A 72,089-nucleotide genomic window follows, 5' to 3' on the forward strand; every position below is an offset into this window, starting at 1 on the left:
CAATCACAAAATTTCACAACAGACAAATTCAAATGTACAAGAAATACCATACAGTATATTTCTAGTATCACGTTAGAGGGGATCTATCACCAAATTTTTCATGTTTAACTGGACACTTAATAGTGGCTGTAGAGTGGACTATATCTTTTTTTAATTTCGCCTCCCATTGGTGGAGATTAGTGCTGAGCGAACGTGCTCGGATAAGGAGTTATCCAAGCACACTCAGGTGCTAACCAATTTATCTTTAGCATGCTCGAAAAATAGGTTTGAGTCACCGCAGCTGCATGTCTCATGGCTATTAGACAGCCACAACACATGCAGGGATTACATGTTTGTTGGTCAATCCATGCATGTGTTGCAGCGGTCTAACAGCTGCGAGACATGCAGCTGCGGCGACTCAAACTTATTATCCAAGCATGCTCGCTCATCACTAGTGGAGATATAAGCAATGAAATTATTTGTCACCTAATGAGTTAACTTTTCTTAAGTCCAAGTGGGTGTTATCAGAGTTTTCACTGGGGGTGTTCATCTTTCCTCTGTATGATACTACCAAGCATAAGCAGGTAGCAACACTAAAAGTTAGGAAGAACATGCCCCATAGCTGTCACACAAGGTCAAGGAAAAACTAAGTGCACAACAGTGGGAAGAGGGAGAGGAAGCCCAAACACTAGGGAAAGGGGGAGTGGAGACCCCTAGGCAGATCTGACAACACCATGGCTCCCCTTACATCCCTAAATAGGTTCTGCACCTATCACTGAGCAGGAAACCTAATCCCTGACTGCCAAAGACAAACAGGTAAACAGACAAGGGAAACACTTAGCTTGAGAAGACACCAGAGAGATAGCGCCAACTATCCTCCAAGGGATCTCCAAGAAGACACTAGTCAACTACTAATACTTCAAGCCTGGACTGAGGAAAATAGAGCTATCACCGGAGACTCTCTGGAGAGACTGAAGGTATTTAAACATCCAGCAAGGGTGTGTCAATAAGCAGCAGAAGGTGGAGGTCACTGCTAAGTCCTAGAGGGAGAAAGAAATCACTACATGACAGAGGTGAAAAGATCAAGAAGGTGCCTGCAGAGCCAAGCACAATGACCTTCTACAGTTGGATTCAGAACAACTGTCTTTCACACCTGTCACACCCATGGCAATAGCTTAGAGCAGTTTTCTCAGTGGATGAGATGTAATGATACAGCTCTGATCTCCTGGTCTAACCTTCCGCATGATTAGAGACTAACACCTTTCTGATAAGATGTAGAGGAAGGGAAAGCACACCTGAGTTTAGCTGTGTCACATTGCAAACTTTTCTGTCAGCTTTTCTCCTCTCCTAGCACTGTCAGCTCTGCTGTACTGCCACTACCACACACTGTCTGTTTGGAGATGAGAGCCCAAAGTGTCAGTATATCACACGTATGTCTGTTGTGCTTAACTTACCATCTCTCTGCAGTGAAATCAGAGCTGAATACATCTCACACATGAGTAGTCCAAAACAGCCAGATTACTTCTGTGTGAGATGCAATGACAGCCCCGCTCTCACTTTAGAGCGATTAGACGTGGTTTGAGCACCGCAGACATAAAAGTGATTATTGACACTCAGTAATCAGGAAAGCAGATTGAAACGTTTGTAATGTGACACAGAAACTCAGCTGCACTGCCCCTACCCCCACACATGCAAGAGGTTAGAGCAGGAAATTAGGGCTGTCTGAACAATTTATTCTAAGCTATGATGGAGACATATTTTTCTTTCCTCTGATTGTTGCTGCCTGATTATGATTGGTCAGTATTTTTGAGGGATAAGAAGTACACGTCCCCAGTGAAAACTGTCTAATAACACCCACTTGCACTTAAAAAAAGTGAATTCATTAAATGCCAAATATTTATATTGTTAACATCTCTGCAACATAAAGGCGAAATTTAAAACAAAAGGTTTTATCCCACTCTGCAGCTACTATTATATCCTGTGTCCAGTTCAACATGAAAAAATTGGTGAAAGGTCCTCTTTAAAAATGAGTTTTAATATGTTTTTATTAAATGAAGGTTTAATATAAAGCAATAAATGACAACAAGAAAATGGTTGAGTCACATTTCACAATACATTTTGACTACATCATTCAATAGATTTCTTAGATCTGATCAGGCTGGTGTACTTTGAAACTCTGAAAATTCACGCCACAATGGATGTGCCATTCATTTTGAAAGTTTAAACTTATTGTCCACTTACCAAGCCTAATTTACAAACTTTTCAGTGTCTCTCCTTCATGATGTTGTCAATGAATCGCCACCCATCTATCCTGATTCACAAGTGTTTTGGTGTCCTCCTCCCTGCTGCTGCTAAAATGTCATTCTGTTTAGTACAAGCTGCAGCTGGCAGTAAGGCTGGGTAGGCAGAGATTGAATACTTTTGGACTCAGATGGGTTTTCGTCATGGTGTCTGGTATATTTTGTTATGTATTGTCTAGTATTTTTGGCCAGATCTGCAATGAAGCCCCTAATGCAGATCTGAGCAGTGTACAGTAAAGAGGCAAAATCAGCCATGTACCAAAATGTTTATTGTAGGAGTAATAGCAGATAGGGACTGAGTTACAGACACAAAAGCTAGTGAAAGGCAATGTCACGTGGGTTTGATCCAATGTGTATTATTGATGTATCATTACATGAGTCCATGTAAAATGCATTCATGTCACATAAAAGTCCATGATTGTGCATTAGTGTTGTTTGTTTGTTTAATTCATGTTAATTAAAATGCTGGTTCTGCCCCAATTTCTGTACTTCATTTCATGTCGCATCTTTCACTCTTCAAAAGCAGTTATAAATCATCTTCTTTTCTATACCAAATTGAGGAATAGCGTATGGGTTGTCCAACTTTAATATATATGCTAGTTTTTTACATTTCCCATTATTTTTAAGGTTTGTTTATGAATATAGAAATGTTTGTAATAACATGATCATGGTAAGTCATTTAACTTAGGTAATGAAATGTTAGAAATGTTATTCTTTTTGCATTGTTTTTGAATGATCATTTTTATACAATGTTTGTACTGATAATTAAAAAGAAAATAAATTACTGAGTCTGAATGGTATACACCATCATAGAAAGACCATGATTTCTAATTTTGAAAAATACATAATAACAGGGTCTGATTCAAAGCAATTGTGGTGCAAATATTCAGGGGGTAAAAAATAAACTATAGGCTTGTAGTATAACCTCTATTGTGGGCAAACTATTTGAGGCTGTGTGCCTACGATGCGGATTTAATGTGTTTCCGCTGCGCCATTTCCGCTGCGAAAACGCATTAAAAACGCTTGTTAAGTTGTCTGCCATGTTTCCCAATGATAATCCGCATGTGCTGTGCACATGCTGCGGAAATTTCCGCTGCGGATTATCATTGTGGAAAAATCCGCAGCACAACTATTTCTTATGCATAATCACGGCAAAATCGCCGCCATTGACTTGCATTGAAATGCATAACATCCGCATGCATACATGTGCGGATGGTACCTGGGTCTGGAGAAGAGGAGACTCTCATCCAACCCAGGTACCATTAGTAAAAAAAAAAAAGAATTAAAACATAAAAAATGAAAAAAAATATCATACTTACCTCTCCCGCAGCCCCCGGTTTCCTCTCCGGTGGCTTCCTCTGTCATCTGCGTCCCGCGGTGTTCTGAAAGGACCTGTGGTGATGTCATTCAGTCATGTGATGATCACGCTGATGTCGGCGGTCGCGTGACTTGTCAGCTGACTAAATTACGTCAACGCAGGTCCTTTCAGAACACCGCAAGACGCCAATGACAGAGGACGCCACCGGAGAAGGAGACCGGGGGCCAGCAGAGAGGTAAGTATAATGTTTTTTTTTATTTTTTAAGTTTTAATTCTTTTTTTTACTATTGATTCTGAATTTAAAGCAGCATAAGTTGGTCACACAATATAAATCCATGCCAGTTGCATGGATTTATATTGTGTGACCAACTTGTCAAGCACTTTTCCAAGTGATGCTCAAAATCGCTTGGAAAAGCGCTTGAAAAAACACATGTGGAAATGCTTGCAAAAATGCTTAATGCGTTTTTTCTGCCAGGGAGATGCAGAAATGCTCAGGAAAATTTCTGCTTCATTTCTGCATCGTGGGCACATAGCCTAAAGCTTTCTAAGAGATGCTATCCTGTCAAACTAACCTGATCAGCTTCGGTGAGAAGGTAAATTCCAGAATGCACTAAGGTAATGTAATAGTGGGGAAGGGCGTAGCCTTCCCTTGGCACTGAGATAGTTGAAAGAAGTGTTCCTGTAGTCAGACCTCTCTGAACTGCTGGTAGGCCAAGCTAAGGGGTTAGCTTCAGTGGTCCAGTCAGCAGAGTAAAGGAGGAACTTAGTGCCCTGATCAAGCCTTGAGTGATATAGAGCTTGTTCTTGGCATAATTCCTTGTGGGCTGCAGTACCTGTAAACAGCCACAAGATGCCACTGTCCTGGGTGCAGATGTCAGGTTGAGTCTGCTAGCAGTGTTACAGATAGTGATGGGTTAATACTGTGTGATGACAGCTCACAGAGGGTGGGCACCTTAAGAAAATCCCTGCTTAGTTTCCTGAGGCAGGAAGAGATGCTCAGTAAGAGATAGGACAGTGAACTGTGCGGTCAGCTTGACTATATAGTGGCTGCTAGGGTAGATGGGAGCTCCATACCCTCAGACAGTGGGATCACCAGTGTGAAGTCTCCCTACGCAAGAGCAAGAGTCCTGTTAGCCGGCCGGAGAAACTCATCAGAGGTAGTGAGGACCCGGGGCACTTCTAGTCTGCAGGAAGCAGAAGAAGATAAATTGGACTCCAGGCTAAGACGTTGGGGAGAGATCGGATCCAGGTCACTGTTGGTATTGCAGAAGAGTCTCTTGGGCTAGAGATTAGAGTCACAGAGATGCTTCACTTAAAGAGGGAACCAGGGCTGAAGATGTTGCCAGCGCCTGTGAGAGAGATGATTGCCTGTCAGGCCTTATCCATTATATCTGCCTGTAAATATTGTACATATTCCTCTTCCCCAAGTAAAGTTCAAGTTCTGTTTAAGAATCTCGTGTCCTCTGAATTTATTGCTGCCCTGGTCCCAGAAGAGAAATGCCTGGAGACAGCCGCGATCTGATGGTTTGAAGTAAGTGGAGAGCACCACATACACAGCCACACATCAGAGGGAGGACACAAATTGTCTGTAGGGTGCCAGAGCGAGAGGGGGCTACAGCTCCCCCACGACTACTTCGCTGGGGCACCTTACAGTAAGGCTGTGCATGAAGTGCTTCTATATTTTTAAAAGGCATTTGATATGATATCACAAAAAGCTTGGTACATAAAATCAGAACTTTTGGGCTAGGGGTAAATATGTGTAAATTGGTTAACAACTAACTCATCGATAGGAAACAGGGTGTCTATTAATGGAACACACTCTGATTGGGTTACAATTAATAGTTAGGTACCACAGGAATCAGGATTGGGCACTCTTTTAAATATGTTTATTAATTACCTTGTTGAGGGCATACAGAGTGGAATTTTAATATCTGGAGTTGATACTAAGCTTTCTAATGTAATAAACAGGGGAGAATAAATTTTTTAATTGCAGAGGGATTTAGGTGAGCTGAAGACTTGGGCCAAGAAATGGCAATTTTATAAATTGTTACACACCTGTCTTGACTCCAGGGTCAGGCTTGTCTCCCTTCCTCTACGGACCCTGCCTTTTGCTCTGCTCCACGTCAGGTTTCACAAGTTGTTTGGTGTACCTCACTGACACCATCATCCAAGGCCTTTTAAAGTAGACTTAAATACACATGGTGCCTGAGTATTCCATCAGTCTTGTGCTTAGTTGCCATTCATCTTGGAGTTTGCCATTATCTACTTCATTCAGCTGCAATCATCTCAAACTTCTTTGGCTTCTACAATTTGCATTTACCTTTCCTGACGTGCTGATTAACCCATCTGCTGCATTACAAACTGTTATTTAGAGACTGTTCGCACTATGCTGCAACCATCTCTGCTAACTCCTGTGTTTCATCAACCTACATCTACATCCTGTTTCAGAGCTCCAGTTTAACATTTTTCTGCTCTCATGTGTTTGTTTACACTTTTGGCTCCCAATGTGTCCTGTTCCACTTGCTTGCTTGCCATTCAGCATAGCCAATTGCCAACATCCTCACTGGTAAATGAGTTCATTTTTGCTTAAGCTATTCCAAACTGAAGGACAATTAGGGAAACTTTTGTTCCTATATGAAGTAGGAGAGAACAGTTTGAGATTATCTGTATCCTCCATCAAAGACAAATTGCTTGCATCTATTTCTGTTTTTTTCAGTCATTCTGTGTTTGCGGAAGCCTTCATTGATTCCAATGATGCAGAGCATTGTAGCTCTCTTTAACAAAAAATGCTGAAAATTCCTTTAGTTTATTTATAAAACATTCCTGAAGCTAATCTCTGTGAATGACTCCTTAATTCCTGGTGGTTGGTCATATCCAATTATGGACTGAGATAGTGACTTTCAGATTGGACTCTTACACATTAAGGACATTGTGTTTTAGATTTACCACTTTCTAATGTACCGGTGTTTCTGAAACTTCCGTGTTTAAGGATACATGCTTTGGTAATTGATTGGTCGCCCAGATTCCACAGTGGGGATTATTTTGCTTGTGCAAATGATTCAAAGCTCTACCTCAACCTCCTTTCCAGAAACTTTTCCTCCAATTTGCCTGCTTCATACCTTTCTAAGCAGAAGGCTGAAACACTTACTATACATTGTGGTAGTGAAAAATTATTTTTAATTTATGATTGCAGTCCACAGCAATTAAACATTTCGGTCTATGTGACCTTCATCAGTGTACTGCAAGTGAAGATAAACAAAACATATAACATATAACAAATATAATTAACCGAAAAAATTGGTCACAGTGTCTCCAAACAGAATCATTATATAATGCAGACATGAACCTAGAGAACCTACCCACTTGCTGGGACTTGAACAAGGAGTAGGGGGGCGCAGCATACCTTGAAAGCAGAGGAGGATCAGATAGGGAAGATGGCGTGACCGCGGTATCACAGCTGGTAGCTGGCGTGGTAGTGTCCTAATGATATGACAGGACTCAAATAGTGGGTGTGCGGGACCTGGGGTGGCAGGGGGCCAATGAGGGAGGCTATAGATGCCACATTGGGCGTGCTAAATAGGTGACGTCACCGGAAGTGACACGGTGTGGGCGGGCTAAGAGAGTGCTCGCGCCTGATTGGACCAAAGGCGTGCATGCGCACATGCGTGCGTGTCACCCGGCGGAGGAGTGCGTTCCAGGGGACAGGAAATAGCGTTCCAAGGGCAGAAAATGTGCGTTCCACTGCAGGAGTGTATTACATCGTGCAGGAGAGATCAGAGGAGGACCCCAAATAGGAGCAGGGGCAATCCATACACAGTAATCTGGAACATAAGGAGACATGTATTAGAAAACAAAGCATATCACAGAGGTCTTAATGTTATTATATGTACTTGTACAACAACCCAATAACAGACAAGAATAAAATATTTGCAATGTAATACCTAAAGTACCAAGAAGTCCATAATTTCCCAGAGGCCTGTTAAATAATGACGGTTTAGGCTAGTACTCAATGGTAATCGTGGTGTTAGAACTTTCATGTTAGGTTTTTTTTCTAGTTTGCTTGTCACATGACCTTTTTTTGCCTATTTAATCCTGCTCCGCCCTCCTGGCCTTGTTGGACTTCATTGTAATTTCTACTCTTGAGCTAGCTCGGTGCTCTGTTACCTTTCTCAGTCAGTTTTGCTAGGTCTTCGGACCTCTATGTTCTTTGTTGTTTGTTTGTCTTATTTCTGCTACAATTTCTGCTAGGAGGTGTCCATCTTTGTCCCAGTCCCTAGTTCTTGTAGGGATCCCTTCCTCACATCTATAGGTCTTCGTTCAGACTAGCCGAGGACTTTTGCTATTGGTGACATGGTTTGGTTGTCCTCTAAGAATCTGCGATTGAGGATTCCTTCTAAAAAATTGGGTCCCAAGTTTGTAGGGCCCTTTAAGGTGCTTCAGATAGTTAACCAATCTGCTGTTAGGTTGGAGGCTCCTACCTCCTGGAAGATTAATCCAGTGTTTCATGTTTCTCTATTGAAAAGAGCTGATGTGTCGGATGGTGACGCCTCTGCCACTGTTCCTCCGGTGGTGGAGGACGGGGAATATGAAATTTCCCGCATCCTAAATTCTAGACGGTATAGAGGGAGTTTGCAGTATCTCGTCGCTTGGAAGGGTTTCGGACCCAAGGATAACTCATGGGTGAGAGCGGATGATGTTTCTGCTTCCAGACTTGTCAGAGCGTTTCACAGGAGGTTTCCTGATAAGCCCGGGCCTAGGGGATCCGGAGGATCCTCTTAGAAGAGGGAGTACTGTTAGAACTCTCCTGTTAAGTTTTTTCTAGTTTGCTGGTTACATGACCTTTTTTTGCCTATTTAATCCTGCTCCACCCTCCTGGTCTTGCTGGACTTCATTGTAATTTCTACTCTTGAGCTAGCTTGGTGCTCTGTTACCTTTCTCAGTCAGTTTTGCTAGGTCTTCGGACCTCTATGTTCTTTGTTGTTTGTTTGTCTTATTTCTGCTACAATTTCTGCTAGGAGGTATCCATCTTTCTCCCAGTCCCTAGTTCTTGTAGGGATCCCTTCCTCACATCTATAGGTCTTCGTTCAGACTAGCCGAGGACTTTAGCGGGTCTGATCGCAGGATCAGGTTCCCAGTTACATCGTAGGGATCTAGCTTAGTACTATTGTAGGGACAGATCTCCTGTCTTTCCTTAGTGCTTGTAGCAGATCATAACACGTGGTGGCCCCTAGAGGCTTACATGAATGAGTGTAGGTCATAATCCCTGTTGCGTCCCCTTGGAGACAAGGATTGCTATTCATGGATCCAGTACGCTTCTCTCTGCTTCAATAAGTGAATACGGTTGCCACCGCGACGTAGTGGCTGGACCTGTTCGATCACTTGGAAGCGTAATTGAGCTATGTTGTGTCCTGCTGTGATAAAGTGTTGGGGGATTGGTAAAAGTAAATTCTTCCACCTAATTGTAGATTTGTGCTTAGAAATCCTATCTTTAATGGGTTGTGTCGTCTCCTCTACATAAATTAATCCACATGGACATTTAATGAGATAAACAACGTAGTTCGTTTCACATGTGAAATAATCCTTAATGGTGTATTTTCTGCCTGTTTAGGAGTGATGGATGACGTCACCTTTAAGGATGTTGTGACATTGGTGACATTGAAGGCATGGAAAGGTCCCCTTTTTTGGTGTTTGCAAAAATCTTTGGCGGGGCCTGGTTTAGTGGACCCTATGTCTGCATGGACAAGTGAATCTTTAAGGTTTGGTGCTCTTTTGAAGCACGGCAAAAATTGTTGTTGGAAGGCTGTTATAGTGGTGTAACCTGTTTGTAAAATAGTCCAATATTTGCGTATTGTCCTATGTAGAATGTAGGCCAGGGGATGGAACGTGTGGACAAACGGGATGTGGCCAGATGTGCCTAGACGTGGTTATCTGCGGTTCTCATGGTGGTTCTGTAAAAGCTCGCGAGGGTACCCCCTTTCCTCGAATTTCAAGGTCATCTCCTGTAATTGTTGGCTGCGAAGTGGTTCGCTTGTGACTATGCGCCTGACTCTCTGAAATTTGGATTTAGGGATGGCATGTTTCATAGGAGTTCGGTGATTGCTCGAAAAATGCAATAAAGTATTGCGATCAGTAGGTTTCCTAAAAAGGTAGGTAGTAAGAAGGCCTGAATCACCTTTGATGACCAGGGTGTCTAGGAAACTGACCTGTGTAAGGTGATAGTTCATGGTGAAGCCCAAGTCAGGCCATGATGAATTAAGAATGTTGAAGAACTCCTCCAGGGTTTCCTGTGGGCCCCCCCCCATATGCAAAAGATATCGTCAATATAACGCTTCCATAGAATGGAATGCTCTTGAAATAGATGGCTGGAGTATACAACCTGTGACTCGAAGGCAGCCATATAGCAATTTGCATACTGGGGAGTCACATTAGATCCCATGGCGGTCCCTTTGACTTGTAGAAAGAATGTGTCCTGAAACAAAAAGTAGTTCTTTGTGGGGACCAGGGTAAGTAGTTCTACACAAAGATCAATGACTGATGGATCCGTGTGTGAGTCTCTGAGTATTTGTTCTACCATATTGATACCCTAGTTGTGAGGAATAGAAGTGTAGAGACTCGTAACATCAAAAGAGACTAGAATAGCTTGAGGGGAAACTTCTTTTAGCTCTGCTATGATGTCTAGGAAGACTCCTGTGTCAAGTAGATAGGAGGGACTCTTCTGGGTAAGTGGTGTTAGAATTTTTTCTAAAAAAATCGAAAGAGGTGACAACAGTGAGTCTGAGGAGGCAACTATCGGGCGTCCTGGTGGCTTGGTCAGACTTTTATGGATCTTCGGTAATACATAAAACACCGAAATACAGGAAATATTGGTTAAGTACTCGCATGTTTTAATGTCAATCCCCCTGGTCGCCAGGAAGCGTTGTAAGACTGAGGCTATGAGGGTATGTGTCTGTGACGTGGGGTCATTGGGAAGTCTCCAGTATGTGTACTCGTCACTAAGTTGTCTCTGAATTTCTGAGATATAATCACACTTATTCATGACAACGATGGCCCCACCCTTGTCAGCCGGTTTTATGACTAAGTCTTTATCCTCCTGTGGGCTCCTGAGGGCCTAACGGCCTAGAGGAGTCAAATTGGATTGGTAGTGTACATTGCCCTTATCGATGTTGGATCATAATTGTTGAAAAGCACTATCTAAGAACCCAATAAAGGTCTCCAGTACATGTGACCCATAGGGGGGTCTGTATGAGCTCTTGGTCCTAAGGCCCAAACTTTGGGAAGTAATACATGCTATGTGTTCTGGGCGTGTAATGGTAGGAATAATACTGGCAAAGTGCGTTTTGAGACGTAAGGTACGGTAAAATTGTTGCAATTCCATGTCCAACTTAAAGGTACTGTACCTGTAAGTGGGACAAAATGATAGTCCTTTCTGTAGGGCGACACTCAAAGTTTTAGAGGAGATATTTACAACCAAGGGTGTGCCTGGGACCGGGTTATTCGGGTGAAGTCCGTATTTTCTCTTATTCCGGACCCCCGTCTTCTTCTGTTTGGTCGTTGTTGACCTAAGAAAGGAAAAGATTGTGTAAATGGTTCTCTCCATTCTACTTCAGAGGAGGAGGAGAAATCGGTGGAAGACTTGGCTGAGTGTTGGATATTCCATCCGGTAGAGAAATTGTCCCGCCATTTGTAGACATGATTTAATTTGGAGTCTTCAGAGTCCCTGGCAAACTTGTTTCTTTTTCTAGTCTTGGTGTCCCGCTTATGTAGATCGATGTTGGTCTGGATTTTATTCTGTGGTGCCTGGAAGTCCTCTGAGCTGATGGAAGATGCCAGTTGCGCCTCAATGTTCTTTATTTGTTCTTTGGTGGTGATGATTGCCTTGTGTAAGAAATCTACTGTTAGTAACATAAGTTCAAAGGAACATTTATTTAAGATACGTTCAAACTTAGTGCAATACTATGGGATATCCGAAAACAGGGTAGGCGTTAGTAATTATGATAGGAGACGCAGCACTACTGGACCAGGGTGCACGAGTGGGGTCCAAAACCGTGTACATAAACAGAGGGAAACCTCAGCACTCCGGTAGTGCAAAATTATTTTTAATTTATGATTGCAGTCCACAGCAATTAAACGTTTCTGTCTATGCGACTTTCATCAGTGTACTGCAGGTGAAGATAAACAAAACATATAACATAACAAATATAATTAACCGAAAAAATTAGTCACAGTGTCTCAAAACAGAATCATTATATAATGCAGATGAGAACCTAGAGAACCTACCCACTTGCTGGGAGTAGAACAAGGAGTAGGGGGGCTCAGTGTCCCAGGAACAGTATTCCTATGAGGGGAAGGGCACAGAGTGGTTCAGAGCAGAATCAGTGGAGAGTGAAGCTGCTGTATAGAAGTGTCTATTTAAGAGAAGCATACCTTGAAAGTAGAGGAGGATCAGATAGGGAAGCTGGCGTGACCGCGGTATCCACCGCTGGTAGTTGGCGTGGTAGTGTCCTAGTGATATGACAGGACTCAAATAGTGGGTGGTCGGGACCTGGGGTGGCCGGTGGCCAATGAGGGAGGCTATAGATGCCACAGTGGGCATGCTAAATAGGTGACGTCACCGGAAGTGGCGCGGTGTGGCCGGGATAAGAGTGCTCGCGCCTGATTGGACCAATTTCAAGGTCATCTCCTATAATTGTTGGCTGCGGAATGGTTCGCTTGTGACTATGCGCCTGACTCTCTGAAATTGGGATTTAGGGATGGCACATTTCATAGGAGTTGGGTGATTGCTCGAAAAATGCAATAAAGTATTGCGATCAGTAGGTTTCCTAAAAAGGTCGGTAGTAAGAAGGCCTGATTCATCTTTGATGACCAGGGTGTCTAGGAAACTGACCTGTCTTAGGTGATAGTTCATGGTGAAGCCCAGGTCAGACCATGATGAATTAAGAATGCTGAAGAGCTCCTCCAGGGTTTCCTGTGGGCCCCCCCATATGCAAAAGATATTGTCAATATAATGCTTCCATAGTGATTACATTGCAAATATTTTATTCTTGTTTGTTATTGGGTTGTTGTACAAGTACATATAATAACATGAAGACCTCTGTGGTATGCTTAGTTTTATAATACATGTCTCCTTATGTTCCAGATTACTGTGTATGGATTGCCCCTGCTCCTATTTGGGGTCCTCCTCTGATCTCTCCTGTACGATCTAATACACTCCCGCAGTGGAACGCACATTTTCTGCCCTTGGAACGCTATTTCCTGTTCCCTGGAACGCACTCCTCAGCCGGGTGACACGCACACATGTGCGCATGCGCGCCTTTGGTCCAATCAGGCGAGAGCACTCGCTTAGCCCGGCCACGCCACGCCACTTCCGATGACGTCACCTATTTAGCACGCCCAGTGTGGCATCTATAGCCTCCCTCATTGGCCGCCAGCCACCCCAGGTCCCGCCCACCCACTATTTGAGTCCTGTCATATCATTAGGACACTACCACGCCAGCTACCAGCGGTGGATACCACGGTCACGCCAGCTTCCCTATCTGATCCTCCTCTGCTTTCAAGGTATGATCCTCTTAAATAGACACTTCTATACAGCAGCTTCACTCTCCACTGATTCTGCTCTGAACCACTCTGTGCCCTTCCCCTCATAGAAATACTGTTCCTGGGACACTGAGCCCTCCTACTCCTTGTTCTACTCCCAGCAAGTGAGTAGGTTCTCTAGGTTCTCGCCTGCATTATATAATGACTAGCTATTGAACCCATTCTACGCCCGAGTGGCGAGCATTTTTATTGGTATATGGTCTCCCATGTTGGTATGTGCTGCCCCCCTCCTGGTATTTGTGCTGCCCCCACCATCCTATCCCGGTATGCGTGGCACCCCTCATCCCCAATCCCGGTATGCGTGGCACCCCTCATCCCCTATCCCAGTATGCGTGGCTCCCCTCATCCCGATATGCGTGGCTCCCCTCATCCCCAATCCTGGTATGCGTGGCACCCCTCATCCCTATTCTGGTATGCGGGGCACCCCTCATCCCCAATCCCGGTATGCATGGCACCCCTCATCCCCAATCCCGGTATGTGTGGCACCCCTCATTCCTATTCTGGTATGCGTAGCACCACTCATCCCTATTCTGGTATGCGTGGCACCCCTCATCCCCAATCCCGGTATGCGTGGCACCCCTCATCCCCAATCCCGGTATGCGTGGCACCCCTCATCCCCAATCCCGGTATGCGTGGCACCCATCATCCCCAATCCCGGTATGCGTGACATCCCTCATCCCCAATCCTGGTATGCGTGGCACCCCTCATCCCCAATCCTGGCATGTGTGGCACCCCTCATCCCCAATCCTGTTATGCGTGGCACCCCTCATCCCTATTCTGGTATGCGTGGCACCTTTCATCCCCAATCCTGGTATGCGTGGCACCCCTCATCCCCAATCCTGGTATGCGTGGCACCCCTCATGCCCAATCCTGGTATGCGTGGCACCCCTCATCCCTATTCTGGTATGCGTGGCACTCCTCATCCCTATTCTGGTATGCGTTGCACCCCTCATCCCTATTCTGGTATGCGTGGCACCTTTCATCCCCAATCCTGGTATGCATGGCACCCCTCATCCCCAATCCCGGTATGCGTGGCACCCCTCATCCCCATTCTGGTATGTGTGGCACCTTTCATCCCCAATCCTGGTATGCGTGGCACCCCTCATCCCCAATCCCGGTATGGGTGGCTCCCCTCATCCCCAATCCTGGTATGCGTGGCTCCCCTCATCCCAAATCCTGGTATGCATGGCACCACTCATCCCCATTCTGGTATGCGTGGCACCCCTCATCCCTATTCTGCTATGCATGGCACCCCTCATCCCCAATCCCAGTATGCGTGGCTCCCCTCATCCCCAATCCCATTATGCGTGGCACCCCTCATCCCCAATCCCGGTATGCGTGGCACCCCTCATCCCCTATTCCGGCATGCGTGGCACCCCTCATCCCCAATCATGGTATGCGTGGCACCCCTCATGCCCAATCCTGGTATGCGTGGCACCCCTCATCCCTATTCTGGTATGCGTGGCACTCCTCATCCCTATTCTGGTATGCGTTGCACCCCTCATCCCTATTCTGGTATGCGTGGCACCTTTCATCCCCAATCCTGGTATGCATGGCACCCCTCATCCCCAATCCCGGTATACGTGGCACCCCTCATCCCCATTCTGGTATGTGTGGCACCTTTCATCCCCAATCCTGGTATGCGTGGCACCCCTCATCCCCAATCCCGGTATGGGTGGCTCCCCTCATCCCCAATCCTGGTATGCGTGGCTCCCCTCATCCAAATCCTGGTATGCATGGCACCACTCATCCCCATTCTGGTATGCGTGGCACCCCTCATCCCTATTCTGCTATGCGTGGCACCCCTCATCCCCAATCCCAGTATGCGTGGCACCCCTCATCCCCAATCCCGGTATGCGTGGCACCCCTCATCCCCTATTCCGGCATGCGTGGCACCCCTCATCCCCAATCCCGGTATGCGTGGCACCCCTCATCCCCAATCCCGGTATGCGTGGCACCCCTCATCCCCAATCCCGGTATGCGTGTCACCCTTCATCCCCAATCCCGGTATGCGTGGCACCCCTCATCCCTATTCTGGTATGCGTGGCACCTTTCATCCCCAATCCTGGTATGCGTGGCACCCCTCATCCCCAATCCCGGTATGCGTGGTACCCCTCATCCCCAATCCCGGTATGTGTGGCACACCTCATTCTTATTCTGGTATGCGTAGCACCACTCATCCCTATTCTGGTATGCATGGCACCCCTCATCCCCAATCCCGGTATGCGTGGCACCCCTCATCCCCAATCCCGGTATGCATGGCACCCCTCATCCCCAATCCCGGTATGTGTGGCACCCCTCATTCCTATTCTGGTATGCGTAGCACCACTCATCCCTATTCTGGTATGCGTGGCACCCCTCATCCCCAATCCCGGTATGCGTGGCACCCCTCATCCCCAATCCCGGTATGCGTGGCACCCCTCATCCCCAATCCCGGTATGCGTGGCACCCATCATCCCCAATCCCGGTATGCGTGGCATCCCTCATCCCCAATCCTGTTATGCGTGGCACCCCTCATCCCTATTCTGGTATGCGTAGCACCTTTCATCCCCAATCCTGGTATGCATGGCACCCCTCATCCCCAATCCTGGTATGCGTGGCACCCCTCATGCCCAATCCGGTATGCGTGGCACCCCTCATCCCTATTCTGGTATGCGTGGCACTCCTCATCCCTATTCTGGTATGCGTTGCACCCCTCATCCCTATTCTGGTATGCGTGGCACCTTTCATCCCCAATCCTGGTATGCATGGCACCCCTCATCCCCAATCCCGGTATGCCTGGCACCCCTCATCCCCATTCTGGTATGTGTGGCACCTTTCATCCCCAATCCTGGTATGCGTGGCACCCCTCATCCCCAATCCCGGTATGGGTGGCTCCCCTCATCCCCAATCCTGGTATGCGTGGCTCCCCTCATCCCAAATCCTGGTATGCATGGCACCACTCATCCCCATTCTGGTATGCGTGGCACCCCTCATCCCTATTCTGCTATGCATGGCACCCCTCATCCCCAATCCCAGTATGCGTGGCTCCCCTCATCCCCAATCCCATTATGCGTGGCACCCCTCATCCCCAATCCCGGTATGCGTGGCACCCCTCATCCCCTATTCCGGCATGCGTGGCACCCCTCATCCCCAATCCCGGTATGCGTGGCACCCCTCATCCCCAATCCTGGTATGCGTGGCACCCCTCATCCCCAATCCCGGTATGCGTGTCACCCCTCATCCCCAATCCCGGTATGCGTGGCACCCCTCATCCCTATTCTGGTATGCGTGGCACCTTTCATCCCCAATCCCGGTATGCGTGGCACCCCTCATCCCCCATCCCGGTATGCGTGGTACCCCTCATCCCCAATCCCGGTATGTGTGGCACACCTCATTCTTATTCTGGTATGCATAGCACCACTCATCCCTATTCTGGTATGCGTGGCACCCCTCATCCCCAATCCCAGTATGCGTGGCACCCCTCATCCCCAATCCCGGTATGCGTGGCACCCCACATCCCCAATCCTGGTATGCGTGGCACCCATCATCCCCAATCCCGGTATGCGTGGCATCCCTCATCCCCAAACCTGGTATGCGTGGCACCCCTCATCCCCAATCCTGGCATGCGTGGCACCCGTCATCCCCAATCCCGGTATGCGTGGCACCCCTCATCCCTATTTTGGTATGCGTGGCACCTTTCATCCCCAATCCTGGTTTGCGTGGCACCCCTCATCCCCAATCCTGGTATGCGTGGCACCCCTCATGCCCAATCCCAGTATGCGTGGCACCCCTCATCCCTATTCTGGTATGCGTTGCACCCCTCATCCCTATTCTGGTATGCGTGGCACCTTTCATCCCGAATCCTGGTATGCATGGCACCCCTCATCCCCAATCCCGGTATGCGTGGCACCCCTCATCCCTATTCTGGTATGTGTGGCACCTTTCATCCCCAATCCTGGTATGCGTGGCACCCCTCATCCCCAATCCCGGTATGCATGGCTCCCCTCATCCCCAATCCTGGTATGCGTGGCTCCCCTCATCCCAAATCCTGGTATGCATGGCACCACTCATCCCCATTCTGGTATGCGTGGCACCCCTCATCCCTATTCTGCTATGCGTGGCACCCCTCATCCCCAATCCCGGTATGCGTGGTACCCCTCATCCCCAATCCCGGTATGCGTGACACCCCTCATCCCCTATTCCGGCATGCGTGGCACCCCTCATCCCCAATCCCGGTATGCGTGGCACCCCTCATCCCCAATCCCGGTATGCGTGGCACCACTCATCCCCAATCCCCGTATGCGTGTCACCCCTCATCCCCAATCCCGGTATGCGTGTCACCCCTCATCCCTATTTTGGTATGCGTGACACCCCTCATCCCCAATCCTGGTATGCGTGGCACCCCTCATCCCTATTCTGGTATGCATCGCACCCCTCATCCCCAATCCTGGTATGCATGGCACCCCTCATCCCCAATCCTGGTATGCATGTCACCCCTCATCCCCAATCCCGGTATGTGTGGCACCCCTCATCCCTATTCTGGTATGCATGGCTCCCCTCATCCCTATTCTGGTATGCATGGCTCCCCTAATCCCGGTATGCGTGGCACCCCTCACCCCCCCCCACTATACACACATCCCCAAAAAAATAAACAGTTATACTCACCTTTCTTCTCTGTACTCCAGCGCTGCAGCTATGCACACGCGCCGATCCGACGTCTCACTCCGCCCCCGGTCTCCGCTGAAGAGAGGCACCGCGGCAACGCTCTTCCCGGTCAGGTAAGTATGTAAGTATGGCGTCGGAGATCGCAGTGTGCGTTCAGTGCCTACGCATACTGCGATCTCCGACGCCATACACCTCCTCTTACCTGTAACGGCTGGATGCGGTCTTCTGTCTGGAACCAGACTGCGCGTCATGCATGCGCAGTCTATCGAGGCTTCGGACAGAGACCCGCATCCCCGGTTATATTAAAGATTCTGTTTGGAGACACTGTGACTAATTTTTTCTGTTAGTTATATTTGTTATATATTATATGTTTTGTTTATCTTCACCTGCAGTACACTGATGAAGGCCGCATAGACCGAAACGTTTAATTGCTGTGGACTGCAATCATAAATTAAAAATAATTTTTCACTACTGGAGTGCTGAGGTTTCTCTCTATATCTACACGGTTTTGGACCCTACTCGTGCACCCTGGTCCAGTAGTGCTATGTCTCCTATCATAATTACTTACCATACATTGGCCATTTTACTGCACCTTTCCCCTTTTTCCATGTGCTGAACCACCTAGAAGAAGAGCATATCTTCTATCTCTCCATTAGACTAAGGTAATGTCCACCTACATTAAAGAGAATATGCAGGTTTCTTATTTGTGAAAACGAATGACAGGTCTCGGAGACCGTGCAGTGGTCTGAGTAAAATTACTCTGAAAGACCACTATCCATTGCCCTTCATCTCTGAATTATTTGACAGGATTAAAGCTGCTACCATCTTCACCACATTAGATCAGCATGGAGCTTATAATCTAATCGGCAATAAAAAGAGTGCTGAATGAAAGACCATGTTCAACATCCATGATGGTCACTATGAATGCCTTTGTTATGCCTTTTGGACTATGTAACGCATTGACTGTATTCAATCACTTCATTGATGAGACAAAATTTTTCTAAATCAAGAAATCATCCCTGCAGATTCTCCTCCATGAAATTCATCATAAAATAATTATTCTACTGGTGACTGTGAGCTCTTATTTATAAAATTATCTCTTAAGAAATGCTTACATCTACTTGAAGGAGCTAAGTTTCTGATTAGTGTTGAGCGAATTTGTTCGGCATTTCAAATTCGGGTTCGTATTCGGGGTTCCGGCTTGTTGGCGCAAAAAATCGCCTCCGCCCATGAACATCCCTGATTTGCCACGCTGTCACGCAGATAACTGGCGCAAACAAGGTGGAACCCTGAACATGAACCCGAATTTGAAATGCTGAACAAATTCGCTCAACACTACTCCTCATGACTGTCTATACTGACCATAAAAATCTGGAATATATTCAGTTAGTCAATGAGCTAAAATGTCACCAAGGTCTATTGTCTCTCTTCTCACGGTTTGACGTTATCATCACCATCCGTCCTGCAAAGAAAACTTCAGATCCCTCGATCCCTCTGATGACTTTAAAGATGTGCCCTCAAATTTAATTGACTCTGAACATATCATTGTTACCATCTTTTCTTCTTCCAATTCTTCACCTGAAGGATGTTCTCTATTCTCAAAAAGACTCTGCCAGAAAGACCAATTTTGGGCACATTCTAACCTTCTCTTCAATCACCCAGGAATTAAATGAACTTCTGAACGCCTTTATTGGTTCTATTGGTGGCCAAAGTATTTTTCAAATATTTTCCTGGTCCACAGCCTCCCAGCTCGCATAGTTTCTGACTGTGGTGTGCAAATTGTTTCAAGGTTCTTCTCAGCTTATCACTCCTTAAATAATGGGCAAAACAATCAGTCCATGGAACAACATCTACGAATTTGCAGTGATGAGGAATTAACACTCTGAAACAAGGTTCTACAAATGGAGTGTCTGGTGTGGCTTCTTATCCTAAGTCATGTGATAACGCTCGTTAAAGGGTCGATATTGATTTTTAGGACTGCTATTTAGAGGCTGTGTGTATATTTAAGTTCCCAAAGGAGGATTGCATGGCATCAAAGTCATTACGCCTGTTTGGCAGTCTCCACAAAGAGAAATATTCCCTCTTAGGCCACCTGTCAGATTCCTGTGACTTAGCTAAATCAGACCTCCAGTTTTGTACTAATGAGGGGCAAAAACCCTGAAACTTGTGTCTGCAAATGGAGTGTCTGGTTTGGCTTCTTATCTGAAGTCATGTGGCAAGGCTCATTAACCGTTCAAGAAAAATATTTAGATTTGAGAGTCCTCAGTGGTTGATAGCTTTTAATGGCTAACTGAAAAGATGGTAACAAATTGCAAGCTTTCGAGACTACGCAGGTCTCTCCATCAGGCATAGTATACCACAAAATCTGAAGAGTCACATATTTTTACATAATAAGACACACAAAAAATGCAATAGGTAAGACAGGTGATGGAAAGCAGAGTTATTATGGAAGAGATAAACAGTTCTGGCTATAAATATTTTAGCAGTTAATAGATAAGGAGTGTGAAGGTTTTATTGTCCTGTGACTAGGTCCAGTGTTATGATTGCCTCACAAGTCTGAGGAGTACATTCCTTAGTAGTGTTGAGCCACCCCCGTAGTGTTCGAGTTCGGTTCGGTTCGTCGAACTGTTCGTCGAACACCTTCGAACACCGTTAAAACCAATGGCAGGCAAACAAAAACACATAGAAACTGTAGCGCCGGCGTCCCTGCCCTCTGCTAGGCAGGGACGCTGTTCCCCTCACCTCCCTGCTCCGTGCCCGGCGTCCTCCTCCCGCTCTGCTGGCAGCGCGCGCTCCTTCCCGTCCACTGTGCTTAGGGCGCGCGCACGCGCTCTCCCTCCCTCTTAAAGGGGCCGCGCGCGCCGTCCTAAGGAGTCCCTGGCCAATGGCCGGAGGACTTCACCATATATAAGGCACCTCCTCCAAAATGGAGGTGCCCGAGCAATGTTGTTGCACTATTTACTACTCTGCTTCAGCCCTCAGGTCCCGTTGCCAGTTACCTGCCAGTTACCTGCCAGATTCCTGCCTGATTATCTGCTACCTGCCTGCTAGTCTGAGGTCCGACGGTCTGCCTTACTACTCCTGTCAGTCTGTCTAAGGACCAGTCTGCCCGCTCACCTGGGAGCGCACATCAGCCACCTGCCTGCTTGCCCAAGGTCCGACGGTCTGCCTTCCAACTCCTGTCAGTCTGTCTATGGACCAGCTTGCCCGCTCACCTGGGAGCACACACCTGCTACCTGCCTGCTAGTCTACCTGGAGGCTCCGCCGTCATGTGCTGTGACCACCTGCCTGCCCAGTGACTCCTGCTCGCTCACCTGGGAGCGCTCATCTGCTGCCTGTCCGCTAGCCTACCTGGAGGCTCTGCCGTCACGTGCTGTGACCACCCGCCTGTCCAGAGTCTTCTGCCCGCTCACCTGGGAGCGCTCATCTGCCGCCTGTCTGTTGGTCTTCCTGGAGGCTCCGCCGTCACATGCTGTGACCACCCGTTCTTCCAGAGACTCTCGCCTGCTCACCTGGGAGCTCACGTCTATCATCAGCCGCCACAGGTCGTACCAACCCTTTACCTAGAGACTGCCCCGGTCACTTGCCGTGACCATCTGCCCGTTCATCCAGAGACTGCCCCGGTCACTTGCCGTGACCATCTGCCCGTTCATCCAGAGACTGCCCCGGTCACTTGCCGTGACCATCTGCCCGTTCATTCAGAGACTGCCCCGGTCACTTGCCGTGACCTCCAGCCCGTTCACTCAGAGACTGTCCCGGTCACCTGCTGTGACCTCCTGCCCATCTTCTCTGGTCGCCACCCGCTCCCTTACAAGGACTGCCCCCTTGTATAGTAGCTCAGAGGTTCCGCCTCCCAGACCCGTTACAGTTTGCTCGGGCCTTGGAACCCGGTGGCACCCAAGTTCCCTCGCTCTCGGACCTGTGTCATGAACTGTCCCGTCAACGGTCCCAACAGGAGTCCATCCTGGGTCACCTGCGGAATGTCAATACTTGCCTGGACACTCTGACTGCTCCACCAGCAACCTCCGCCAGTGCCATGTCTCGCAATCCGGCAGCTCCGCTGCCCACTAATACCATGGTATCCTACCCCGGACCCCGGCTTTCTGCACCTCCTCGCTTCGGAGGCGACTCCGCCCAGGCTCGGGGCTTCATAAATCAGTGCACCCTGCACTTTGAACTATTGTCCCACCAGTTTAACTCCGACCGGGCCAAAATTGCATTCATCATGTCCCATCTCACCGGGGAGGCCCTGGCCTGGCTAAATCCTCTATGGGAGAGAGGAGACCCCCTGGTGTCCAACTTGCCTGCTTTTCTCACGGCTTTCCGGAAAGTCTTCGACGAACCCGGACGGAAGACCTCATCCGCATCATCACTGCTACGCCTCCGTCAGGGAAGTCTCACCGTGGGCCAATATGCCATACGGTTCCGTACCCTTGCCTCGGAGCTGGCCTGGGATAACGACGCTCTGGTATCCGTCTTCTGGGAGGGTCTGTCCGGCCGTATTAAAGATGAACTTGCCGGTCGGGACATTCCTATCACTCTCGATGACCTAATAACTCTTGCCACCCGGATTGACCTACGGTTCCAGGAGCGTGCCAAAGAGGTCACCCGTGAGAGGAGGTTACCATGTCTAGCTCCTACTTTTCAGAAACCCGTCACTCCTTCCGTCTCTACCCAGGTACACTCTCCTGAGTCTATGCAGGTCGACCAGACCAAGATGGTCAAAACCCGTCAGGACTTACGCCGTGCCGAGGGGAGCTGCTTCTACTGTGGCAGTAAGGAGCACCGGATCCGTGCCTGCCCGGAGAGGTCGGGAAACGCCTGTGTCTAGGTTCGCTCAGAGAGGTCAACCTAGACAAGAATAAATCCTCTCCATCTCTGCTGCTGTCAGTCTCAATCGTCTGCGGGGAGAACCGTTTTTCGAACTAGCCCAACTTGACTCTGGAGCAGCCGGGAATCTTATTTCACAGTCCCTGGTAGAGAAATACCGCATCCCCACCAAACCTCTGGCTGTACCCTTGTCTGTTGCTGCCGTGGATGGGGGCCTCTTACCACGCCCCATCCAACTCATCACCGAATCCATTACTCTGCAGGTGGGAATGCTGCATTCTGAGAGTATCTCCTTTCATGTTCTGCCTGGACTCTCTCACGCCCTCTTGCTAGGCCTACCTTGGCTCCAGAGACATGCACCCGTGCTTGACTGGCAGACCGGAGAAGTCCTTCGCTGGGGACAGGACTGCCATAAGACCTGTCTGGTTCCCGTCCATCCCGTCCGTCCTTCTCCTACCCCAGCTAATCTACCTGGACTTCCGATTCCTTATTGGTCTTATGCTGATGTCTTTAATAAAAAGGAAGCAGAGACACTACCTCCTCATAGACCATACGACTGCCCTATCGACCTGTTACCTGGTACTGCTCCTCCCCGTGGGCGTATTTATCCTTTATCCGCTGCTGAGACCCGGTCGATGTCCAAATATATTGAGGAGAATCTGGCCAGGGGATTCATCCGGAAATCTACCTCCCCGGCGGGAGCAGGCTTCTTTTTCGTCAAAAAGAAGGACGGCTCTCTCCGTCCCTGTATAGACTATAGAGGCCTTAACCAGATCACGGTGAAGAATAAGTACCCCCTTCCGCTCATTCCGGAGTTATTTGATCGTCTGAGGGGGGCTAGAATCTTCACCAAACTGGACCTTCGTGGGGCGTACAACCTGGTTCGTATCCGTCAGGGGGATGAATGGAAGACGGCATTCAACACCTGGGACGGCCACTATGAATATCTGGTAATGCCCTTTGGTCTCTGTAACGCTCCTGCTGTCTTTCAAGAGTTGGTCAATGACATCTTCCGGGACCTTCTCTACTCCTGCGTAGTGGTGTACCTGGACGACATCTTGGTCTTCTCTCCGGATCTCCAGACTCACCGGAGGGACGTTCGTCGGGTCCTGCTCAGGCTCACGCAGAATCACCTCTTCGCTAAATACGAGAAGTGCCTCTTTGAGCAGACCTCGCTTCCGTTTTTGGGCTACATTATTTCTCAGACCGGCCTACGAATGGATCCAGAGAAACTGTCTGCCATCGAGAAATGGCCTCGACCGGAGGGGTTGAAGGCCATTCAGCGATTCCTGGGCTTCGCCAACTACTACCGCCTCTTCATACCGCACTTCTCTTCCCGGACTGCCCCAATTTCCGCGCTCACCCGTAAGGGTACTAATCCCAAAGAGTGGCCGCCCGAAGCAGAGGAGGCCTTTCTTTCCCTAAAACAGGCCTTCTCTTCCGCCCCGGTGCTGCATCGCCCGGACGGCAACAAGCAGTTCTTCCTGGAAGTTGACGCCTCCTCCTCTGGAGCCGGAGCGGTACTTACTCAGAAATCATCTTCCGGGAGAATGGTAACTTGTGGCTTCTTCTCCAAACTCTTCTCCTCTTCTGAGCGCAACTATTCCATAGGAGACCGAGAGTTATTGGCCATCAAACTGGCATTGGAGGAGTGGCGTTACCTACTCGAGGGGGCTCTTCACCCGGTAATAATTTACACTGACCACAAGAACTTGGCTTACCTCCAGCATGCCCAGAGACTTAACCCGCGCCAAGCCCGGTGGTCCTTGTTTTTTGCTCGCTTTGATTTTGTTCTTCATTTCCGCCCGGCTGACAAAAACGTCAAAGCAGATGCCTTGTCCCGATCCTTTCTGGTGTCCGATCTCGAGGAAGAACCTAAACATATCATCGATCCCGCCAGAGTAATGCAGGTGGCTCCCGTGAGCCTAAATCGTCTCCCTCCCGGTAAGACGTTCGTATCAGTACCTGATCGGGAGAAGATCCTACACTGGGGTCACTCGTCTAAACTAGCTGGCCACGCCGGTCAGAAAAAGACCCTCCAGCTTATTGCCCGGCACTACTGGTGGCCTACCCTGCACAAGGACGTAATAGACTTTGTTTCTGCCTGTGTGTCCTGTGCCCGCAACAAAGTCCCGAGACACCTGCCAGCCGGTCGCCTTCTTCCGCTTCCTGTGCCTGCTGCCCCCTGGCAGCATATTGCTATGGACTTCATAACTGATCTCCCCATCTCTGCTGGTTGTACGGTCATTTGGGTGGTCGCTGACCGCTTTTCCAAGATGGCTCACTTTATTCCCCTGCCTGGTCTCCCGTCTGCACCCGAGCTGGCTAAAGACTTTATCCGCCACATCTTCCGTCTTCATGGCCTGCCCCTCCACATTGTGTCGGATCGTGGGGTACAGTTCACCTCACGTTTCAGGAGAGCCACTTGTAAACTGCTAGACGTCACCCTGGACTTCTCTTCCGCTTACCACCCACAGTCTAATGGTCAAGTGGAGCGGATCAATCAGAACCTGACCAGTTACCTCCGGCACTTCGTTAATGCCCATCATTCTGACTGGGTGGATCTCCTACCATGGGCCGAGTTCTCCTATAACAATCATGAGAGCGAATCCTCCTCCAAATCCCCGTTTTTTGTAGTCAGCATCCTCGGATTCCTTTTCCTGTCTCCACCTCTGTGGACAACCCGGCTGCGGAATCTCTCGTTAGCAAATTTTCCTCCATTTGGGAGAGTACCCGATCCGCACTCCTCCGGTCGTCCGAACGGATGAAAAGACACGCTGACAAAAAACGCCTGGATCCTCCACAATTTCGTCCTGGAGATAAAGTCTGGCTCTCGTCTAAATATGTCCGACTCAAGATACCTTCTTACAAGTTAGGGCCTCGGTTCATCGGTCCTCTGGAGGTCATCAGTCAGATCAACCCGGTGGCCTATAAATTAAAACTCCCGGCCAACTTACGCATCCCTAACTCCTTCCATGTATCTCTCCTCAAACCTGTGGTACTTAACTCTTTTTCCAAGTCTACAGGTACGCCTCCTGCTCCGGTTTCTGCTGAGGATGAGTTTGAGGTAGAGAACATTCTTGCCACCAAAAGGGTAAGAGGAAAGACCTTTTTTCTAGTAGATTGGAGGGGGTTTGGTCCTGAGGAGAGAACGTGGAAGCCCCGGGAGAACATCCATGCCCCTCTTATCCTAGCTAAATTTCTGTCTGGCCTAAAAAAGGGGGGGCCTAAAGGGGGGGGTACTGTAGCGCCGGCGTCCCTGCCCTCTGCTAGGCAGAGACGCTGTTCCCCTCACCTCCCTGCTCCGTGCCCGGCGTCCTCCTCCCGCTCTGCTGGCAGCGCGCGCTCCTTCCCGTCCACTGTGCTTAGGGCGCGCGCGCGCTCTCCCTCCCTCTTAAAGGGGCCGCGCGCGCCGTCCTAAGGAGTCCCCGGCCAATGGCTGGAGGACTTCACCATATATAAGGCACCTCCTCCAAAATGGAGGTGCCCGAGCAATGTTGTTGCACTGTTTACTACTCTGCTTCAGCCCTCAGGTCCCGTTGCCAGTTACCTGCCAGTTACCTGCCAGATTCCTGCCTGATTATCTGCTACCTGCCTGCTAGTCTGAGGTCCGACAGTCTGCCTTACTACTCCTGTCAGTCTGTCTAAGGACCAGTCTGCCCGCTCACCTGGGAGCGCACATCAGCCACCTGCCTGCTTGCCCGAGGTCCGACGGTCTGCCTTCCAACTCCTGTCAGTCTGTCTATGGACCAGCTTGCCCGCTCACCTGGGAGCACACACCTGCTACCTGCCTGCTAGTCTACCTGGAGGCTCCGCCGTCACGTGCTGTGACCACCTGCCTGCCCAGTGACTCCTACTCGCTCACCTGGGAGCGCTCATCTGCTGCCTGTCTGTTGGTCTTCCTGGAGGCTCCGCCGTCACATGCTGTGACCACCCGTTCTTCCAGAGACTCTCGCCTGCTCACCTGGGAGCTCACGTCTATCATCAGCCGCCACAGGTCGTACCAACCCTTTACCTAGAGACTGCCCCGGTCACTTGCCGTGACCATCTGCCCGTTCATCCAGAGACTGCCCCGGTCACTTGCCGTGACCATCTGCCCGTTCATCCAGAGACTGCCCCGGTCACTTGCCGTGACCATCTGCCCGTTCATTCAGAGACTGCCCCGGTCACTTGCCGTGACCTCCAGCCCGTTCACTCAGAGACTGTCCCGGTCACCTGCTGTGACCTCCTGCCCGTCTTCCCTGGTCGCCACCCGCTCCCTTACAAGGACTGCCCCCTTGTATAGTAGCTCAAAGGTTCCGCCTCCCAGACCCGTTACAGAAACACATAGAAAACACCTTCAAAGGTGTCCAAAAGCTGACAAACTGCTCAGAAGACACAACTAACACATGGAAAAGTGACAAGTACATATAGTCATGCGAAAAGAAAAGAGGTGGAGGAGTAAAAGGAGGGGGAGACACAGATATAGGCATGTCATGCCCTTCTAAAATCCAAAAAGTGAGAAGCCGACACGGCCAGTCCGTTCCTGCCTGTGCCACCTCTGTGTCGCCGGGTTTGTGCCAGAGCCGCGGTGGACCCTGACGGCCAGCCCCCCTATCCCAATACTGGTGCCTGTCCGCCGGTGGGTCGAGGCCTCCCACGGTGGGGGGGGGAGTAACATCTGCAGAAGAAAGATCATCTTCCAGCCAAACTAAGATGTCGACTTCTTTTCGTGGACAATGTGATACGATCCCATTCTTACGGACACGCCCATCGCTACAAATTCTAGATGAGGCACAAAAACAGCAGGTGCTTCAACGGATATCAAGTGCTCCTTCAAGTGGGCTCTCCATCGCCTCAATTTCAACATCACAAATACTCCAGTCCTCAGAGGTGTCACCCCAATCGCACTTGCTTCCTCACAGCTCCCAAGTCTCCAGCTGCCCGTCTGAGTATGGGGTAACACAGATGGCTGAGTCTGCCCAGCTGTTTACTCATACTATAGCCTGGGAAACGGAGGTCTGCTCCTGAGCTTCTGTTAATCCAGATGAGGAAATGATCTGATCCGATGCCCAGAATCTTTATAAGTTGGATCCAGGACCAGATGAAGAAGGTTCTGAGCATAATGTAGACCCTTGTTCCCAAACTGTAACTCCTGTTGGTGGAGACAATGATGAAGACGATGATGAGACTCAAATACCTGATTGGAGCGACAACTTGACTTTTCGGTCAGGGCAGGAAGAGGTTGGCTCTGAGGGCGACGGGTGTGATAACACACAGGGTGATGATGACGAGGTTGGAGATCCCACTTACTGTCAACCCACAGTCAGACAGTCGATGAGGTCAGCAGAGGAGGTGGAGGAGGATGTGACTAGCCCTGGGGATGGGGATGACTCGGTACCCGGGCATTTGCCTGGCCTTGGGGATGTCGCGGTGGTCGGCTCCCTGGCCCGTACCCTGGGGTCTCTCTTTAAAAGGGTGGATAATTGTTAATTTTATAAGAGTTCATGACGCCACCTGTGGTATCTGGTGACAAGCACCAGCGCTGCAGCAGTCCACTGAGGCCGGTGATAAGGCAGCTCGATGGTATAGCTCCCCACAGGTGGAGCTAGGTCTCAGGGCAGCGTATGCAGGGGGAATGCAGGACAGGCGAGACCCAGCTGGGTCAGAGCAAGAACGGGAACGGACACGGTAGTCACTTCAGTACCTTTTACTGGTGGAAATTCAGTCACATCCCGGAGCACTGTAGGGTGAAGGGTGCATATCAGGATCCTCCCCAATGAGCGGGTGTAGGGCCTCCTGTTTCTTGCCTCTGCGTAGTAAGTTTCTGACCTGCCTGGAGCTAGGCCTAACTTTGTCTCTGTCCTGCGCTGGCTGACCTTGTGGTAGGGCCTTCTCTTGGAGTTCACGCTCCCAGTATGCGGGGCCTAAGCGTCTCCTGGCTCTGTTACATATCAGCACCTTAGCGATCCTGGGACTTGTAGTTCTCCAGGGATTCCGGTTATGCCTTACTGGGTCATAGAGATACCGGTAAGCTCGGATCCTGTGTCAAGTAAATGCTTCGGGGTGAGCTGGTTAAGCTCCTCTGCCCCTTATGTACTAACTCGCCACTCGCCTTCGGCCTACTCGGGCCCTCACTAGGCTATACACACTAACGGCAGCTTGCCGCGCTTCACTGATCTTACGGCACCGGCACACCTTAAGCTCTATCTGGGCTCCCTGAATCTAGCAAGCAGGAGCCTCGTGCTCCACTGCTGAACTATTAACTGCGTTCTCTAGACTAGACTGAGCTCCACTGCAGACTGACCTCTCTTAGGCTTCTCTACTGCAGGAACTCTTCAGAGGAACTGAACTGCCTAGCTCCACCTTCCCTATTTATATCCCTAACGGGCTCCCTCTGCTGGTCTGAGGTGGAAGGTGGAGATGTGTGAATGTTTATGGGGGCCTCTTGTGGAGGATTCCATCAATGCACTCTTGTAGGATCTGTGATACCAAGCGCAGCGGGGCATCACAGATGCTATTGACGACGAGGTTAGGTTGCGCCTTCCTGAACAGAGACGGAGTACTGGAAGCACGTCAACAACTGCATCCTCAACCACAACTCTGCCTCTGACCACAAGTCGTAGTGGCTCTTCAGGTCACATGGGCTCTAAGCCTTGCATAGCCTGGGCATTTATTCAGATCGATAAGGATGACCCAACTCATGTTATCTGTAATATTTGTCAGCAAAAGCTAAATAGAGGCCAAAAAATACATAGTTTGAGTACTTCATGCATGTACCGTCACATGGATATGAAGCATAAGTTGCAGTGGGAAGCTCACTGTGCTACAATGCGGCCTAGCCGGCTGGGCCAACCACCGTCTGCCCCATCTTGTGCATCCGCAGCCTCTTCATCCTCTGTGACTGGGGGGACAGCAGTCACACATGTTTTTGGACGCAGACCTGCCACCTCTTTACCCGCAACAGCCAGTGTGATTGGCAGGTCGTCAGTTCATTGGGAAGTGGAAACACCTGCTAGTGTTGAGCGCTCTCCGACATCGAGAGCACCACCTTTGGATCAAGGCAACCTAACATGTCCGCCTGCATCTTCCTCACAGACCGGCAGTTGCCGGGGACACCCTACTCAACACCGTCTAAGCACAACAGCCAGCCCTCGGTCCCTCAGATGTGGAAAAGTAAAAGACCATTTCCTCCTAGCCATGAGAAAGCTAAGAGGTTGAATTTCACCATCTGCAAGCTGTTGGCTACAGAAATGCTGTCTTTCCACCTGGAGGACACAGAGGATTTTCAAGACCTTATGTCCGTCACAGTGCCCCAGTACCAGATGCCCAGTCGGCACTACTTCTCAAAGAAAGGTGTGCCTGCGCTCCACTAGCATGTCGCACACAACATCACCGCTTCTTTGAGAAACTCTGTGTGTGACAGGGTGCACTTCACCACAGACACTTGGACGAGAAGGCATGGACAGGGGCGTTACATGTCGCTGACTGGGCACTGGGTAACTATGGTGACAGCAGGACAAGGGGCTGCTGTCCAAGACTTACCGTCCCCACGAGTTGTGTGTTAATCCTCTTTATCTCGAACTTCCTCCACTGCTTCTGCCTCCTCAACCTCCTCTCGGTCCTCCACCTGCACCCAAAGCCTGTCTGGTAATGCCACCTGCTTTCTAACTGCGCAGAAGGAATCCTGCACACCTCCTTACTATGCTGGCAGCAGGGCTCAACGCATCAGTGTTTACTTTGAAATGTCTGGGAAATGTGAGTCACACAGCTGAGGAGTTTTGGTTGTTAGAACCTTGCTCTTAGGTTTTTTTCCTTTGCTGGTCACATGACCTTGTTGGCCTATTTAATCCTGCTCTGCCCTTCTGGCTTTGCTGGACTTCATTGTATAACTACTTTCTAGCTAGCCTGTGCTCTGTATCTAACTCTGTTAGTTTGCTTGGTCTACGGACCTCTATGTTCTATATATTTTGTTTGTTCATCTGTCTGCTACTATTTCTGTTAGGAGGTGTCCCATTTTCCTCCCAGTCCTTAGTACTTGTAGGGATTCCTTCCCCACATCTATAGGTCTCCGTACAGACTAGCTTAGGACTTTAGCAGGTCTGATCGCAGGATCAGGTTCCCTGTTACATCGTAGGGATTCAGCTGAGTTCTATCGTAGGGGCAGATCTCCTCTCTTTCCTTAGCTCTGGTAGCAGAACATAACAGTAAGTCCAGCCTGCAAATTCTCTAAGGAAAGATTTTTCTGTTCCATCATGGTGTCGGTTCAGGATTTGGCTCATCGCCTGCAGGGACTCTCTCTGGAGGTGGCCGAGCTCCGTCAGCACGTGAGTAACTGTCATGGAGCACATTTCTTGGAGCCTAAGGTATGTTTGCCGGATTTATTTTTTGGTGAACACCGAGAATTTTTTTCATTTAAAAATGCTTGCTTATTGTATTTTCGTTTGAGACCCAAGTCCTCTGGGGATGAATCCCAGCGCATAGGGTTCATAATGTCACTTTTGCGCAAAGAGCCTCAGGAGTGGGCCTTTTCTTTGCAACCTAGTGATACATGCTTCAGATCAGTGGATAGTTTTTTTTCTGCTTTGGGACTATTATATGATGATCCTGACCGTGTCGCATCAGCTGAGACTGAGTTGAGACGTTTGAAACAGGGATCAGGTAATGTGGAAAAATATTGTACTCATTTCCGTCGATGGTCTACTCAAACAGGGTGGAACGATTCTGCTCTGAAAAGTCTATTTCTTGCTGGGCTCAATGAAAGGGTTAAAGACGTGCTAATTGCTTATCCTACACCTGAAGATTTGCAACAGGCTATGCAATTAGCTATACGGGTGGATAGGAGACTGCGTGCAAGGGTTAATGAGAGCAAATCCTCTGCTATGTCAGTTTCTGGTTATGAGAATGTGTGTACTAACAGTGGTGAACCGATGGAGATTGGATCGGTGGCACCTCGCTCTCAAGAAAAATACCGTCAATTTTCTGAAGGCTTGTGTTTCTATTGCGGAAAATCTGGTCATTTGATTAAAGGCTGTGAGCTTCGTATGAAGAAAGAAAAAAAAATGGTCAGTCATGCCCGTATTGCCTGTTTAAATTCCAAGGGTGTATTTTTAGCTGCTTCCACGATTGCTCAGGAAAAATTAATGGAATTTCGGGTGTTTGTTGATTGTGGGTCTACTCTGAATGTAATTGATGGGGGATTCTTGGAAAGACTCAATTTAAAACCAGAACCTTTATCATCCCCCATTGCTGTGGTTTCTGTGGATGGTTCCCCTTTGAAGAATATTACTCTCAAGGTCTGTGAATTTCCTCTCACTATTAATGGTGTTCACCATGAGAAATTGGATTTGGTAGTTTTGAATAACTTGCCTTCTCCAGTAATATTGGGATTGCCCTGGTTAAAATTTCACAATCCTGTACTGGATTGGTCTACCAGTGAAATTAAATCCTGGAGCCATAAATGTTATGACAAGTGTTGTAACGGGCGTATTACAGCTTTGGATAGGGGAGAATTGCCTGTTCCTATTCAGGATTTTTGGAGAGTTTTTTCTGAGAAGGAATCGCAGATTTTGCCTCCCCATAGAGACTATGATTGTTCTATTGAATTTGTCCCTGGAGCGACTCTTCCTAAAAGTTGTTTATTTAACCTTACTATTCCTGAGAGGAAGGCTTTGGAGGAATACATACAGACAAGTTTGGCCGCCGGTCACATTAGGCCCTCTAAGTCTCCTGTGGCGGTTGGATTTTTTTTTGTAAAAAAAAAGGACGGCGGTTTACGTCCTTGTCTGGATTTTCGTGAGATTAACAAAATTACTGTACGCAATCCTTACCCACTGCCATTGATTCCTGATCTGTTTAACCAGTTAATGGGGGCCAAGTGGTTCTCTAAAATTGACCTTAAGGGGGCATACAATCTGTTGCGCATGAAGGAGGGTGACGAATGGAAGACTGCTTTTAACACTCCTGTGGGTCATTTTGAGAACCTGGTTATGCCTTTTGGTCTTACTAATGCTCCTGCATTTTTTCAGAATCTTATTAATGACATCCTTAGACCTTTGATCGGCAAAAATGTGGTTGTGTATTTGGATGACATTTTGATTTATTCGCCGGATCTGGAGTCTCATTGGCGGAACGTACGTGAGGTATTACAGTTATTAATGGACAATTCGCTTTTTGCTAAGCTGGAGAAATGTGAGTTCGCTGTACAGAGAATTAGTTTTTTGGGTTACATTATCTCCAGCGAAGGTTTTGAGATGGACCCGGTTAAAGTTCAAGCTGTACAGGAATGGCCTAGGCCTATTGGTTTGAAATCGATACAGAGGTTTTTGGGTTTCGCCAATTATTACAGAAAATTCATAAAAAAATTTTCTAGTATTGTCAAACCTCTGACCGATCTCACCAGGAAAGGTGCTGATGCGGTTCAGTGGTCTTCTGAGGCCATTGAAGCTTTTGTGTATCTCAAGGAGAGGTTCACCTCTGCTCCCATCCTTATGCAGCCTGATAAGACTAAGCCGTTTTTGGTTGAGGTTGATGCTTCCTCTGTGGGGGTTGGCGCAGTATTGTCTCAGGATAACGGGGATGGATTACATCCCTGTGCCTTTTTTTCAAAAAAATTTTCGGAGACTGAACTGAATTACAATATTGGTAATCGGGAATTATTGGCTATTAAACTCACATTTGAACACTGGCGCCACTTCTTGGAAGGTGCGGAATTTCCCGTTCAGGTTCTTACGGATCATAAAAATCTGATATATCTTGATGCTGCCAAGCGCCTGAATGCCCGTCAGGCTAGGTGGGCACTGTTTTTCTCGCGGTTTAATTTCTCCGTTACTTACATCCCTGGTACTAAGAATGTTAAGGTGGATGCCTTGTCTCGCAGTTTTTCTCCCATAGTTGGTGCTGAGAAAGAGGAGAACATTTTACAAGAAGGTGTTGTGATAGCTGCTTTGGACTCCGTTTTGGAAGATGAGATTCTTAAAGCACAGGAGAATGCCCCATCTAACACTCCTCATGGGAGGTTGTTTGTGCCTGGGACCTTTAGTAGAGATTTGTTTGTTGAGTGTCACGAATCTCGGTTGGCAGGTCATCCCGGAATCTCTGAGACCAAGAGACTGGTGGGTCGCAGTTTTTGTTGGCCTGGATGACAGAAGGAAGTCATTAAGTGGGTGCATCAATGTACTATATGTGCTAGATCTAAGTCCTCACATACTCCTGCTGCGGGGTTGCTTTGTCCTTTGGAGGTTCCCAGTGCTCCTTGGACACATTTGGCTATGGACTTTATAACTGACCTTCCCCCCTCTGAGGGTTTTACTGTCATCTGGGTGGTCGTGGACCGTTTTAGCAAGATGTGTCACTTGGTTCCCTTCGTCAAACTGCCCTGCGCTAAAACTCTCGCTAAGGCCTTTGTCAAGGAAATTGTCAGACTTCATGGCGTTCCTACTGACATTGTTTCTGATAGGGGTCCTCAGTTCGTGGCTCGTTTTTGGCGTGCCTTTTGTGACAGGTTGGGAGTTCATTTGTCGTTCTCGTCCGGATATCATCCTGAATCTAATGGCCAGACAGAAAGGAAAAACCAGGATGTTGAGCAGTTCTTGCGTTGTTTTGTGGCAGACAATCAAGAGGGGTGGTCTGAGTTTCTGCCACTTGCTGAATTTGCTCTGAACAATCATACATCTTCTTCTGCTGGTTGTTCGCCTTTTTTTTGTTGTTCTGGGAGACATCCGTCGTTTGGGTCGTTCTCCAAGTTGGGATCTGCCGTGCCTGAGGAGGAGAATTTTTCCGGTGATTTGGAGAGAGTTTGGACGGATGTGCGTGGTAATCTTCAGGAGGCCAACAGAAAATCTAAAGACTACTTTGATAGGAAACGACAGGAGGTTTTGTTCGCTGTTGGTGACATGGTCTGGTTGTCCTCTAGGAATCTGCGGTTGAGGATTCCTTCTAAGAAATTGGGTCCCAAGTTTGTAGGGCCCTTTAAGGTGCTTCAGGTTGTCAACCAATCTGCTGTTAGGTTGGAGGTTCCTACCTCCTGGAGAATTAATCCGGTATTTCATGTCTCTCTGTTAAAAAAAGCTGTTGTGTCGGATGGTGACGTCTCTGCCTCTGTTCCTCCGGTGGTGGAGGACGGGGAATATGAAATTTCTCGCATCCTTAACTCTAGACGGTATAGAGGTAGTTTGCAGTATCTTGTGGCCTGGAAAGGTTTCGGACCCGAGGATAACTCTTGGGTGAGGTCAGATGATGTTTCCGCGTCCAGACTTATCAGAGCGTTTCACAGGAGATTTCCTGATAAGCCTGGTCCTAGGGGATCCGGAGGATCCTCTTAGAAGGGGGGGTACTGTTAGAACCTTGCTCTTAGGTTTTTTCCTTTGCTGGTCACATGACCTTGTTGGCCTATTTAATCCTGCTCCGCCCTTCTGGCTTTGCTGGACTTCATTGTATAACTACTTTCTAGCTAGCCTGTGCTCTGTATCTAACTCTGTTAGTTTGCTTGGTCTACGGACCTCTATGTTCTATATATTTTGTTTGTTCGTCTGTCTGCTACTATTTCTGTTAGGAGGTGTCCCATTTTCCTCCCAGTCCTTAGTACTTGTAGGGATTCCTTCCCCACATCTATAGGTCTCCGTACAGACTAGCTTAGGACTTTAGCAGGTCTGATCGCAGGATCAGGTTCCCTGTTACATCGTAGGGATTCAGCTGAGTTCTATCGTAGGGGCAGATCTCCTCTCTTTCCTTAGCTCTGGTAGCAGAACATAACATTGGTCAGCTCTGGAGACCCAGTTTCATGAAAGGTTGTCTCCACTGGACCTGCAACCAGGGAAGGCCATGTGCGACAATGCTGCAAACCTGGGTGCGGCACTTCGCCGGGGCAATGTCACACACGTGCCTTGTATGGCTCACGTGTTGAACATGGTTGTCCAGCAATTTTTAGCCCACTATCCCGGACTAGATGGCCTTCTGCAGAGTGCACAGTCGCTGTGTGCTCACTTCCGCCGTTCGCATCCCGCAGTTCAACGACTTACATCTCTACAGAAGTCGTTGGGCCTGCCAGTTCACCGGCTGAAATGCGATGTGCCGACACGGTGGAATTCAACTCTGCACATGTTGCAGCGACTGTGGCAGCACCGACAAGCCCTGGTGCAATACGTTCTGACATATAGCCTGGGCCAACGAGATCCAGAGGTGGGGCAAATCACGCTGGAGGAGTGGTCTCAGATCAGGGACCTATGCACCCTTCTGCACAGTCTTGAAATGGCGACGAAGATGTTTAGTGCTGACGATGCCATTATCAGCATGACTATTACGGTGATTTACATGCTGGAGCACATGTTAAACAGAATTCGGAGTCAGGTGGTGGGACAAGAGGAGGTGGAGGAAGTAGAGGAGGAGTCGTATGCGGAAGGGATAACATCTCCAAGGTCCAGACGGTTGGCAGCACCAAGGCGGCAGGCATGGGAGGGTGGGGGAGAGGGATTAACCAGGGCGCATGGTAGCAGCCAAACTGTTGAGGAAGGTGCAGGAGCCGAGGAAGAAGTGGAGGACAAACTGGCAATTGGCATGGAAGACTCATCAGATGAGGGAGACCTTGATCACATTTCTGTTGTGCGAGGTTGGAGGGAGAGGGCAGAGGAAGGAAGCATGATTCTTACCTCGCTACCAACACAACAAGGACTTGGTCCTTCTGGATGCGCAAGACACATGAGTGCCTTCTTGCTGCACTACCTGCAACATGACCCCCGGATTGTCAGAATTCGAAGTAATCCCGACTACTGGGTTGCCACACTCTTAGATCCCCGGTAAAAAAGTATATTTGCCGAAATAATTCCTTCCATAAAAAGGTATTGATGAATGCAGGAGTATCTGTTGCAGAATCTTACATGTGCTTTTCCACAAAACACCAGTGGTGCACATAGTGAATCTCACAGTTCTAACTTGCCAACGGTGCGACTGTCGAGTCTTCATCACTCAAACAGTAACAGTAACACAGTATCTGCTGGTAACAGCAATTTTGTGGAATCGTTTCACGACTTTTTTAGACCATCCTTTGCAAGGCCACAGGAGACAAGAAGTCTGACACATAGTCAATGCCTAGATAGGATGGTACAGGAGAATCTCCAAGTGAACATCGAAGCCATGACTGTGTCACTGGACCCTTGCTCATTTTGGTATTCCAATCTTGAAAAATCGCCGGAGCTCGCAACTCACGCCTTGGAGATCTTGTCATGCCATGCAGCCAGCGTTCTCTCTGAACGTGTGTTCAGTGCTGCTGGTGGTGTGCTGACAGATAAGCGCACGCGGCTGTCCACTGAGAATGTAGACAGACTCACGTTCATAAAGATGATCAAATCATGGATTCGCAAGTACATTTCTACCCCTGTGTCATCCTTGGGAGACTAAAAGCTTGGGGATTTGGTAAAATCACCTCACCAACCGTTTTAAGCAACAGTGGGGCAATTGATGCCACTTAACCCTAGAACGCATGACCATAAAAATCTACACTTTCACATACCTGGGGCCCTTTAGGCCCGTGTGCAAATAACATGGAATAACTCAAACTCAAATGACAAACAACTATATACATGAAGAATACCTAGAGTTTCAAAATTCTAACTAAAGCAATCTTGCAGAAAATAGAAAACAATTAACTGGGCGGGCCTGCAAGGCCACAGGTATGCGTTCTAGGGTTAAGTGGTGTCTGTGCCACAATTTTGGGAGTCCCCTTGCTGTGTCTTACGTGACGTTGGCATCGTCAATTCCAGGTGGGTTGGGTCGCACCCCCCCTTTTAACTGTAAGAAAATACATACACTATGGCTTGGGGTAACACAGATGGTTGAGTCTGAAGAGCTGTTTACTCAGAGGTCTGCTCCAAATCTTCAGTGTCTGCTAGTCAGCGTAGAATTTTTAACTGCATCTAGCCTAGGCAATACTTTGGGTGTAGTAGCCCAGCTGCGAAGCAAGCTGCACCGCCTGTGTATCTAATAAGAATTTTTAAATTAATCTAGCCTAGGCAGACTGTGGGGACCCCCAACCAAACCCAGATGCTCAGCCCCCCTACCGCCCCCCTTTCATGGACAACCCAATAATGTAACTCTTACAACTGGATGGGTGAGGATCGGTCACAGCTTTACTAACTCTTTATACTCATTCCATTAGAAAGGCATTTTATTTCTAAAATAATTCAGCTTGTTGCAGCATGCCCTGGGTCCCCACTCCGGCAAGTTGGCCAACAAGTGTAACTCTCCAACATGTCCTTTCTATTTCCAGGCCACGGAGGATCCAGCGTACTCGTATGCAGGACTCTGACCCCCACCCATCACTCTTAACGCTTGTTCCACTCCGTCCTGGAGTCCTGACAGGAATATGTCCAGTCCAATATCTATTAAGTGAACACCGTCGGGCCGTATGAGGCCTGCTTTATCTCCTTCCAGTTGTCGGTGTCGTATCACTACACCGCCTCTGTCTCTTCTAAATTTTGCCATCCGAATATTTATTACCCGCCTTGTCCATTCGATGGCCATGATGTCTCGCGCACCTTGCCATACCGCTATCGGCACAATCTCTGACCATACTATAGCTAATTTTGTGAAAAATTCTCTGAAGCGCTCAGTGTCTAGTTTCATTATTGCCATTAGTTATGCGCTCTTGTGATGACCTAGGTTGTTTCCCCCGGCCTGTATAACTAAGATGACCGGACCTCTTGCCTCTCTCCCTACCTTGATTACCTCCATTAGTACCTGTGGCCATAGCAGGCCTCTAATACCTCTCCAGTTGAAATATGTGTTATGAAACTCTAATTTCCTCCCGCCTGGGCGGACTTTCGCCCTTTTTTGTGCCCAATATATATACGAGTGGCCTATCACTCACACTGTTGGCTTAGCATCACCTGTAAAAGAAACAAACCACGTTAGGATAACAAGTCCGGTCTTATGTATCTCGCCAAACACGTGGATCGCCATCTCCCTATCCTCTGAACTTCCGTTTCTGACAGTCCTGCTCTTGCTGCTTCCGTGGCTGCACCTATGCGGAATGAGTGTGTCCCGTAATCTTTGGGGTGGTTCCCTGCCGATGTTATGCATTTATTAAATATAGCTTGGAACAGGTATCTTGATAATGGCGTTCCATCAATGTGTGATACGAAGAAATTACTTTGTGATCTGATGGTTAGATATGTTTTTACGATTGTTACCCGACTCAGTGTACCGTTTGTGGGTTGTAGAAGTACCCAAGTACCCCTGCCCGCTGGAACCGTTTTCGATTGGTGTATGCGTACACGTATTGAATTATTGGCTATGACTACTTCCTGGTGTAATAAGCGTCCACTGGTGGTAATTTTGGATTGAGGGACTAATTCGCTTATACATAGCGCCCCGAAGAAGGCGATCACAAATTCAGTAGACATTAGTGTTGCTTCAAATTGTGAGTGTCATGTTAATGGTGTTAGGGATAAGATGTGAGAAATCAGTTTTAGTGACACGGGACGGGACGTCTACATTCCTGACTTGGCTGACCCCTTTTCCACCCTTTTATGGATTGTCTGATGATGAATCTTTGTCACATCTCCCCAATTCAGTAGTTGGAAGTGAAATGCTACTCCGGTCAGACACCGCTGCGCTGACGCCCCTGATATGCCCCTCATCATTAGCTGGTGGAGAAATTCTATGGTGACTTGTGATCTGGCTTGTTCACATTGGTCAACCCGTCTGCCTGCTACTAGTCGTGTCCACTCTTCCCATGCCTTACCGTATGCTTGCCACGTTGACGGGGCAACTGACGCTCTGATTAATGGCATCAACTATTCGCCACTAGATCCCATAGGGAGGGTGGGCAACTGTTGCCCGATGGGTGGGTGTTGTGGAAGAGCTCTGTGAAAATCTGCCAATTGAATTGTTATAAAGCGTTAGCAGCAGCTTTATACCCCTCAGCATAGTGGCTAGCGCGGACCCATACATTGTGTTTTAGGCACAGGAATACTAGCCTGCGTAGTAGGCCTAGCACTGGGAGAGACGATGATGCCATCTTATTAATGCAGTGCGCTAGGCTGGTGTTTTGTGTTATGAAGCGTATATTTTTGTTAGCCAGGCGCGCGCCCCATATTTCTATTGCTACCACTATTGGGAAAAATTATTTTCAGGGCTAGATGCAGCTAAAAATTATTATTAATTTCAAAGCTGGTGGAGCTTGGTATAGATGGACTAATACAATGAGTCCCACACACTGCTAGAAGCCCAAATATTTTTTCAGAGGTAGATGCAGATAAAAATTATTTTTAATTTGCAACCTGATGGAGGTCAGTATAGATGGACTAATAGAGAAAGTCCCACACACTGCTAGAAGGCCAAATATTTTTTCAGAGCTAGATGCAGATAAAAATTATATTTAATTTGCAACCTGATGGAGGTCAGTATAGATGGACTAATAGAGAAAGTCCCACACACTGCTAGAAGGCCAAATATTTTTTCAGAGCTAGATGCAGATAAAAATTATATTCAATTTGCAACCTGATGGAGGTCAGTATAGATGGACTAATAGAACAAGTCCCACACACAGCTAGAAGCCCAAATATTTTTTCAGAGGTACTGTAGATGCAGATAAAAATTATTTTTAATTTGCAACCTGATGGAGGTCAGTATAGATGGACTAATACAACAAGTCCCACACACAGCTAGAAGCCCAATATTTTTTCAGAGCTAGATGCAGACAAAAAATTATTTTGAATTTGCAACCTGATGGAGGTCAGTATAGATGGACTAATAGAGAAAGTCCCACACACTGCTAGAAGGCCCAATATTTTTTCAGAGGTAGATGCAGAAAAAAATATATTCAGTTTGCAACCTGATGGAGGTCAGTATAGATGGACTAATAGAGAAAGTCCCACACACAGCTAGAAGCCCAATATTTTTTCAGAGGTAGATGCAGAAAAAAATATATTCAGTTTGCAACCTGATGGAGGTCTGTATAGATGGATTAATAGAACAAGTCCCACACACAGCTAGAAGCCCAATATTTTTTCAGAGGTAGATGCAGAAAAAAATATATTCAGTTTGCAACCTGATGGAGGTCTGTATAGATGGATTAATAGAACAAGTCCCACACACAGCTAGAAGCCCAATATTTTTTCAGAGGTAGATGCAGAAAAAAATATATTCAGTTTGCAACCTGATGGAGGTCTGTATAGATGGATTAATAGAACAAGTCCCACACACAGCTAGAAGCCCAATATTTTTTCAGAGGTAGATGCAGAAAAAAATATATTCAGTTTACAACCTGATGGAGGTCTGTATAGATGGATTAATAGAACAAGTCCCACACACAGCTAGAAGCCCAATATTTTTTCAGAGGTAGATGCAGAAAAAAATATATTCAGTTTGCAACCTGATGGAGGTCTGTATAGATGGATTAATAGAACAAGTCCCACACACAGCTAGAAGCCCAATATTTTTTCAGAGGTAGATGCAGAAAACAATATATTCAGTTTGCAACCTGATGGAGGTCTGTATAGATGGATTAATAGAACAAGTCCCACACACAGCTAGAAGCCCAATATTTTTTCAGAGGTAGATGCAGAAAAAAATATATTCAGTTTGCAACGTGATGGAGGTCTGTATAGATGGATTAATAGAACAAGTCCCACACACAGCTAGAAGCCCAATATTTTTTCAGAGGTAGATGCAGAAAAAAATATATTCAGTTTGCAACCTGATGGAGGTCTGTATAGATGGATTAATAGAACAAGTCCCACACACAGCTAGAAGCCCAATATTTTTTCAGAGGTAGATGCAGAAAAAAATATATTCAGTTTGCAACCTGATGGAGGTCAGTATAGATGGACTAATACAACAAGTCCCACACACAGCTAGAAGCCCAATATTTTTTCAGAGCTAGATGCAGACAAAAAATTATTTTGAATTTGCAACCTGATGGAGGTCAGTATAGATGGACTAATAGAGAAAGTCCCACACACTGCTAGAAGGCCACATATTTTTTCAGAGGTAGATGCAGAAAAAAATATATTCAGTTTGCAACCTGATGGAGGTCTGTATAGATGGATTAATAGAACAAGTCCGACACACAGCTAGAAGCCCAATATTTTTTCAGAGGTAGATGCAGAAAAAAATATATTCAGTTTGCAACCTGATGGAGGTCAGTATAGATGGACTAATACAACAAGTCCCACACACAGCTAGAAGCCCAATATTTTTTCAGAGGTAGATGCAGAAAAAAATATATTCAGTTTGCAACCTGATGGAGGTCTGTATAGATGGATTAATAGAACAAGTCCCACACACAGCTAGAAGCCCAAATATTTTTTCAGAGGTAGATGCAGATAAAAATTATTTTTAATTTGCAACCTGATGGAGGTCAGTATAGATGGACTAATAGAGAAAGTCCCACACACTGCTAGAAGGCCAAATATTTTTTCAGAGCTAGATGCAGATAAAAATTATATTCAATTTGCAACCTGATGGAGGTCAGTATAGATGGACTAATAGAACAAGTCCCACACACAGCTAGAAGCCCAAATATTTTTTCAGAGGTACTGTAGATGCAGATAAAAATTATTTTTAATTTGCAACCTGGTGGAGGTCAGTATAGATGGACTAATACATCAAGTCCCACACACAGCTAGAAGCCCAATATTTTTTCAGAGCTAGATGCAGACAAAAAATTATTTTGAATTTGCAACCTGATGGAGGTCAGTATAGATGGACTAATAGAGAAAGTCCCACACACTGCTAGAAGGCCAAATATTTTTTCAGAGCTAGATGCAGAAAAAAAATATATTCAGTTTGCAACCTGATGGAGGTCAGTATAGATGGACTAATAGAGAAAGTCCCACACACTGCTAGAAGGCCATATATTTTTTCAGAGGTAGATGCAGAAAAAAATATATTCAGTTTGCAACCTGATGGAGGTCTATATAGATGGATTAATAGAACAAGTCCCACACACAGCTAGAAGCCCAATATTTTTTCAGAGGTAGATGCAGAAAAAAATATATTCAGTTTGCAACCTGATGGAGGTCTGTATAGATGGATTAATAGAACAAGTCCCACACACAGCTAGAAGCCCAAATATTTTTTCAGAGGTAGATGCAGATAAAAATTATTTTTAATTTGCAACCTGATGGAGGTCAGTATAGATGGACTAATAGAGAAAGTCCCACACACTGCTAGAAGGCCAAATATTTTTTCAGAGCTAGATGCAGATAAAAATTATATTCAATTTGCAACCTGATGGAGGTCAGTATAGATGGACTAATAGAACAAGTCCCACACACAGCTAGAAGCCCAAATATTTTTTCAGAGGTACTGTAGATGCAGATAAAAATTATTTTTAATTTGCAACCTGATGGAGGTCAGTATAGATGGACTAATACAACAAGTCCCACACACAGCTAGAAGCCCAATATTTTTTCAGAGGTAGATGCAGAAAAAAATATATTCAGTTTGCAACCTGATGGAGGTCTGTATAGATGGATTAATAGAACAAGTCCCACACACAGCTAGAAGCCCAATATTTTTTCAGAGGTAGATGCAGAAAAAAATATATTCAGTTTGCAACCTGATGGAGGTCAGTATAGATGGACTAATACAACAAGTCCCACACACAGCTAGAAGCCCAATATTTTTTCAGAGCTAGATGCAGAAAAAAATTATATTCAATTTGCAACCTGATGGAGGTCAGTATAGATGGACTAATAGAATGATGCTATGCCCAAAAGATTTTACTTCACTAGGTGCAGTAAAAAAATTGGTATTCTATACACAGGTGGTATATCTTGCAACACAGATAGGCTACTCCACTGACTAACACACTCTGCAATAGGCCAAAAAGGATTAGCTTTGCTAGATTCCGCCAAATGCTGTGAAAAAAACTTGCACAGCACTGGCACAGACCTGCCTGGCAAAAACTGATAGGAACTGACGTAACCTAGTCCTGAAAAGGACTCCAATTACAATTAGTCTTTACTCCCACAACCTGCCTGATAAAAGTCATAGGAAATGCTGTAACCTAGTCCTTAAAAGGACTGCAATCACAACTATTCCCTACTCCCAAGCTATCTGTAGATTTGTGCGAAAATTGGCTTGAAATTAACAAGGTATAGCGCACACAGCAACAGCGGTGCCGTCTAACACGCAGCTGCAGCAGTGAGAAAATGGTGGCGACGGGGAAAATGGCTTGGTCTTATAGGGCAAGGACATGTGACATACACTGCCAATGACACATGCCCTTGCTTGTGTGAAAAAAAGCACTTCGCTCCGTGTGTGCGCTGCTGATAGGCTGACAGATTGCACCTCCCCACTGTAAATGCGGGAAAGAGAAAAAAAAAATGGAGATCTTCATTGTTCCTGCAGAGATCCATCCCCTGCCCCTCCCCCCACCCCGCTGTACACTCAAACTGCGTATTAACATTAATTTTCATCATTACTGAGAAAAAATCCAGTTATGATTTTGGTGCACGAACAGTTATCGAACATAACCTCGAACAGCCGAATTTTTCTCAAATTGTTCGTGTTCGCCGAACGGCTCGAACACCGCCCAAAACAGCTCGAATTTGAGATTGGCGAACAGTTCGAGTAGAACAACGCTCATCTCTATTCCTTAGTTGATGTAGAATGACATAATTCCATGCGACACATTTATTCCTGCTCTGAAAGTGTTAAAGGTCACCATCAGTTTATAATCTGAGATTCTTCTTTCTCTTTGAGAATTGAAGTTACCTTTTAATACCAGTAATTTCATGTATTTTATGCTGTGATCAGGGGAACAAAAATGCTTGGCTACAGGTAGATCTATTCTTTTTTCTTTTATTGTGTGGCGATGATGATTCATCCTTGTTCTAAGTTTTTGCCCTGTCTCCCCTACATAAAGACCCCTACATATGGTACATATAATTAAGTACACTACATTAGATGTGATACAGCTGAAATTACCTGGGATCTTGTAGTCCTGATGTGAATTGGGGATCTTTATCTTGTCTGTGGTCATTATAAACGGACAGGTTTTACATTTTTTCTAGTTGCAGGGAAAGGTACCTGTAGCTGGTGGAGATGACAGGGAGCTTCTGACAATGATGCTTCTTAGATTTGGGGGCTGCCTGAAACACAGAAGTGGGGGGTCTGGCAATATGGATTGTAAACGGGCATCTTTTTGTAGTAAGGGTTGTAGCTTCCGTGCAGCTCTTCTTAGCACCTCCAGACTTGGATTGTAGGTGACTACTAGAGGCACCCGGTTGTTTTCTTGCTTGGTTTTGTAATGTAGGAGATGATTCCTTGATATTCTGGTGGCTCTTGTAATCTGGTTCTCAATTGTTCTTGGATGGTAGCCCTGTTTCAAAAAGGTCTTTTTGAGGCCATCAAGGTGTTTGTCGCTATCCATAGGGTGGGAACATATCTGATTGTATCTGATGGCTTGGCTGTAAACAATAGAGTTTTTTATGTGTTTTGGATGGAAACTCCCATTTAAGGTATGTAGGACGGTCGATTGGTTTCCGGTACAAGGTTGTCTCTATTTCATTGTTCTGTAGCTTGATGATGGTGTCCAAACAGTTAATTTCAGTACAGGAGTAGATGAGTGTTAGGTTGATGGTGGGATGAAATCGATTAAAGTGTTCATGGAACGTCTTCAGCTGTTGCTCAGACCCCATCCAGATGATTAAAATATCGTCAATGAAACGATAGTAGGCCAGAGGCCTGATGGGACATGAGGACAAAAAGTCACTTTCAAGCTTGGCCATGAAAAGATTTGGGTACTGTGGAGCCATTTTACTTCCCATCGCTGTAGCAGTTTCCTGTAGATATATGTTGTTATCAAATTCAAAGTAATTGTGTGTGAGGATGAATTCTGTGAGTTTGACCACAGAATCAGCAACAATTCCTGTATTTTCTATGAAGATTTTGCAGGCATTTAATCCATCCTGGTGTGGGATATTAGAATACGAAGATTCCACATCCATGGTGGCCAGGATGGTTTCTTCTGGTAGAGGACCTATTGGTGCTAGTTTATTCAGTAGGTCTGTCATGTCCTGAATGTAGCTGGGTGTACTCTTTACCAGTGGTTTAAGAACACACTCTACTCATCCAGAAACTTGCTCAGTAAGGGTGCCCACACATGAAATAATTGGTCTTCCTGGATTTCCAGATTTGTGGATTTTGGGGAGCATATAGAATGTCCCTATTCTTGGACTCTCTGGTATCAGGTCATCGGCTCTTATGGAGTCGTCAGGCAGACAAGATACCAACTTGTTTAGTTCCTAGTAATAGTCCTGTTTAGGGTCAGACTCCAGTTTTTTGTAGTAGCGTGTGTCCATCAGTTGTCTGTTTGCTTCCTTCATGTAGTCTGATGTGTTCATCATCACTATTGCACCACCCTTGTCAGCAGGTTTAATGATGATTTCTTTGTTGGTTTTCAAAGATTGTATGGCCTTTCTCTCCTGGGCACTGATGTTGGATGCTTATCTACTGTTTGTGTCTAGGATGGTGGATTTTATCACATGTCTGAAGGAGTCTATATATGTATCCAAATGAGGGTTTCGTCCAGGTGGAGTTCTGAGAGACTAAGGAACCACCTTTTGCATTTCTTCTATAGCATCAAGAGTAAAGTCCAAGGGCAATTTGAAACTCGGAGGAAAACACTTACAGAAAACACAGAGCAAAAATGACAGCAATACTACAACAAACTACGGACCCTACTGATTCATAACAAGGAAAAGAAGCTGCAGAGATTGCGCCTAAACTCAGGACGCTATACAGTTACAAAACAAAGCCAAAACCTGACAATTTGAACAACCACTCCATTCCAGACACAGAAGCATCTAACTGTGTCATCAATCTCTCAGATTATACACCCAACAAAGCGGAGCTGGCTGTGCTTTCAAGGGGACTCTCATTTTGTCCTACTAAGGCCCTAGATAAAACTGAACTCTGTAGTGATATGGAAAATTATTTCAGGAGACTGCCCCTGCGGGAATACTTCAATGCTACAGACGATTCAGAACCCACCCGAACTGAAGGAAAAGGGATTTTGACAACTAAGAAGAGGTCAGATTGGACACCTCCACCTTGACGAAACCCTCATTTGGATACATATATAGACTCCTTCAGACATGTGATAAAATCCACCATCCTAGACACAAACAGGAGACAAGCATCCAACATCAGTGCCCAGGAGAGAAAGGCCATACAATCTTTGAAAACCAACAAAGAAATCATCATTAAACCTGTTGACAAGGGTGATGCAATAGTGATGATGAACACATCAGACTACATGAAGGAAGCAAACAGACAACTAATGGACACTACAAAAAACTGGAGTCTGACCCTAGACAGGACTATTACAAGGAACTAAACAAGTTGGTATCTTGTCTGCCTGACGACTCCATAAGAGCCGATGACCTGATACCAGAGAGTCCAAGAATAGGGACATTCTATATGCTCCCCAAAATCCACAAATCTGGAAATCCAGGAAATCCATCATAACACTAGACCTAGTCACAGGACAATAAAGCCTTCACACTCCTTATCTATTAACTGCTAAAATATTTATAGCCAGAACTGTTTATCTCTTCCATAATAACTCTGCTTTTCATCACCTGTCTTACCTATTACATTTTTTTTTCTTGTGTGTCTTATTGTGTATAAATATGTGACTCTTCAGATTTTGTGGTATACTATACCTGATGAAGAGACCTGCGTAGTCTCGAAAGCTTGCAATTTGTTACTATCTTTTCAGTAACCCATTAAAAGGTATCAACCACTGAGGATTCTCAAATCTAAATATTATTCTATCTACTGGCTAACACGGTACAAGAATATATATTTTCCCTATAACATTTCAAGGCATTTTTTGTTTTTATGCTTTTGTTCTTTCCTTGCTTTCTTTCAAAAGCCATAAACTTTTTTATTTCTCTGGGTGTTTTTTTGTGGGACAAGTTGTAGTTTTGAATGCTAAAATTTATTTTACTATATAATGTACTGAAACACATGAAAAAAAATCCAAGTGTGATGAAATGGTGAAAGAAAAATGCAATTCTGCTATTTTTTTTGGGGGGTGGGGCCTGTTTTACAGTGTTTGATGTGTGGTAAAAATAACCTGGAAACATGATTTCCAGGTCAGTCCAATTACAGTGATACCAAGCATGTATTGTTTTTTTCTATTTAAACGATGGAAAAAAAGTAGAATATTGTAAAAAAAAAATTGCTTTGCGTCACCATTTTCCAAGAACTGTAACATTTTTATCTTTCTGTTGATGGGACTGAGTGAGGGCTTGTTTTTTTGTGACATGATCTGCCGTTTTTATCCATATCTATTTGTGCACATATGATGCTTTGATTGCTTATTAATACATTTTTTTAGGGAGGTGATGAGGTGACCAAAAAAATGCAATTCTGGTGTTTCAATTTTTTTCCTCTTTACAGTGTTTACTGATCTGGTTAATTCATTCTTATTTTAATAGACTTTTATGATTGCAGCGATACCGTTGTTTTTTCCCTTTCTTTAATTATATTTTTTAAAACTTTTTTAGTCCCCGTAGGTGACTTGATTGCTTATACTATATGTTGCAATACCATGCTATTGCAAAAAAAAGTAAAAATCTAGATCACCTATCCTACAGCTGAGCTCCACAGGAGGACCGAGATTACAGTGATGGGGATCTTTAGCAGATCCCCTTCTGTCATAGGAACCCACCGGCCCCCATGATCACAAGGGAGCGATGGGAACTGATGCACATTGGTACCGGCATTTGCGCCATTTAAATGCTAGAGGATGACAGCTGCATTTAAATGGTTAACAGCCACAGCCAAAACTCAGATGCTGGTTATTTAATATAGTTGGTATCTACTATGTGTGGAGTGAGCTCAGCTCTCTCCACACGTGAGAACTCTTTCCCAGGATGTGAATACAATGTCCATTTACGGGAAGATATTAAAGGGTCAATCTTGACTTTTAGGATATCACTAGAGTTCAAGTCATCTTCCTCTTTGAAAAGGCTATTTGCATATTTAAATTATCAGAGGAGCATTGCATACCCTATAAGTCTCCTGACGCTTGTTTAAACCATAAGTAAAGTGGAAACACCGTTTTTCTCTTTATTGACAGATGAGAGACGTGCGTAGGGGCTTGTATTTGGTTTGTGAATTTAAGGTTTCATTGATACTATTTTTGGGTATATAACATCTTGATCTCACTTCATTCCAATTCTTAGCTGGCAGAATAATCAAATAAACAGTTATTCAGTATTTTTTACGCTATTCTTCAATCTATATAAGTCATAAGACAACTTTATTCTTTGGTTCAGTATAATTACAGTGATGGCAGATTTCTATAATTTTTTATGTTTTGCTAATTTTGCATACTTCGCAAGGATTATAACTTTTTATATTTTTCCACCAACAGAGCAATTTTGGAGTTTAATTTTTGCTGGATGAGTTGAAGTTATTTTGGGGGTACAAAACATTTTTTATCTCTTCTTATACTGATTTTTGGTAGGGAGAATTAACAGAAATGAACAGAAAACAACAATTCAATAATTTTTTAAGCCATCCATCATGGAGTAAAAATGATAAAAAAAACTTTGTTCGTCAAGTCAGAATGATTATAGTGATACCAGATTTATAGTTTATTTTTTATGTTGTTTTGCTACTTTTGCACACTAACCAAATTTGCCAAAAATATATATTTTTTTAATTTTGAAATCTGTAAGTTTTTTTATTTTATTCTCCAATAGAGCTATGTAAGGGCTTGGTTTTTTTTTGAGCTATAACTTGATGTTTTCAGGCATACCTTTTTGCTTTTTTTTTCAGTTTTTGTGTGACAGTATTATCAAAAAGAGGCTTATAGCTTGACCTAATAGGCCACGGTAGCTGGCAAACCCGGAGGCCATTATATAGTCTCCATTTGTCATACCAACCATTGGCACCCCACAATCAATTTCCAGGGGGGAATCATTGGGGTGAAAGAGGGAGCCCCATTCTTCTCCGTCAATCTAGATGCCATAGTTGCTATTGACCGAAGCATGCAGAAAGTTATACAACCAGGATCACTGCTGGCATTGACCCTCGCAGCTGGTACTGGAGTTTGGCTGTCAGGAAACCCAAACTCATATGGTGATCATGCTGGGCCTAATTCCTGTGCTAATCCCCAGAAAGTACCAAAACTTGCCATCAATGGGAACACCTTCCCGATAAGGACCTAGTTATACTTCCTATGTATGATTACGGTTAGAGAGGTTGGCATTTTTATCTTTATTTCAATGTGTTGAGAATACGTTTTTATGGCACCTACCAATATATAAGTATTAAATATTCTTCTTCTGCACTTCTAACCAACCCCTTTGACTAAGATAATATTATAATGGCATATTTGCTGCCCAACCACATTCAGATTTACACTATATGAAACTACGCTAACATTGAGGGTTCTCTGTACCATCCAAATCAATGCACAACATCTGTATGCGTATGAGATAGAACTATGAGCAACACTTAAAAATTGTGACTATTCTGATCTTTTAGTTTTTACTCCAGGAAACCAATCTTAATTCCTTATGATGATTATGGAAGCAGGGAGCATATTAGCTAGAGGGCAACAATATAAATATTTCTCATGTATATTTTTATGGGTTATTAATTCATCAAAGGTATAAATGAAAGAAATGTTACCAGTTTATTGCAAAAAAAACATCTTTCTTGCTCTTGCCAAATACTCATTATTATAAGTGTCAATATAAGCTTAGTTAAAGGATGAATCACTCTGGACATTGTTAACCATGCTTCTGATGGTGGCAGCTGAAGGAATTTTACAGTCTTTACAGACCAAAATAACATAATAAGCACTTTGAAGAACATGGCTAGAAAGATTTTTTTTCGGTGGCACATAGATTTTTGTGAAGAAGCACAGACAAAACATGCATTGTTCAGATGGATCACATTTGATAGGTGTCAGCTAGAAAATAGTGTTTTTCAAAATAGTGACAATGTAATTTTATATATATTTTAGCTTTAAATTGAGCAATAGAAAAAATTATGATTATCCTGTCAGTTGGCTCTGTCTTTCATGAGCACTAAGGATAATTGAAGCTGTAAAGTTCCATAAAGTTCTCTATCCCCATTTCAAGACCAAATCCTGTATCCATTAGATCACTCTAAAATTTTATTATATCGGGAAAATGAAAAACTAAAGCAGCGAACAGGTCTTCAGAGCAAAAAATAAGATAAGTTATGCTATGGACTAGTATCAGAAGTATTTAACAGGCTGTATCCTCAATGATGTTACTTTAGTGCACTTCTGAGTGGAATCCTGCATTTAAAAAAAAAAAATATCCATTTTATCATCCACTAATATACCAGGACAGAAATAACTAGAAAACACCAATTCTCCAGTTCTAAAGGTGGACATCGGAGAATCATACATGAAAGCTGTATGAACATACAGTTCTAAAATAAAAAGACAACTAAAATTTTAGTCTGTAACTATCTTTGATACAGAGAGATGAATGAAATACTAGTCGCAGACTGGCATACCATAAACCATCCAGCCCCAGGCAGCGCTACTCCCTGAGATTTTGGAGAACAGGTGTAATAATCACCAAACTTCTTGCTCCAGATCTGTCAAGCCCAATTTATTGACTTCCTATTTAAGTCTTGTCCTTCCACTTTCTGATTGCCAGATTATGGTGCTTTTTCTGTAGTGTAGCTTTGTGCTGACAGCAGATGTAAGTTTCCATTTTTCCAGTATAGTCATATAAACATACTGTATAAAGATAAGTGAGCGATACGGGGACACTAAAATGATAATAAATAATCTCTTGTGTACGACTGACACTGCATATTGCACATCGATCTGTTACCATACCTCTATTCCTGTAAAATTTGTCAGTTCCTGCAAAGGCATCTTCTCTAAGTCCAGTCCCCTCTCATTAAAAAATTATTTTAGGACCGGCTACGATCCACAATGCATCACTGTCTTCACCTCTTCATTAAATGTGAATCTTCATCCTCATAGGGCTTCTTTCAGGGTACCAGGCAGGTGACAGTCCGATGAGCAAGATCAGTACTACAGAGAGGATGATGTAACACATGAAGTTTCTGAAGTGTGTCGACAGTATGAGTAGCATTCTGACACTTGTACTTTCTTCCAGCAACTTCCTTATCCATTCATACACAGTTCTTTGACACAAAACACCTTCTCCATACCGTAACCAAGGCTAAGATAAATATCGGCACCAGACACAACCTTAAATATAAAATACTACATGCTGCTCTTCTTCTGCAAATCACAAGTCATTGTTTTTCACATCACAGTCATAAACTTATGTAAGAATTTTAAACAAGCACAGAAGTGACTGGGGAGACAGCAATCTTGTACAGAAAGCTCTATCAAGACAATACGGCCAACAGAAGTTTTAATATAACCAAAGTGCAAATAATTTTCGACCCTCATAGTTTAGTTTATGATTATTTTGTGTGCCCATTAAGAAAATGATAATCATTATGAGCATTTTAGATAATCACATCAGTAGCCACCATTATTTTTTTAAAACTGATGATGTTGATTTGCGATCCAAACCTTGTCTTATGCCAACTCTGCCAAAACTGTGGCTGTTTATTGGAATACTGAATTTGGCATTAACTACTCTTGATTCTTCATGCCTTACTTCAATAATGCTTTTGCCAATTAACTCAAACCTTCTTCTAGATCTTGTAAATTATTTTCAATAACTTTGTCAGAAGCAGCTACTGTATTTCGGTGAAGAACCATGTTATAGCATCTTTACATATTGGTGATATATGTCATGGCTCGGTTTGGGGATTCGATCCGATGACCTGTTGCTGCGTGGTTGGTTCCCCTGTCTGCTGAGTTCTTGTTTTTTTTTTCCTTGCCCAACTACTGATGGCTCCAATTGTCTTTTTTCCCCCTTCTTGGGTTGCTCCTCCCCAGGTGTTTTCCATTTTTGCATTTTTGTCTGCTCTATCACATTCTGGGTTGGGTTTTATATATTCACCATTCACTGCACTTCCTTGCTGGCTATTCCTCTAGGTGGATTTGGGTTTAGGAGTTCCAGCCCTTCAGTGAAGGCATTTACCTTGCATGGTAATCACCAGTTGAATTCCTGCAATGAGTCTGTTTGTTTTCCTTCCCAGTTTCTCTTCCTTTCACCTCTCTAGGTTTCTGGGAGGTTATACTTGTTCCGTTTACTTGTGGCTCTCCTTAGCTTTCCCCCTCTACCCTTTATAAACGTGTTTTAATTTTCTAACCTTGAGTGTTTCATATCTTCCTGCACACTTTCCTCTCCTCTTGTTGGCAGTGTGTTGCAGCCTACCCTCTGGTTCCTCAGGAAGTGCGAGAAACTCCTCGTTGGCCTTTTAGGAAGCCAGGTCCAAAGTGGTGTTTTGAGTTGTGCGGCTAGGGTCATTTTAGTCTGTACACGGACCAATTAGATGTGGGTGTGGCATCTCCTTTTAGTAGGTCTTCCCTTTTTCTGTTACCCATGAGTGAGTGCGTGCTACATTCATAACAATATGTACTTTTATCATTTGTACTGTAATGCATTAATATACATTTAGTAATGTTACACACAATATCAGTAATATAGTACTTTTTATATACATCCTTTTACAATTACTTCCTGTAATGATGTATTGCAATTTCTGATAACTGCAGATAATTGTTCTAGAAAACTCAGCAAACTTTTTATTTGACATTTTGCTTCCCTGGTACTTATAAGTGATTTAAATTCCTAGAATGGAATTACGGTCAATTACACCAAGAATCTACTGGTAGAATATTTATGCAGTAGGTATGTCAGTACATAATGTGAGCAATCCTGTGACATGACAACAAAATTTGATGTTTACATTTTAGCTTTTTGCGTTCTCAAAATCTGATAATTGTTTTATCTGTCAAACTGAAGAAAAATATTCACTATATAGATATTTATTCCAGTCAGCCATGACATTAAAAAATCTGCTTAATATGATTTTAGTCTCCCCCGTGATGCCAAAATTGCCTATTAGGTCAAGGAGTTCACAAGACCTCTGAATGTGTACTGTTGTACTTGGCATCAATACATTAGCAGCAGATACAACATATGGACAAAAGTATTAATAATATAATAAAAGATAATCAGCATGGATTCATGAAAAATAGGTCGTGTCTAACTAAAATGCAGGAGTTCCATGAGGAGGTAAGTGCAAATCTGGATGTTGGTAATGCAGCTGATGTGATTTATCTGGAGTTTGCAAAGGCATTGGATACTGTATCACATAGCAGCCTTATACTGAAGCTACAGAAGCAAGGACTTGGTGAAACTATATGCAGACAGGTAAGGAATTGGCTAAATGACAGAAAACAAAGAGTCGTCATAAAAGGTACGTTCTCTAAATGGGACATAGTCAGCAGTGGAGTGCCACAGGGATCTGTGCTAGGACCGATTCTTTTTAGCCTCTTTATTAATGACTTAGTGGATGGGACTGAGAGTAAGGTGTCAGTCTTTTCTGACAATACCAAACTATGTAGAATATTAAAATCTGATCTTGACATTACGATATTGCAGAATGATCTGGATAAGATGACTGAATGGGCAAACCCTTTGCAGATGAGCCTAAATGTAGATAAATGTAGAGTAATGCGTCTAGGACGGAGTAATCCTATTGCTGCATACACATTAAATGGGAATATGCTCGGGACTACAGAACAGGAGAAGGATTTGGGTATTCTGGTTACAAGTAAACTGAGCAGCAGTACTCAATGTCAAGCAGCAGCCGCAAAAGCAAACAAGTTTTAGGAAGTATAAAAAGATAAATAAAATCCCGCGATCCCAATGTACTGTTACCCCTTTATAAATCACTGGTGAGTCCACCTCTAGAATATGGGATCCAGTTTTGGGCTCCACATTTTAAAAAGGATATTCTGAAGTTAGAGTCAGTTCAAAGGCGGGCAACTAGATTATTACAAGGGATGGAAGGCCTGTCATATGATGAGAGATTGAAAAAGTTGAGCTTGTTTTAGCTAAGAAAAACCACACCTCAGAGGGGATCTAATTTACATGTATAAATACAGGTGCATCTCACTAAATTAGAATATCATCAAAAAGTTCATTTATTTCAGTTCTTCAATAAAAAAGTGAAGCACATATTATATAGAGTAAGTACAAACAGAGTGTTCTTTTTATTTTAGCTAATGTTGATGGTTATGGCTAACAGATAATGAAAACACAAAAGTCATTATCTCAATGAATTAGAATACTTTATATCAACAGCTTGAAAAATGTTTTTAAAATCCAAAATGTTGGCCTACTGAAATGTATGTTCAGTAAATGTACTCAATACTTTGTCAGGGCTCCTTTTGCATCAATTACTGCATCAATGTGGCGTGGCATGGAGGCGATCAGCCTGTGGCACTGCTGAGGTGTTATGGAAGCCCAGGTTGCTTTGATATCAGCCTTCAGCTCGTCTGCATTGTTGGGTCTGGTGTCTCTCATCTTCCTCTTGACAATACCCCATAGATTCTCAATGGGGTTAAGGTCAGGTGAGTTTGCTGGCCAATCAAGCACAGTGATACTGCTGTTTTTAAACCAGGTATTGGTACTTTTGGCAGTGTGGACAGGTGCCAAGTCCTGCTGGAGAATGAAATTTCCATCTCCAAAAAGCTTGTCGGCAGAGGGAAGCATGAAGTGCTCTAAAATTTCCTGGTAGACGGCTCCACTGACTTTGTTCTTGATAAAACACAGTGGACCTACACCAGCAGATGACATGGCTCCCCAAACCATCACTGATTGTGGAAACTTCACACTAGACTTCAAGCAGCTTGGATTGGGTGCCTCTCCACTCTTCCTTCAGACTCTGGGACCTTGATTTCCAAATGAAAATTGGAACTCTGGGACCTTGTGGAGTGTGTCAATGACTGCCGTCTGGACATCTGTCAAGTCAGCAGTCTTCCCTATGATTGTGGAGCCTACTGAAACAGACTAAGGGACCTTTTAAACACTTAGGAAGCCTTTGCAGATGTTTTTGGCTAATTATTTTAATTTACTGAGATAATGACTTTTGTGTTTTCATTGGCTGTAAGCCATAACCATCAACATTAACTGAAATAAACACTTGAAATAGATCACTCTGTTTGTAATGACTCTCTATAATATATGAGTTTCACTTTTTGTATTGAAGAACTGAAATAAATTAAGTTTTTGATGATATTCTAATTTAGTGAGATGCACCTGTATATGTGTGGTCAGTACAAAGGACTAGCACATGACTTATTCCTTCCAAAGACCATACTAAGGACCAGGGGGCATTCATTACGGGTGGAAGAAAGGCGATTCCGGTACCTAAACAGGGTTCTTTACAATCAGAGCAGTCAGACTGAGGAATGCCCGACCACAAGAGGTAGTAATGGCCGACACTATAACAGCTTTCAAAAAAAGGCTGAATGATTTCCTCGATACACATAACATTGGGGGGTTACAGTTAAATTATACAAAATGTTACACCTATAGTAGTACATTTAGTACGTTAATAGTAATTACATAACTAGTATCATAATTAGGTTGATCGAGGGTTCTAGGACTGATCGCCTTTTCTCGGGGTCAAGAAGGAATTTTTCCCCTATGACACAAATTGGCTGAAGGTGTCCTGGAGTTTTTGCCTTCTTCTGAATCAACAGACTTAGGCATAGGGATTTTAATAATACCATTATGAGAATCACAAGAGTAATACAAAATATAAAATTAACTTAAAAAATGTAATTATAAATAGGTACATTTTTAACTGTAGTAGTGCAGCAATAATAAAAATGGCAATAATAATAATACATTGTGAGGCCTAGTCCCAGTTAGTTAGTAAGTTAGTGTAGTTTTAGTGTAGGGAGTACAATTGGGGGAGGAAGGTTGAACTTGATTAACCTAGGTCTTTTTTCAACCTACGTTACTATGTATTTGGACACATCTCATAATCATTGAGTTCAGGTTTTTCGTTCAGTTTTATTACCACACTTGTATAAAATCAAGTCTTTACTAACATTTCTTATAATGCATCGTTCTAAAGTGCTCATTCAAGCGTGATCCTGTAAAATTATGCTACCGCTGTAAGAACTACACCAAAAATTCCTCAATCCATAACCAATACAGCCAAAAGAAGCATAAAACAAAGAACACTTAAAGATATGAGGATTCTTTGCAGAGGGCTAAAAACATCTTTAGTACAGACTATTAAAAATTCTATATATATTATGATGACAGTGAAACATTTTTTGTGCAAATTTTTAGATGTCACCCCTGGGAACAATTCCCTTTGGTGTGATTGTAACATATACAAAAGTTTGTAACATTGCACATTGTTTACTGGTGTATTAATCATCACAAAACTAACAATTATTTGTAATAAATGAATAAATGTCTTGTAGCAAAGTAAATGTACAGTTTTACAGAAGTTTCAAGGTTTCGGTTTTTTTAGCTAAACACGCTTTATTTGGTTCAGGATAGTCATGTTGATGCTGGGATCTGACAGAGGTACCAAGCCTTCAATTATAAGCGGACAGTAAAAGTGCAAAATTGACAGAGATTTTTTTAACCCTGTCAAAGTTAAACAAAATTGGTGACGAAACATGAAGATCTTCAGAGCGTATATCACTTTGGCAATCCATCGGGCCCGATGGTATGTGCCTGGGGTGTTGATGTGTACATCTGGGTTTGCTGGCGAACCGAGGAACAGGAGTGCCGGTGTTAACAATTCCTTGTAATCATCTCTTGGATGGAATTGTGCAAGCTGGTTGGTGTAAATTTCAACTAGACACTCCTTAAGTGGACCTAGCTCAGTTGAAACTATGACATTTTCCATTCCAGCCGAAAACTTGGTTTTATCCAGTTGATTCCAGGTAGCCGAAAATCTCTCAAAAAAGTTTATATTTGGACCTGTTCATGACAGTCACAATTTATCAAACACGCTTGCAATAATTAGCTTGTGAATGTGGTGCCTACATGGCAAACTCAGTGCTTCTTTCTGCAGTTTCTGTTGCAAGAGGACGCAGCCTTTGTACCAGTGTTACTACTGGTTGTGTCGAATGACATAAACTTTACTTTATCCAAGGGCTGCCAGTCCTGCAGAACCTAGAATACAGCATTAGCTTGTGCTGCTTCTGTGCTGTTAGGTATCTCTGGGACCAACAATGTCTTCTCAGTTCTGCCTCCTGACACTAGTACTGCCAGTCGCTCAGCATTTTTATTGCGGGTCTGGCTTGCAAACCTTTTCCCGTTCCAGTGTACAGTCAGTGGACCACTGCTATTGAAGAAAGCTTTGATAGCATTTGCTGCACTCTTTCGATGCCAGTGACAAGCCTGTCTGATAGATTCCCTATTCAATGTGAGACTATCTGGATAGCCAAGAGACTGAGAATCAGTAGCAAGCAAGTTGGTCGCTTTTCTATCAATGGTATTAGTTCTGTCTAGAGTTGCAGCAACTTCCGGAGTCACAATGTTGACAGGTCTTACCAATTTACATTTCTTGGGACTAAATTCCCTTCGCCCTCATCACTATCGTTGTCGGAAGCGTCGTTGTCGCTGCAACTGCTACTACTACTGCAAAGTTCAGCTAATGTTGTCGAGTACTGAACTCGCTCAGTTTCCTTTATTCTTCTTTCTCTGCCTGTAATCCTCTCATAAATCTTCTTTCCTCAACCTTGGCCGCCAGCTTTCTGTCTAATGGTCCCATGCTTCCATGACGACCTTTTTCTCTATGAGCAAGCAAGAAGTTACGGTCTTCCCAAAGTTTTTATAAGTTTCATGGCATCAGCATGAGCGACATAAAACAAATCATCAAGTTCATTAACAAATTCCTACTCCTTGGATTCTAGTGTTTTGGTTTGCCGTTTAGCATTCTTCTTGAGACTCTTCACCTTACTGATCACGTGATATTGTTGATATTGTTGCTTTGTCGGGATTCTGGCTTTTACCTAGAACCGAAGTACTTTATTGGGTGCGACGGTAGCACTGGTACATATTGGTTGCAATTTTGTACAGTGCGGGAAATAAAACCTGGCCAACACCTGCCGATTTGACGGCAACTTAGAGCTGGTAATACTGCCTGCTGTCCTTCCAATTAACCACATTCCTTTAACACTGCAATTTGAAGATATTTTTTCAGTGACTAAACCTGTGGGAGGCCTAAATAGCAAACATAAAACCACATTTCATTAAAGTTTGATATGTTGCTGCTAGGGATGAGTGAATCCCTGTGTATTTGGCTGTGGACCTTCTGCTTCGCCATTAGAAACCTATGCTAATGTCTGAGGGAAGGGCTTAAGCCACAAAATTTGTTGATTGGCTGCCCTGCACTCAGCCTTCCAACAAACTTTATTGTCCGGGACGGAAGTCGTTATAGTGAATGGAGCGCTATTGCGCATGCTCGCCCTCCACTTCATTCACTTCCAGTGCGGGCTGGACAGCAGCCAAATGTGGCCGAATGCACAGGGATTCGCTAATCCCTAGTTGCTGCAAATCACTATAATATTGCTCATCAAAACTTGCAAATTACTATTATAAATTAAAGTAAGCGAATTTCAGGCAAAAAATTAATTAGACAGTAAAAGACACATGGGAGTGGTGTAGACTGCTGAGTAAATATTTAGAGATTAGACTTACCTAAAACAGTGAATAATACTGAATTTTGTCTGAAATCTGGCCAGTTTACTTTGAAACAGGAAATATAAACTAATATTAAATATTCTTTACAAATAAGTAAATTGGAGAGAGTTTCAAGGAGCGATGGGGCCCTTATTGCTGCTCTATATTAAAACTACCCAAATCTGATTTTAACGGCTATTATCAAGGGCTGACATTGAGACACTTTTTAAACCAACCAAAAGAAATGATTTTTTTAAGTATATTACAGATCATTATGTGTAACAATTATAGAGGGTGAGACTTTGAATAAAACTAATTTTTATTTTTTATATAGAACACATTGCCACTCTAATGTATACGTAAGAACAATATCACAGTAGATCAACAAGAATGGGGGATACAGATGTAGGAAAGAAGAAGTGGGTACACCTGGGTAATATAATGTAAAATACACTGTATATTCCATATGAGGTCAGTTAAATACAATACATCATATTAGAAGATAGAGACATAGTGTCATATCGACATGAGATGATCCGGCATATAATAAACTAAATAAGGAGAAACCCATATAATAGTAGGCCACTCAGAACAACATCACATAATGAAAATAGCAGATCAAAATTATGTAAAAATAATGCTAAATATTGTGTAAGTCACAACAGCTACCTGCTTTACACAAAACAATGTATAGAAAAAAACACATATATGGAGCCAAAGATCTTCTGAGCCACCACTACCACCCTGAACCCCTCAAACTTTGCTGACTCAATAACTGCACAGCTCCAATGCTTCTCTGACATTAACATCAGCATAAAAATTGTGCACCAAAAGCTTCATGGCATAGGTTTCCATGGCCGAGCAGTAGCATGCCAGTCTTACATCACCAATCACAATGTCAAGCATTTTATAAAGTCTTGTAAGGCTGCTTCCATTGGACTCTAGAGCAATGAAAATGTGTTCCAAGGCATGATGAGTCACACTTCTCTATCTGGCAGACTAATGAACGACTTTGAATTTGGCAAGCGGAAAGAGGCCACTGCCACAAGGGAATAATGCTGTCATAAAAAGGTGTACCTGGTCTGCACCAATTTTATATAGGTGCTACATGTCAAAGTAACATCCACCTGAATGTCCGGAGCAAGGTTTCCAGCAGAACATTGCTCAGAGCATCACATTGCCTCTCTGAGCTTCTTATGCATCCTGGTGCTATATCTACTATCCACATGATTTCAAAGAAAATATGATTCATCAAACCAGGCCATAGTGTTCCATTTCTGCATGGTCTAGTTCTGATGCTCATGTGCCCTTTGTAGCCAGGGATAGACAGGTGTCAGCAGAGGCACTCATGCACATCTGTGGCTACACAGACCAATATGCAAGCTAAGATGTACTAAGTGTTCTGATTCATTTAAGACAGTAACTCTTCAGTGAGACTTAACTAGGTAGGCTATCCTTTGCTCCCAAATCACATTAATGATCTTCAGCCTTCCCTGACCATGTGACCAGCTTTCCTGCCTTGGAACACTTTTGGTAGGTACTAAATTATTGCATATTGTGAACCCACAAGAGCTGCAGTTTTGGTGCAAAGCTACTGTTTGGGGACACAAAAGGGCTCAGAATGGAAGTAGCACAAATTTGAGTTTTTGAGCGCAGATCTGTCTGGAATTAGCTGGGGATGCCATGTCGCATTTGAAGAGCCACCAAGGTGCCAAAACAGCAGAAATCCCTCACAAGTGACCCATTTTGGAAAACAAACCGCTCAAGAAATTTATGTACGGGTTTGGTGAGCATCTTGAACTCATAGGTGCTTCACAGAATTTTAAAACATTGGACCATGAAAATTAAAAATGATTTTTTTTCCACAAAAAAGTTGCTTTAGCCCCAAATTGTTCATTTAACAAGGGTAACAGGAGAAAATGGACCACGCAATTTGTTGCGCAATTTCTCCTGAGTACGCCAATGAACCACATGTTGGGGAAAACTGCTGTTTGGGCACACAGTAGAGCTCCAAAAGAAACGAGTGCTGTTTTGGTAAGCTGACTATGCTCGTATGATTTGTGGCACCATGACACATTTGTAGAGAAATTGAAACTGCCAGAAAAGTAACACCCCTCCACAAATTACCTAATTTTGGAAACTACACCCTGCATGGAGTTCATTTAGAGGAGTAGTGAGTAGTGTTGAGCCACCCCCGTAGTGTTCGAGTTCGGTTCGGTTCGTCGAACACCCGTGTGTTCGCCGAACAGTTCATCGAACTGTTCGTCGAACACCTTCGAACACCGTTAAAACCAATGGCAGGCAAACAAAAACACATAGAAACACATAGAAAACACCTTCAAAGGTGTCCAAAAGCTGTCAAACTGCTCAGAAGACACAACTAACACATGGAAAAGTGACAAGTACATATAGTCATGCGAAAAGAAAAGAGGTGGAGGAGTAAAAGGAGGGGGAGACACAGATATAGGCATGTCATGCCCTTCTAAAATCCAAAAAGTGAGAAGCCGACACGGCCAGTCCGCTCCTGCCCGTGCCACCTCCGTGTCGCCGGGTTTGTGCCAGAGCCGCGGTGAACCCTGACGGCCAGCCCCCCTCTCCCAATACTGGTGCCTGTCCGCTGGTGGGTCGAGAGAGCCCCCCTGTGGTGGAGGCAGCTCTAAGCTTTTTAATTTAAATTGTCCCTCTAATTTGAATGAATACACTTTAAATCCATTTACAAGGATCTATTGGAGGGCAAGTCTCATGCCAGCAGCCGCGTAATTCCAGCTCCAGTAGCGTCCACTAAAGCTGCTGCAGTTAAAAAGCTTTTATAAGGATCGAGCTCGGCTGTCCACCGCAAGGCATCCTAGTGCCAGTCCCAGCCCCTATGCCTTGGGGTGCCTCCTGATGCTCTTCACTAAGTATCCCGTGGTCCCGAAGCATTTCCTTTGAAAAAATTAAGTGTCCAAACTACAGGTGGTGTAGCTTGCTTAACAGCCGGGATAATCCGCTGACTAGCAGACACTGCTACTAGGCACAAAGTATTTCCTGGGCTAGATGCAGTTAAAAATTTGTAAGTAGATACTCTCGTTGGATGCTGAGAAAGCATTCCATAGAGTCTCCTGGCACGCCATATATGATTCTCTTAAAAAGCTTGGGGTAGGGGTCTAGGGGACCCTTTTATAGCCAAAATCACGGCCCTGTATCACAATACGTCACCTAGGCTGAAGATAAATGGAACTGTAGCACCGAGGGCTCGGTTGCTACAGACGTATTGCACCTCACCCAGAGGTGTGATATCTCACTCTCAGATAAGGATGGAGTGTGGATCAGGACCCGACACCTGCATGCATTACACCACATTGCCGTGGGGCAGGGCGACCAATATGCCCCTGAGATGGGCACGACAGTCCCTGTCCCTGGCTGCAGTGGGGGGAGGGAACACTGAGGAAGGGGAACCCTGCAGTGCAGGAGCAGGGAGGAAGCAGTTCCTGGGTGCATTGAGAAGGGAGTATAAAAGGTGGGCACCATCTTAGTTCAGTGCAGAGAAGTCTGAGCAGAAGTGGCAGGGAGCAGGGGCTCTGCATGAGCTCTGCTCCGGAGGCGGGCCTAGTAACAGAGGCCCAGGCCTGCAAGAGGGAGAAGGAAGGAAGAGGAGCGGAGAAGGCTCCAGGAACGAGGAATGAAGGGATCCCAGGGGTGCGGACGGGCGAGTCGCCACCGCACGCCCGAATCCACCTGCGTGGAGGGGTCAGGCCAAAGGGGGAGACCAGTCCCCGAACTAGTGGAGGCAGGAAACGACCCTCAGCTAGAAACCGGAGGCTCTGACATTTTATGTGGCGCAGCCCCTTGCTCCACCTGCTAGGAAGGCACCACATAGGGTCAGGGAAACTGGCGCCAAGTTTACCAAGAGGAGGCCCGAGGCAGCCGGACAGAAGTGTTGGTAAGAAAGGCCAGACAAAGGACACACAAAGGGGGTCCTGTGAAGCGCTCCAAAGTTATCTGGGAGTTGTCTGAGCCCCTCACCTGGTGAGCACAGTACGACGTGGGCAGCCGTTACCTGCAGACGTGGTCTGGATAATAAGAACTGTGAGTAAAGGCCCTGAACTGCATCACTGACTCCGTGTCGTTACTGCTGCTGCCCTGCACCATCACCCCCATCCTCCGCATACACTGCCCTGAGGCTATACTCCTCCCGTGGGGAGTTATGCTATGCTCTGCTGCACCCACAACACCAGCCTTAGTGGTCTGCCCTGTAGCGGCGGTTCACTCTGACCGCAATCCACGGGTGGCGTAGTCGGACATTTAAACATCAAAACCACATAAATAGTTCCGCCACTGGTTTGACCGCCCTGAGCCACGGAACCGGATCGCCGCCACGAAGACTACAACCACCAGCATCCACCAAAAAGGGTCCGGCTCCGGGTGTCCCAAGGCCCAGGGGGTGCGTCAGAACATTTTCATCACCTTTCACAATCACCAATGGGACAAGGCAGGGATGTCCTCTGTCCCCTCTCTTATACATCCTAGTGACGGAGCACCTGCTCTCATCAATTCGCCATAACCCCAATATTAGGTGGATTGAGGTGGGAGGCACCGAGTACAAGTGCTCTCTATTTGCTGATGATGTCCTAGTATATATCACTCAATCACATATATCCATCCCTGCTGTTATGGCTGAAATAGATCACTTTGTTACATGGTAAAATTTTAAAATCAATGCAGCGAAGTCTGAGGCCCTCGATGTCTCCCTCCCCAAATCCATATAGGATTCCATCCAGTCCAACTTTCCCTTTGCCTGGCCCTCACAGGGTATCAAATACTTAGGAATTCCTATTCATAGAGACCTCTCCCATCTATGTTATCTTAATTTTGGGCCCTTTATTGAACAATTCCATACAGACCACGGTTGGCAAGTTAGAACTGTAAGATTCACTACGTGAACCACTGGTGTTTTGTGGAAAAGCACATGTACACCGCGTTCCAAATTATTATGCAAAAAGTGTTTAGGAGTGATAAGGGAAGAATTTGTTTGTTTGTCAGTTAAACTCATTGATGGTGATGTGTGTCAGGGCTCTTTATATCACTGTAAGCAATTGCAGACACCTGTGCTAATTAGTTTGGCAGGTGTGTCCAATAAAGGCAAGACTACTTAAGAAGGCTCTCTCACATTATTAAGCAGCCTACATTTTCTGCCAAAATGGGAAAGAAAAAGGATGTGTCGGCTGCTGAGAAGCAACAAATTGTGGAGTGTTTAGGTCAAGGCATGACTACAATCAACATTGTGCGATGATCAGGATGAAGTGTCTTGGCAATCAAGAAGTATGTAGCTGATTCACAGTACACACGTGTGCGTGCTGATAAGGGCAAATTGAGGACTCTTTCCTACAGGCAATTACGTCAGGTTGAAAGAGCAGCGGCAAAAAAGCCTTGTCATAGCAGCAGACAAGTTTTTGAAGCTGCTTGTGCCTCCAACGTCCCCCGAACAACAAGATGCAGGGTCCTTCAGAGGTTTGCAGCTGTGCATACGCCATCCTGTCGACCTCCTCTATCCACTTCACACAAGCAGAAACGGCTCCAGTGGGCCAAACATTACATGAAGACTGATTTCAAAACTGTTTTGTTCACGGATGAGTGCCGTGCAGCGCTCGATGGTCCAGATGAATGGAGTGGAGGATGGCTGGTTGTTGGACACCCCACGCAAACACGGCTACAGCGCCAACAAGGAGGAGGTGGAGTAATGTTTTGGGCTGGAATCATGGGGAGAGAGATTGTCGGACCCTTTAGGATCCCTGAAGGCGCTAAAGATGAACTCCATAATGTATGTGGATTTTCTCAAACAGCACTTCCTGCCATGGTTCAAGAAGAAGAACCGTGTATTTCACAGCAAGATCATTTTTCTGCATGATAATGCACCATCTCATGCTGCACATAAAACATCTGCATCTCTGGCTGATATGGGCATAAAAGGGGACAAACTTATGGTGTGACCCCCATGCTCCCCTGACCTCTACCCCATTCAGAACCTTTGGAGCATCATTAAAAGGAGTGTCTATGATGGCGGGAGGCAGTTCACATCTAAGCAACAGCTCTGGGAGGGTATTCTGTCCTCATGCAAAACAATTGAAGCAGAAACCATCCAAAACCTGAAAAATTCAATGGACGAGAGAGTTCAGAAGCTCCTTTCGAACAAGGGGTCCTATGTGAAAATGTAACATCACCTAGAATAAAGTTTTGAGTTGAAAACTGTTTGATTTCAGTTTCTAACAACCTGCTAATGCTTATAATTTCAAAAATGACCATTTTTTTGGTCTTTATTAAAATGAAAAGGTTGATCGAAAAGTTTGGGGGATCTAAGAGTGTGGCAACCCAGTAGTCATGATTACTTCGAATTCTGACAATATGAGGGTCATGCTGCAGGTAGTGCAGCAAGAAGGCACTTATGTGTCTTGCGCATCTCGGAGCCCCAAAATTATTTTCCGGGCTAGATGCAGCTAAAAATTATTTTTAATTTTAAATCTGGTGAAGCTTATTATAGATGGCCTAATAGGATCAGTGCTGCACACTGCTACAAAGCCCAAATTATTTTCCAGTCAAGATACAGATAAACATGATTAGTAATTTGAAAGCTTAAAACGGTTGGTAGGGTGATTTTAACCAATCATCAAGCTTTTACTCTCCCCAGGATGACACAGGGGTAGAAAAGTCGTTTCGGATCCATGATTTGTTCATCTTTATGAACGTGAGTCTGTCTACATTATCAGTGGAGAGCCGCGTGCGCTTATCTGTCAGCACACCACCAGCAGCGCTGAACACACGTTCAGACAGAACGCTGGCTGCGGGGCATGACAAGATCTCCAAGGCGTAAGTGGCTAGCTCCGGCCATTTATCCAGATTGGAAGCCCAAAAAGAGCAAGGGTCCAGTGACACAGTCGTGGCTTCAATGTTTACTTGGAGATACTCCTGTACCATCGTCTCTAGGCGTTGACTATGTGTCAGACTTCTTGTCTCCTGTGGCCTTGCAAAGGATGGCTAAAAAAGTGGTGAAATGATTCCGCAAAATTGATGTTACCAGCAGATACTGTGGTTCTGTTACGGTTTGAGTGCTGAACACTTGACGGTCCCACGGTTGGCAAGTTGGAACTGTGAGATTCACTACGTGCACCACTGGTATTTTGTGGAAAAGCACATGTAAGATTCTGCAACAGTCTCTGCTGATACTCCTGCATGCGTGCATCCCTTTCTATGGCAGGAATAATTTCTGCAAATTTACTTTTGTACCGGGGATCTAACAGTGTGGCAACCCAGTAGTCAGGATTATTTCTAATTCTCACAATTCGAGGGTCATGTTGCAGGTAGTGCAGCAAGAAAGCACTCATGTGTGTTGCGCATCCAGGAGCACCAAGTCCCTGTTGTGTTGGTGGCGAGGTAACAATCATGCTTCCTTCCTCTGTCCTCTCCCCCCAACCTCGCACAACAGAAATGTGATCAAGGTCTCCCTCATCTGATGAGTCTTCCATCAGTTCGTCCTCCACTTCTTCCTGGGCTCCTGCACCTTCCTCACTAGTTTGGCTGCTACCATGCGCCCTGGTTAAACCATCTCCCCCACCCTCACATGCCTGCCGCCTTGGTGCTGCCGACCGTCTGGACCTTGCAGATGTTAGCCCTTCCGCATACAACTCCTCCTCCTCTACTTCCTCCACCTCCTCTTGTGCCACCACCTGACTCCGAATTCTGTTTAACATGTGCTCCAGCATGTAAATCACCGGAATAGTCATGCTGATAATGGCATCGTCAGCACTAAACATCTTCGTCGCCATTTCAAAACTGTGCAGAAGGGTGCATAGGTCCCTGATCTGAGACCACTCCTCCAGCGTGATTTGCCCCACCTCTGAATCTCGTTGGCCCAGGCTATACGTCAGAACGTATTGCACCAGGGCTTGTCGGTGCTGCCACAGTCGCTGCAACATGTGCAGAGTTGAATTCCACCGGGTAGGCACATCGCATTTTAGCCGGTGAAGTGGCAGGCCCAACGACTTCTGTAGAGATGTAAGTCGCTGAGCTGCGGGATGCGAACGGCGGAAGTGAGCACACAGCGACCGTGCCCTCTGCAGAAGGCCATCTAGTCTGGGATAGTGGGCTAAAAATTGCTGGACAACCAGGTTCAACACGTGAGCCATACAAGGCACGTGTGTGACATTGCCCCGGCGAAGGGCCGCACCCAGGTTTGCAGCATTGTCGCACACGGCCTTCCCTGGTTTCAGGTCCAGTGGAGACAACCATTCATGAAATTGGTTCTCCAGAGCTGACCACAACTCCTCAGCTGTGTGACTCACATTTCCCAGACATTTCAATGTAAAAACCGCCTGATGACGTTGAGCCCTACTGCCAGCATAGTAAGGAGGTGTGCAGGATCCCTTCTGCGCAGTTAGAAAGCTTGTGGCATGACCAGACAGGCTTTGGGTGCAGGTGGAAGACCGAGAGGAGGTTGAGGAGGCAGAAGCAGTGGAGGAAAAATGACATAAAGAGGATTGACGCACAACTCGTGGGGACGGCAAGACTTGGACAGCAGCCCCTTGTCCTGCTGTCACCATAGTTACCCAGTGCCCAGTCAGCGACATGTAACGCCCCTGTCCATGCCTACTCGTCCAAGTGTCTGTGGTGAAATGCACCCTGTCACACACAGAGTTTCTCAAAGAAGCGGTGATGTTGTGTGCGACATGCTGGTGGAGCGCAGGCACACCTTTCTTTGAGAAGTAGTGCCGACTGGGCATCTGGTACTGGGGCACTGCGACGGACATAAGGTCTCGAAAATCCTCTGTGTCCACCAGGCGGAAAGGCAGCATTTCTGTAGCCAAGAGCTTGCAGATGGTGAAATTCAACCTCTTAGCTTTCTCATGGCTAGGAGGAAATGGTCTTTTACTTGTCCACATCTGAGGGACCGAGGGCTGGCTATTGTGCTTAGACGGGGTTGATAAGGGTGTCCCCGGCAAACTGCCGGTCTGTGAGGAAGATGCAGGCGGACATGTTAGGTTGCCTTGATCCTAAGGTGGTGCTATCGATGTCGGACAGCGCTCAAGACCAGCTGGTGTTACCACCTCCAAAGAAAATGATGACCTGCCAATCACGCTGGCTGTTGCGGGTAAAGAGGTGGCAGGTCTGCGCCCCAAAACAGGTGTGACTGCTGTCCCCCCAGTCACAGAGGATGAAGAGGCCGCGGATGCACAAGATATGGCAGACGGTGGTTGGCCCGGCCGGCTAGACCGCATTGTAGCACACTGAGCTTCCCACTGCAACTTATGCTTCATGTCCATGTGCCGGTTCATGCATGAAGTACTCAAACTATGTATTTTTTGGCCTCTACTTAGCTTTTGCTGACAAATGTTACAGATAACACGAGTTGGGTCATCTTTATCGATCTGAAAAAATGCCCAGGCTATGCAAGGCTTAGCACCCATGCGACCTGAAGAGCCACCACGACTTGTGGTGAGAGGCAGAGTTGTGTTTGAGGATGCAGTTGTTGACGTGCTTCCAGTACTACGTCTCGGTCCAGGAAGGCGCAACCTGACCTCGTCGTCACTAGCATCTTCCTCCACCTCCTCTGCTGACCTCATCTCTTGGCTGACTGTGGGTTGACAGTAAGTGGGATCTCCGACCTCATCATCATCACCCTGTGCGTTATCACACCCGTCGTCCTCAGAGCCAACCTGTTCCTGCCCTGACAAAAAACTAAAGTTGTCGCTCCAATCAGGTATTTGAGTCTTAGCATCGTCTTCCTCATTGTCTCCACCAACAGGAGTTACAGTTTGGGAATGAGGGTCTACATTATGGTCAGAACCTTCTGCGTCTGGTCCTGGATCCGACTCATAAAGATTCTGGGCATCAGTGCAGATCATTTCCTCGTCTGGATTCACAGAAGCGCTGGAGTCGACCTCTGATTCCCAGGCTATAGTATGAGTAAACAGCTCTGCAGACTCAACCATCTGTTCTACCTCATACTCAGACGGGCAGCTGGAGATTTGGGAGCTGTGAGGAAGCAAGTGCGATTTGGGTGACACCTTTGAGGACTGGAGTATTTGTGATGTTGAAGTTGATGTGGAGGAGAGCCCACTTAAAGGAGCACTTGATATCCGTTGAAGCACCTGCTGTTTTTGTGCCTCATCTGGAATTTGTAGCGATTGGCGTGGCCGTAAGAAAGGGATCTTATCACATTGTCCGCTAAAAGAAGTAGACATTTTAGTTTGGCTGGAAGATGGTCTTTCTTCTGCACCTACCCCACGGACACAACGTTTTTTCCCCTTCCCAACACGCCTATTCCCCTTTCCACCAGCAGCAGGCCTTTTTCCACTCATTTTGGTGGTTAACTAATTCACAACTCTGGAGTTGTTTGCACAAAAAAACAATGGATGGTAACCGAGCAGAGCTGAGTGGCCAAACTGTGGTATTAGGCCAAAACTATTGGCTGGGCTAGATGCAGAAAAAAATTATTTCTAATTTGCAACCTGATGGAGGTCAGTATAGATGGACTAATAGACCAAGTCCCACACACCGCTAGAAGCCCAAATATTTTTTCAGAGCTAGATGCAGAAAATTTTTTTATTCAATTTGCAACCTGATGGAGGTCAGTATAGATGGACTAATAGACCAAGTCCCACACACCGCTAGAAGCCCAAATATTTTTTCAGAGCTAGATGCAGAAAATTTTTTTATTCAATTTTCAACCTGATGGAGGTCAGTATAGATGGACTAATAGACCAAGTCCCACACACTGCTAGAAGCCCAAATATTTTTTCAGAGCTAGATGCAGAAAAAAATTATTTTTAATTTGCAACCTGATGGAGGTCAGTATAGATGGACTAATAGACCAAGTCCCACACACCGCTAGAAGCCCAAATATTTTTTCAGAGCTAGATGCAGAAAAATTTTTTATTCAATTTGCAACCTGATGGAGGTCAGTATAGATGGACTAATAGACCAAGTCCCACACACTGCTAGAAGCCCAAATATTTTTTCAGAGCTAGATGCAGAAAAAAATTATTTTTAATTTGCAACCTGATGGAGGTCAGTATAGATGGACTAATAGACCAAGTCCCACACACTGCTAGAAGCCCAAATATTTTTTCAGAGCTAGATGCAGAAAAAAATTATTTTTAATTTGCAACCTGATGGAGGTCAGTATAGATGGACTAATAGACCAAGTCCCACACACCGCTAGAAGCCCAAATATTTTTTCAGAGCTATATGCAGAAAAAAATTATATTCAGTTTGCAACCTGATGGAGGTCAGTATAGATGGACTAATAGAATGATTCTATGCCCAAAAGATTTTACTTCACTAGGTGCAGTAAAAAAATTGGTATTCTATACACAGGTGGTATATCTTGCAACACAGATAGGCTACTCCACTGACTAACACACTCTGCAATAGGCCAAAAAGGATTAGCTTTGCTAGATTCAGCCAAATGCTGTGAAAAAAACTTGCACAGCACTGGCACAGACCTGCCTGGCAAAAACTGATAGGAACTGATGTAACCTAGTCCTGAAAAGGACTCCAATTACAATTAGTCTTTACTCCCACAATCTATCTATTTAAGAGCACAGACCTGCCTGATAAAAGTCGTAGGAAATGCTGTAACCTAGTCCTTAAAAGGACTGCAATCACAACTATTCCCTACTCCCAAGCTATCTGTAGATTTGTGCGAAAATTGGCTTGAAATTAACAAGGTATAGCGCACACAGCAACAGCGGTGCCGTCTAACACGCAGCTGCAGCAGTGAGAAAATGGTGGCGACGGGGAAAATGGCTTGGTCTTATAGGGCAAGGACATGTGACATACACTGCCAATCACACATGCCCTTGCTTGTGTGAAAAAAAGCACTTCGCTCCGTGTGTGCGCTGCTGATAGGCTGACAGATTGCACCTCCCTACTGCAAATGCGGGAAAGAGAAAAAAAAATGGAGATCTTCATTGTTCCTGCAGAGATCCATCCCCTGCCCCTCCCCCCGCCCCGCTGTACACTCAAACTGCGTATTAACATTAATTTTCATCATTACTGAGAAAAAATCCAGCTATGATTTTGGTGCACGAACAGTTATCGAACATAACCTCGAACAGCCGAATTTTTCTCAAATTGTTCGTGTTCGCCGACCGGCTCGAACACCGCCCAAAACAGCTCGAATTTGAGATTGGCGAACAGTTCGAGTAGAACAACGCTCATCTCTAGTAGTGAGCATACTGAGCCCACAGGTGCTTGACAGAATTTTATAACATTGCAATGTGAAAATGAAAAATTTAATTTTTTAGACAAAAATGTTGTTTTAGCCCGTAGATATGAAATGTTGTTTTAGCCCCAAATTTTTATTTATTTTTTAAGCAATGTCTTCCAAATGCAGTAATGCCTTATATGTCGGCATACACTTCTGTTTAGGCCTACGGCATGGCTCAGAAGAGAAAGAGAGTGCCATTTCGCTTTTAGGGAGCAGAGTTTCCTGGAATAGTTTGTGGACACCATTTGCAGAGCCCCTATACTTTCAAAACAGCAGAAATCCCTGAAAAGTAACCCCATTTTGCAAATTACACTTAGTGAAATTATCTAGGGGTGATTTATTATTTTGACCCCACTGGTGTTTCCAAAAATTAGTGCGCAATGGATGCTGCAGAGTGAAAATTGCAAATATGCCATTTTAGTGCCCAATACGAAGTGCTCGGCTTGTGCTTCCAGAAACATGTGCCACCTAGATTATTAACCACTTCGCACCAGAGCCTGTTTTTGCCTTCGTGACCGGGCCAATTTTTTCAATTCTGACCACTGTCACTTTATGAAGTAATTACTCTGGAACGCTTCAACGGA

Source organism: Phyllobates terribilis, unplaced genomic scaffold (genome assembly GCF_046119375.1).
Source record: "Phyllobates terribilis strain yellow unplaced genomic scaffold, ASM4611937v1 Scaffold_2__4_contigs__length_985480577, whole genome shotgun sequence".
Lineage (NCBI taxonomy): Eukaryota > Metazoa > Chordata > Amphibia > Anura > Dendrobatidae > Phyllobates > Phyllobates terribilis.